At 40.9% G+C, this 70,721-nt stretch overlaps 1 protein-coding gene, 1 long non-coding RNA gene and 11 other non-coding genes across 14 annotated transcripts; 1 reads left to right on the top strand and 12 right to left on the bottom strand.

The window, feature by feature from the left end:
* Positions 1-59: 59 nt before the first annotated feature.
* Positions 60-5,680, bottom strand: LOC115599960. Of its 2 annotated transcripts, none has more exons than XR_003988730.1 (4): positions 5,574-5,680; positions 3,832-3,974; positions 1,140-1,239; positions 60-396 (listed from the first exon to the last, which is right to left on the bottom strand). It is a non-coding gene; the product is annotated as an uncharacterized LOC115599960 (long non-coding RNA). The 2 variants fall into 2 exon arrangements; XR_003988731.1 differs by having other exon boundaries at positions 3,884-3,974.
* Positions 4,155-4,292, bottom strand: LOC115599981. The gene has a single exon (XR_003988750.1). It is a non-coding gene; the product is annotated as a small nucleolar RNA SNORA47 (small nucleolar RNA).
* Positions 5,681-5,894: 214 nt separating the features above from the next.
* LOC115599986 lies at positions 5,895-6,032 on the bottom strand. The gene has a single exon (XR_003988755.1). It is a non-coding gene; the product is annotated as a small nucleolar RNA SNORA47 (small nucleolar RNA).
* Positions 6,033-7,626: 1,594 nt separating this feature from the next.
* LOC115599985 lies at positions 7,627-7,764 on the bottom strand. The gene has a single exon (XR_003988754.1). It is a non-coding gene; the product is annotated as a small nucleolar RNA SNORA47 (small nucleolar RNA).
* A 3,159-nt stretch (positions 7,765-10,923) lies between these two features.
* Positions 10,924-11,061, bottom strand: LOC115599984. The gene has a single exon (XR_003988753.1). It is a non-coding gene; the product is annotated as a small nucleolar RNA SNORA47 (small nucleolar RNA).
* A 1,954-nt stretch (positions 11,062-13,015) lies between these two features.
* Positions 13,016-13,153, bottom strand: LOC115599979. The gene has a single exon (XR_003988748.1). It is a non-coding gene; the product is annotated as a small nucleolar RNA SNORA47 (small nucleolar RNA).
* Positions 13,154-14,758: 1,605 nt separating this feature from the next.
* On the bottom strand, positions 14,759-14,896 carry LOC115599983. Its single transcript, XR_003988752.1, has one exon. It is a non-coding gene; the product is annotated as a small nucleolar RNA SNORA47 (small nucleolar RNA).
* Positions 14,897-16,857: 1,961 nt separating this feature from the next.
* Positions 16,858-16,995, bottom strand: LOC115599978. Its single transcript, XR_003988747.1, has one exon. It is a non-coding gene; the product is annotated as a small nucleolar RNA SNORA47 (small nucleolar RNA).
* Positions 16,996-18,600: 1,605 nt separating this feature from the next.
* LOC115599982 lies at positions 18,601-18,738 on the bottom strand. Its single transcript, XR_003988751.1, has one exon. It is a non-coding gene; the product is annotated as a small nucleolar RNA SNORA47 (small nucleolar RNA).
* A 1,961-nt stretch (positions 18,739-20,699) lies between these two features.
* Positions 20,700-20,837, bottom strand: LOC115599977. Its single transcript, XR_003988746.1, has one exon. It is a non-coding gene; the product is annotated as a small nucleolar RNA SNORA47 (small nucleolar RNA).
* A 1,606-nt stretch (positions 20,838-22,443) lies between these two features.
* Positions 22,444-22,581, bottom strand: LOC115599974. Its single transcript, XR_003988743.1, has one exon. It is a non-coding gene; the product is annotated as a small nucleolar RNA SNORA47 (small nucleolar RNA).
* A 3,786-nt stretch (positions 22,582-26,367) lies between these two features.
* On the top strand, positions 26,368-26,505 carry LOC115599976. Its single transcript, XR_003988745.1, has one exon. It is a non-coding gene; the product is annotated as a small nucleolar RNA SNORA47 (small nucleolar RNA).
* Positions 26,506-28,267: 1,762 nt separating this feature from the next.
* On the bottom strand, positions 28,268-50,256 carry AGGF1 (angiogenic factor with G-patch and FHA domains 1). Its single transcript, XM_030467991.1, has 14 exons — positions 50,086-50,256; positions 49,272-49,368; positions 48,598-48,803; positions 47,636-47,782; positions 45,917-46,105; positions 36,814-37,162; positions 35,220-35,331; positions 33,948-33,999; positions 32,372-32,473; positions 31,848-32,013; positions 31,515-31,597; positions 30,374-30,501; positions 29,348-29,447; positions 28,268-28,604 (listed from the first exon to the last, which is right to left on the bottom strand). The coding sequence occupies exons 1-14, from the start codon at positions 50,254-50,256 to the stop codon at positions 28,404-28,406; spliced, it is 2,103 nt and encodes a 700-aa protein (XP_030323851.1). The 3' UTR covers positions 28,268-28,403.
* Between the last annotated feature and the right edge of the window lie 20,465 nt (positions 50,257-70,721).

The following is a 70,721-nucleotide window of genomic DNA, read 5'->3' as shown; positions in this document are numbered from 1 at the left end:
TTCTTATTAAAAACGTGTTTTTAAAAAAAGCATGAAGACTACAGAAAGCCAATTAACAATAGAGTTAATCTTGTGTATTTTTACCACAACTGTATTTTACATAACACCAAACTCCTGCTTCAGCAAAAGAATAAAAATAAATTCTCTCCCAAGTTATTTACACATAGGAATTACCCTACTGTGGGACCAGATGCTTCACTCTACAGTGCCTTTAACCCAAGGTGTAATCTTGGGTGCATCCCTTTGTGATTTAGGTTCTTGGAAGTTTTCTGCAAACCTTTCTCTTGCTTTATCCCAGTTCTTTCTGTTCTTGCTCTGGATGATCTGAACATCTTCAAGCGAGGTTGGTCTACTGGTACCCAAACCTGCATGTGCCTTATGTAGCTGGAGGTGGATCTGTCAAATACATTAAATATTGTAACTGTAAGTTAGGTATTCTAAATAGTTGAAATCGTAGTCTATAGCACTGCATTTAAAGTACTGTTAAAATGGTGCATTAAATCACCTCTAGAACAGTAAAGTGCCCAATGATGTCACCTGCATGTCACTAACATTGCTCTGCAGTACTCCTCACTGAACAAGTAACATGATCCCTTTGCTGTGTAATTTGACAACAGTATGGATGGTTCTAAGCAGCTCTAGTGCCAAAACAAAAAAATATCACTGATGACAAAAATGGGGCTAACACAATTGCCACAGAGGTCCAGAACTCAGCTGGCTACAGTGACTTCAGCCAGCTTCTCCTCTCATTTAGCTTGATGTTTGTGCTCCATTGCTCTCAGAGAAAGTGAAGAATTCCACCATGAACACAATGGTTTTGCAGAACTTAAAATTGATTCCAGTCTTCCTCCACACTTTGAATTCAAATACAAGATCATTAATTCAGTGGCTAGAAGCTGTATCTTCCCTTGCTTGGTTTTCTAATACAGGCATTACTGGCAGTTTCTACTGAACAGATTTAGGAATTTCAAACTACTCATTAAACAAGTAAATAAAAGATTTGAGATTAATGCTACCCTGATAACTCCTTCCATCCCAGGATTTGAAATTGTTTAAAGTGAATAGTGGTTTAGACATTTCTCACTGCAAATAACGTTTTCTATTCCTTTTTGTTCCAAGTAAAAATCAGAAAGACCTACCGGATCCTTCATACCACCACCATCCTTGCCCAGGCCTTCCCCTTTCTTCCATCCCATCTTCTCCAACATTTTATGTCCTTTGTTGCTGTTGCTAATTTCACTTTGAAGAAAAGTTTAAGATAACTGATAAATAAGAGTTAATACCAAGAGTATGCTCTCTACACAGATACCAAAGGGTACAAATTCACATGCATATGCTGCTGTAGAAACCAGGACTTGACTACTGTGCTGTTCCTGCTTCCATCAAGAGAAGATCCTTCCATCCAGAAGACCCCAGAGCTACCTTTTGCAATTTCTTCCATGAATACCATGGGTGACTAAAGCTGTTCAAGCCTCTGGAGAATGCTGTCTTTCTTAAAACTCATTCTCAATTACTTGCTTACTTAAGGAAAGAGATACAGCACAGTTAGGTGAGAATTGACTGCACTGGGGAAAGGGCAGTATCGCTACCTAACCACCAAAACATCCTAACATATTTTACTGTCTCAAACATCCTTTTACTAACTTAAAAGCACCTACAAAGGTCGTATTTCTAAAAAAAGCCACCTCAACTAACACTGCAGGAGCAAAGGAATAATTAAAGAGGAGGATTCAAGTAAGTGCCATTTAAGAGGCACGTAAACGCACATTAAGCTCGGTACTGATGGTGAAAAACAGGTGAAAAATTTGCATGTGTATTATTATTGGGAGTGGATAAGAAAAACAGAAATTGAGACACCTGAAAAACAGACACTGATGAAGGTGTCAATAATGCAACTAGGGGGTCTCCTGATCTTTTTTGCGTTGGTAAGGAAGTGATCTAAGCATCCTTCCCGCCAAGCTGAATTCTGTATTGAAGGTGAGGAGTTAATAAAAAGAGCATGTGAAGTGGGAAGCAGGAATAGCTTACTATTTGCTACTTCTCCTTACCCATTACAGATAGCTAACTCCTAGCCTAGCAACTCCAGTAGGTACTAATTGATACTTTATCATTAGTTTTTAAGATTCACTAGAGAAGAGCAAGGAGGACAAACTCAACAGACTTACATATGAACAGAAGCTGGACTGTCATCTCTCTGGAAGGTTCCTTCACTGCCAATGGTCTCTCTGCGTTTTCCTGCTCTGTCTTTGTACTTTGGATTCTTCACTGCTTTGTTGTCTTCATACTCTGTGTTCTTCATAATTACATGAAATCCCACCAAGATAAAGAAAGGGGCTTTGAATATTTTATTTTTTTTTATAAATTCACTGCCTCCCTCCAGAAGTAAGGTACCCCCAGCCTATGTCCTCAATCCTAAATCTCGGAAAAAACCCTATAGATGTCACTGAGTAGTTTCTACCTTACAGCTCTACTTTGTAAGGTATCTTATTGCCATCATCCCATAATGCTGTAATGCTACCAAACCAGTTTCACAGAGGCTCTGAACAGATTCTGTTGAATCTTCTCTTGCTATGAGGATTCAAATCTCTGTATTAAGCAGCAGACCACATGAACATGACACTGGCTTTTTGTGTAAACGTTTAGCCTGGTCTGCAGCAAAAGATTTCTTCAGAGTCTTTGACAGAACTAAGCAAGTGTATAGATGCCATGGTGGTATTGCTTTGGCAGCTGAAGGGAACTGGAGGGAAATAATGGCATTCTGCTTTCTACATTAATACTTACTACACCTGCAAGACGTAACCCCGTAGTTTCAATAGCCTCTACAACAGAAGTAACTGGAATACTTCTATACAATATTGCATGTACATTCCTGCTGTCATTTTTCTGTGGCAGAGCAGACTTTAAAGGTTTAAAAACTTCCCTTTTCCTTTTCTTCACTTGGTCCTTATCTTTTAATTTCCTTGTACCTTGTACCTTGCTACACCTCTACTAAATTCACATCTTTAGAAGTAGTTTGTGTTCATTCTATTTAATAAAAGACGTAAAAATTAAATTGTCTATTCGAATGAGCAAGTCAGCCTCTGCTACTACGAGAGTATTCCCGTTGCAGATACTACAATTGGTAATTAATACTAAATTAATAGAATACTATAAATACAAATTAGTATAGTTTTCTTTTATTATCCATTGTAGCAACTGGTATTGCTGAAAGATTAAAATAGGTTTGGTTTTAAATTATCACTTTGTTCTTTTTTTCCACTCTAGCAAAAAAGGATCTTTGAGAGTGCTGCAACGTGTTACAAGAAAAATCCTTTTATAAAGCTTTTTTTTTAAAGGTTCAAGTGCTATATTACTGAATCGTGCAGTCCCTTAAGTAAAGCATGGACGTAAGACTGAAAGTATACACATTTTCACTTCTGAATCAGTTTATGGTCAAAATACTTCTATTTTTAAAAGTATGCTCTAGCTCATGCTACCGTGGCCTATTCATTTACACGGCTGACATCAGAAGGTATAGAATGCTTACTTAAGGGACCTCTAAATATATTCTGAAATCTCAGATTAAAATTGCATATAAATGTTGAAGCACTTGTTCACGTCAAGAAGGAAGCATGAGAGATGACAGTCCAGCTTCTGTTCATATGTAAGTCTGTTGAGTTTGTCCTCCTTGCTCTTCTCTAGTGAATCTTAAAAACTAATGATAAAGTATCAATTAGTACCTACTGGAGTTGCTAGGCTAGGAGTTAGCTATCTGTAATGGGTAAGGAGAAGTAGCAAATAGTAAGCTATTCCTGCTTCCCACTTCACATGCTCTTTTTATTAACTCCTCACCTTCAATACAGAATTCAGCTTGGCGGGAAGGATGCTTAGATCACTTCCTTACCAACGCAAAAAAGATCAGGAGACGGCTTCAGTTCCATGGGAAGGGCTGAGGCCAAGTGTCTCTTGCTGTCACAAATCCCATTCTCTTGATGCTGTCGAGGGAAAATGGAAAAAGACATCCCAGTAAAACAGCACTGTTAACAAAACAACTGAAAATAAGGTCTGACTAAGCCTTATCAAGTAGCTGGGTCCATTTACCGAGGTTTCAATCCCCTTCCTTGGAGACTTCCAAAGTTCTAAGGATAAGATGGAAGCCACCAGGGGCTTGTAACTTTTTATGTGCAACTGCAGTACTGCTTTCCCTCACGTCAAGAAGGAAGCATGGGCTGCTATTGCACAAGAACAATTTTGGAGGCTTGAACCAGTAAGCTACAGCAAGGAGTTAACTGGCTTACCTTCTCAGTCCTCCAACCATCCTCTTGTCTCTTCCAACTTATTACATTTATCAGTTTACTGTGCGTATGTGTAAATTTTGCTAGGGAATACTTTTCCACTAATATGACACTCATCATATATACTTCTTTTATATAAAAAGCCCTTTACTCTGTAGTCCTAGCTACAGAATTTGTGAATTTTGGAAAGCACTCATTTACCACACCTAAACCCGGAATCTGGAAATAAATAAGAAGCGTAGGTATGGCCATGTCTATTCTATTTTCTATTTTTGGCATTTCTATTTTTAGAAATTCTACTCTTAGTTTTGCAAATTAAATTTACACTGAACTGCACAGCTATCTTGTATTGGAAATTAAAAGATAAGGAGCAAGTCTGCTCTGCCACAGAAAAATGACAGCAGGAATGTACATGCAATATTGTATAGAAGTATTCCAGTTACTTCTGTTGTAGAGGCTATTGAAACTACGGGGTTACGTCTTGCAGGTGTAGTAAGTATTAATGTAGAAAGCAGAATGCCATTGTTTCCCTCCAATTCCCTTCAGCTGCCAAAGCAATACCACCATGGCATCTATACACTTGCTTAGTTCTGTCAAAGACTCTGAAGAAATCTTTTGCTGCAGACCAGGCTAAACGTTTACACAAAAAGCCAGTGTCATGTTCATGTGGTCTGCTGCTTAATACAGAGATCTGAATCTTCACAGCAAGAGAAGATTCAACAGAATCTGTTCAGAGCCTCTGTGAAACTGGTTTGGTAGCATTACAGCATTATGGGATGATGGCAATAAGATACCTTACAAAGTAGAGCTGTAAGGTAGAAACTACTCAGTGACATCTATAGGGTTTTTTCCGAGATTTAGGATTGAGGACATAGGCTGGGGGTACCTTACTTCTGGAGGGAGGCAGTGAATTTATAAAAAAAATAAAATATTCAGAGCCCCTTTCTTTATCTTGGTGGGATTTCATGTGCTTAGGAAGAACAGGGTGCATGAAGACAGACAACAAAGCAGTGAAGAATCCAAAGTACAAAGACAGAGCAGGAAAACGCAGAGAGACCATTGGAAGGGAGGGAACCTTCCAGAGAGATGACAGTCCAGCTTCTGTTCATATGTAAGTCTGTTGAGTTTGTCCTCCTTGCTCTTCTCTAGTGAATCTTAAAAACTAATGATAAAGTATCAATTAGTACCTACTGGAGTTGCTAGGCTAGGAGTTAGCTATCTGTAATGGGTAAGGAGAAGTAGCAAATAGTAAGCTATTCCTGCTTCCCACTTCACATGCTCTTTTTATTAACTCCTCACCTTCAATACAGAATTCAGCTTGGCGGGAAGGATGCTTAGATCACTTCCTTACCAACGCAAAAAAGATCAGGAGACGGCTTCAGTTCCATGGGAAGGGCTGAGGCCAAGTGTCTCTTGCTGTCAAAAATCCCATTCTCTTGATGCTGTCGAGGGAAAATGGAAAAAGACATCCCAGTAAAACAGCACTGTTAACAAAACAACTGAAAATAAGGTCTGACTAAGCCTTATCAAGTAGCTGGTCCATTTACCGAGGTTTCAATCCCCTTCCTTGGAGACTTCCAAAGTTCTAAGGATAAGATGGAAGCCACCAGTGCTGCGTATTTTTTATGTGTAATTGCAGTACTGCTTTCCCTCACGTCAAGAAGGAAGCATGAGCTGCTATTACACAAGAACAATTTTGGAGGCTTGAACCAGTAAGCTACAGCAAGGAGTTAACTGGCTTACCTTCTCAGTCCTCCAACCATCCTCTTCTCTCTTCCAACTTATTACATTTATCAGTTTACTGTGTGTATGTGTAAATTTTGCCAGGGAATACTTTTCAACTAATATGACACTCATCAGTTTATATAAAAAAGCCCTTTACTCTGTAGTCCTAGCTACAGAATTTGTGAATTTTGGAAAGCACTCATTTACCACACCTAAACCCGGAATCTGGAAATAAATAAGAAGCGTAGGTATGGCCATGTCTATTCTATTTTTCTATTTTGGCATTTCTATTTTAGAAATTCTACTCTTAGTTTTGCAAATTAAATTTACACTGAACTGCACAGCTATCTTGTATTGGAAATTAAAAGATAAGGAGCAAGTCTGCTCTGCCACAGAAAAATGACAGCAGGAATGTACATGCAATATTGTATAGAAGTATTCCAGTTACTTCTGTTGTAGAGGCTATTGAAACTACGGGGTTACGTCTTGCAGGTGTAGTAAGTATTAATGTAAAAAGCAGAATGCCATTGTTTCCCTCCAATTCCCTTCAGCTGCCAAAGCAATACCACCATGGCATCTATACACTTGCTTAGTTCTGTCAAAGACTCTGAAGAAATCTTTTGCTGCAGACCAGGCTAAACGTTTACACAAAAAGCCAGTGTCATGTTTCATGTGGTCTGCTGCTTAATACAGAGATCTGAATCTTCACAGCAAGAGAAGATTCAACAGAATCTGTTCAGAGCCTCTGTGAAACTGGTTTGGTAGCATTACAGTATTATGGGATGATGGCAATAAGATACCTTACAAAGTAGAGCTGTAAGGTAGAAACTACTCAGTGACATCTATAGGGTTTTTTCCGAGATTTAGGATTGAGGACATAGGCTGGGGGTACCTTACTTCTGGAGGGAGGCAGTGAATTTGTAAAAAAAATAAAATATTCAGAGCCCCTTTCTTTATCTTGGTGGGATTTCATGTGCTTAGGAAGAACAGGGTGCATGAAGACAGACAACAAAGCAGTGAAGATCCAAAGTACAAAGACAGAGCAGGAAAACGCAGAGAGACCATTGGAAGGGAGGGAACCTTCCAGAGAGATGACAGTCCAGCTTCTGTTCATATGTAAGTCTGTTGAGTTTGTCCTCCTTGCTCTTCTCTAGTGAATCTTAAAAACTAATGATAAAGTATCAATTAGTACCTACTGGAGTTGCTAGGCTAGGAGTTAGCTATCTGTAATGGGTAAGGAGAAGTAGCAAATAGTAAGCTATTCCTGCTTCCCACTTCACATGCTCTTTTTATTAACTCCTCACCTTCAATACAGAATTCAGCTTGGCGGGAAGGATGCTTAGATCACTTCCTTACCAACGCAAAAAAGATCAGGAGACGGCTTCAGTTCCATGGGAAGGGCTGAGGCCAAGTGTCTCTTGCTGTCAAAAATCCCATTCTCTTGATGCTGTCGAGGGAAAATGGAAAAAGACATCCCAGTAAAACAGCACTGTTAACAAAACAACTGAAAAATAAGGTCTGACTAAGCCTTATCAAGTAGCTGGGTCCATTTACCGAGGTTTCAATCCCCTTCCTTGGAGACTTCCAAAGTTCTAAGGATAAGATGGAAGCCACCAGTGCTGCGTATTTTTTATGTGTAATTGCAGTACTGCTTTCCCTCACGTCAAGAAGGAAGCATGAGCTGCTATTACACAAGAACAATTTTGGAGGCTTGAACCAGTAAGCTACAGCAAGGAGTTAACTGGCTTACCTTCTCAGTCCTCCAACCATCCTCTTCTCTCTTCCAACTTATTACATTTATCAGTTTACTGTGTGTATGTGTAAATTTTGCCAGGGAATACTTTTCAACTAATATGACACTCATCAGTTTATATAAAAAAGCCCTTTACTCTGTAGTCCTAGCTACAGAATTTGTGAATTTTGGAAAGCACTCATTTACCACACCTAAACCCGGAATCTGGAAATAAATAAGAAGCGTAGGTATGGCCATGTCTATTCTATTTTTCTATTTTTGGCATTTCTGTTTTTAGAAATTCTACTCTTAGTTTTGCAAATTAAATTTACACTGAACTGCACAGCTATCTTGTATTGGAAATTAAAAGATAAGGAGCAAGTGAAGAAACGGAAAAGGGAAGTTTTTAAACCTTTAAAGTCTGCTCTGCCACAGAAAAATGACAGCAGGAATGCACATGCAATATTGTAAAGAAGTATTCCAGTTACTTCTGTTGTAGAGGCTATTGAAACTACGGGGTTACGTCTTGCAGGTGTAGTAAGTTGTAGAGAAGACAAACCAGGTGCCTTGAGTTGCCAAAGAGTGGGTGTGAGTCCACCTGTGCCTGATTAGGACAGGCCCCTATTGGGCATGAGCAAGGCCAGGGGGCCAATAAAGGTGGAACACACACCCACAGAGATAACCTCAGCTCACTCTGGTGCGAGGCATGGAGAGGCCAGCAGCTCGTCGAGCCTCTGGAGCAAGAAAGGCTCTTCCCACTACACTTCTACCCTGGAAGTGCTGTGTGGTGGCTGGAGTCCTGGAAGAGACCAGCAGCTCGTTGAGCTTCAGGAGCAAGAATGGCTCCTCCCTCTACATTTGGTGGAGAATGTGAGCAACATAAAGAAGCAACTTGTGAAGAGCTGGCAACAGGAACATTCTCCCTGATTTGAAAAAATGCCTGGGCTAACACTCTCCCTGAAAGGTATGACCAGCAAGCTCTTTGGTTTGGGAACCCCTGAGCAGAGGGAAGCCAAGATAAGGATTCTCTCTTTGGAAGCCCCTGAGCAGAAGGAAGCCAGGAGGATGGAATCCCATGGTATGGAATCCCACGGAGGAACCAGAAGAAAAAAAATTAATTAAAGTAAAGTATAAATTAAAGTATGGAATCCCACGGAGGAACCAGAAACCCATGAGGAACCAGAAATCTCTTTGGAAACCCCTGAGCAAAGGGAAGCCAAGATAAGGATTCTCTCTTTGGAAGCCCCTGAGCAGAGGGAAGCCAAGAGAAGAGCAGATACAGGAGGGAGAAAGAACAGAGACTTTGTGAAAAAGTGCCTGGGCTGACATTGAACGGTTGCCTAAGCTAGGGTTAAATCCCGTAAGTCGTAAGTGTATTTTTGTGTAAAAAAATTTTGTGTGTAAAAATCCTGTATGTCTATGTCTAAATCCTGTATAAGTGTGTTCTCTACTGCCCCTCAGTGCCCCCTCGATGCTCTTAGTTGAGTGTCCCGCCGGGCCCGAAGAAAAATCCTGTATGTCTATGTCTAAATCCTGTATAAGTGTGTTCTGTACTGCCCCTTGGTGCCCCCTCGATGCTCTTAGCTGAGTGTCCCGCGGGGCCCAAAGAAAAATCCTGTGTATAAGTGTAAATGTTTAAGTGTAAATGTTTGTAAAAATCATGTTAAATCGTGTTAAATGTTTGTAAAATGTTTGTATTCTGTAATCAGTGTTAAAAAAAAAAAAAAAAAAAAGGGGGAAATGTAGAGAAGACAAACCAGGTGCCTTGAGTTGCCAAAGAGTGGGTGTGAGTCCACCTGTGCCTGATTAGGACAGGCCCCTATTGGGCATGAGCAAGGCCAGGGGGCCAATAAAGGTGGAACACACACCCACAGAGATAACCTCAGCTCACTCTGGTGCGAGGCATGGAGAGGCCAGCAGCTCGTCGAGCCTCTGGAGCAAGAAAGGCTCTTCCCACTACACTTCTACCCTGGAACCGCTGTGTGGTGGCTGGAGTCCTGGAAGAGACCAGCAGCTCGTCGAGCTTCAGGAGCAAGAATGGCTCCTCCCGCTACAGTAAGTATTAATGTAGAAAGCAGAATGCCATTGTTTCCCTCCAATTCCCTTCAGCTGCCAAAGCAATACCACCATGGCATCTATACACTTGCTTAGTTCTGTCAAAGACTCTGAAGAAATCTTTTGCTGCAGACCAGGCTAAACACAAAAACATGACACAAAAAGCCAGTGTCATGTTCATGTGGTCTGCTGCTTAATACAGAGATCTGAATCTTCACAGCAAGAGAAGATTCAACAGAATCTGTTCAGAGCCTCTGTGAAACTGGTTTGGTAGCATTACAGCATTATGGGATGATGGCAATAAGATACCTTACAAAGTAGAGCTGTAAGGTAGAAACTACTCAGTGACATCTATAGGGTTTTTTCCGAGATTTAGGATTGAGGACATAGGCTGGGGGTACCTTACTTCTGGAGGGAGGCAGTGAATTTGTAAAAAAAATAAAATATTCAGAGCCCCTTTCTTTATCTTGGTGGGATTTCATGTGCTTAGGAAGAACAGGGTGCATGAAGACAGACAACAAAGCAGTGAAGAATCCAAAGTACAAAGACAGAGCAGGAAAACGCAGAGAGACCATTGGAAGGGAGGGAACCTTCCAGAGAGATGACAGTCCAGCTTCTGTTCATATGTAAGTCTGTTGAGTTTGTCCTCCTTGCTCTTCTCTAGTGAATCTTAAAAACTAATGATAAAGTATCAATTAGTACCTACTGGACTTGCTAGGCTAGGAGTTAGCTATCTGTAATGGGTAAGGAGAAGTAGCAAATAGTAAGCTATTCCTGCTTCCCACTTCACATGCTCTTTTTATTAACTCCTCACCTTCAATACAGCATTCAGCTTGGCGGGAAGGATGCTTAGATCACTTCCTTACCAACGCAAAAAAGATCAGGAGACGGCTTCAGTTCCATGGGAAGGGCTGAGGCCAAGTGTCTCTTGCTGTCAAAAATCCCATTCTCTTGATGCTGTCGAGGGAAAATGGAAAAAGACATCCCAGTAAAACAGCACTGTTAACAAAACAACTGAAAATAAGGTCTGACTAAGCCTTATCAAGTAGCTGGGTCCATTTACTGAGGTTTCAATCCCCTTCCTTGGAGACTTCCAAAGTTCTAAGGATAAAATGGAAGCCACCAGTGCTGCGTATTTTTTTATGTGTAATTGCAGTACTGCTTTCCCTCACGTCAAGAAGGAAGCATGAGCTGCTATTACACAAGAACAATTTTGGAGGCTTGAACCAGTAAGCTACAGCAAGGAGTTAACTGGCTTACCTTCTCAGTCCTCCAACCATCCTCTTCTCTCTTCCAACTTATTACATTTATCAGTTTACTGTGCATATGTGTAAATTTTGCCAGGGAATACTTTTCAACTAATATGACACTCATCAGTTTATATAAAATAGCCCTTTACTCTGTAGTCCTAGCTACAGAATTTGTGAATTTTGGAAAGCACTCATTTACCACACCTAAACCCGGAATCTGGAAATAAGTAAGAAGCGTAGGTATGGCCATGTCTATTCTATTTTTCTATTTTTGGCATTTCTATTTTTAGAAATTCTACTCTTAGTTTTGCAAATTAAATTTACACTGAACTACACTGCTATCTTGTATTGGAAATTAAAAGATAAGGAGCAAGTGAAGAAACGGAAAAGGGAAGTTTTTAAACCTTTAAAGTCTGCTCTGCCACAGAAAAATGACAGCAGGAATGCACATGCAATATTGTAAAGAAGTATTCCAGTTACTTCTGTTGTAGAGGCTATTGAAACTACGGGGTTACGTCTTGCAGGTGTAGTAAGTTGTAGAGAAGACAAACCAGGTGCCTTGAGTTGCCAAAGAGTGGGTGTGAGTCCACCTGTGCCTGATTAGGACAGGCCCCTATTGGGCATGAGCAAGGCCAGGGGGCCAATAAAGGTGGAACACACACCCACAGCGATAACCTCAGCTCACTCTGGTGCGAGGCATGGAGAGGCCAGCAGCTCGTCGAGCCTCTGGAGCAAGAAAGGCTCTTCCCACTACACTTCTACCCTGGAACCGCTGTGTGGTGGCTGGAGTCCTGGAAGAGACCAGCAGCTCGTCGAGCTTCAGGAGCAAGAATGGCTCCTCCCGCTACAGTAAGTATTAATGTAGAAAGCAGAATGCCATTGTTTCCCTCCAATTCCCTTCAGCTGCCAAAGCAATACCACCATGGCATCTATACACTTGCTTAGTTCTGTCAAAGACTCTGAAGAAATCTTTTGCTGCAGACCAGGCTAAACGTTTACACAAAAAGCCAGTGTCATGTTCATGTGGTCTGCTGCTTAATACAGAGATCTGAATCTTCACAGCAAGAGAAGATTCAACAGAATCTGTTCAGAGCCTCTGTGAAACTGGTTTGGTAGCATTACAGCATTATGGGATGATGGCAATAAGATACCTTACAAAGTAGAGCTGTAAGGTAGAAACTACTCAGTGACATCTATAGGGTTTTTTCCGAGATTTAGGATTGAGGACATAGGCTGGGGGTACCTTACTTCTGGAGGGAGGCAGTGAATTTGTAAAAAAAATAAAATATTCAGAGCCCCTTTCTTTATCTTGGTGGGATTTCATGTGCTTAGGAAGAACAGGGTGCATGAAGACAGACAACAAAGCAGTGAAGAATCCAAAGTACAAAGACAGAGCAGGAAAACGCAGAGAGACCATTGGAAGGGAGGGAACCTTCCAGAGAGATGACAGTCCAGCTTCTGTTCATATGTAAGTCTGTTGAGTTTGTCCTCCTTGCTCTTCTCTAGTGAATCTTAAAAACTAATGATAAAGTATCAATTAGTACCTACTGGAGTTGCTAGGCTAGGAGTTAGCTATCTGTAATGGGTAAGGAGAAGTAGCAAATAGTAAGCTATTCCTGCTTCCCACTTCACATGCTCTTTTTATTAACTCCTCACCTTCAATACAGAATTCAGCTTGGCGGGAAGGATGCTTAGATCACTTCCTTACCAACGCAAAAAAGATCAGGAGACGGCTTCAGTTCCATGGGAAGGGCTGAGGCCAAGTGTCTCTTGCTGTCACAAATCCCATTCTCTTGATGCTGTCGAGGGAAAATGGAAAAAGACATCCCAGTAAAACAGCACTGTTAACAAAACAACTGAAAATAAGGTCTGACTAAGCCTTATCAAGTAGCTGGGTCCATTTACTGAGGTTTCAATCCCCTTCCTTGGAGACTTCCAAAGTTCTAAGGATAAGATGGAAGCCACCAGGGGCTTGTAACTTTTTATGTGCAACTGCAGTACTGCTTTCCCTCACGTCAAGAAGGAAGCATGGGCTGCTATTGCACAAGAACAATTTTGGAGGCTTGAACCAGTAAGCTACAGCAAGGAGTTAACTGGCTTACCTTCTCAGTCCTCCAACCATCCTCTTCTCTCTTCCAACTTATTACATTTATCAGTTTACTGTGCGTATGTGTAAATTTTGCTAGGGAATACTTTTCAACTAATATGACACTCATCATATATACTTCTTTTATATAAAAAAGCCCTTTACTCTGTAGTCCTAGCTACAGAATTTGTGAATTTTGGAAAGCACTCATTTACCACACCTAAACCCGGAATCTGGAAATAAATAAGAAGCGTAGGTATGGCCATGTCTATTCTATTTTTCTATTTTTGGCATTTCTATTTTTAGAAATTCTACTCTTAGTTTTGCAAATTAAATTTACACTGAACTGCACAGCTATCTTGTATTGGAAATTAAAAGATAAGGAGCAAGTCTGCTCTGCCACAGAAAAATGACAGCAGGAATGTACATGCAATATTGTATAGAAGTATTCCAGTTACTTCTGTTGTAGAGGCTATTGAAACTACGGGGTTACGTCTTGCAGGTGTAGTAAGTATTAATGTAGAAAGCAGAATGCCATTGTTTCCCTCCAATTCCCTTCAGCTGCCAAAGCAATACCACCATGGCATCTATACACTTGCTTAGTTCTGTCAAAGACTCTGAAGAAATCTTTTGCTGCAGACCAGGCTAAACGTTTACACAAAAAGCCAGTGTCATGTTCATGTGGTCTGCTGCTTAATACAGAGATCTGAATCTTCACAGCAAGAGAAGATTCAACAGAATCTGTTCAGAGCCTCTGTGAAACTGGTCTGGTAGCATTACAGCATTATGGGATGATGGCAATAAGATACCTTACAAAGTAGAGCTGTAAGGTAGAAACTACTCAGTGACATCTATAGGGTTTTTTCCGAGATTTAGGATTGAGGACATAGGCTGGGGGTACCTTACTTCTGGAGGGAGGCAGTGAATTTGTAAAAAAATAAAATATTCAGAGCCCCTTTCTTTATCTTGGTGGGATTTCATGTGCTTAGGAAGAACAGGGTGCATGAAGACAGACAACAAAGCAGTGAAGAATCCAAAGTACAAAGACAGAGCAGGAAAACGCAGAGAGACCATTGGAAGGGAGGGAACCTTCCAGAGAGATGACAGTCCAGCTTCTGTTCATATGTAAGTCTGTTGAGTTTGTCCTCCTTGCTCTTCTCTAGTGAATCTTAAAAACTAATGATAAAGTATCAATTAGTACCTACTGGAGTTGCTAGGCTAGGAGTTAGCTATCTGTAATGGGTAAGGAGAAGTAGCAAATAGTAAGCTATTCCTGCTTCCCACTTCACATGCTCTTTTTATTAACTCCTCACCTTCAATACAGCATTCAGCTTGGCGGGAAGGATGCTTAGATCACTTCCTTACCAACGCAAAAAAGATCAGGAGACGGCTTCAGTTCCATGGGAAGGGCTGAGGCCAAGTGTCTCTTGCTGTCAAAAATCCCATTCTCTTGATGCTGTCGAGGGAAAATGGAAAAAGACATCCCAGTAAAACAGCACTGTTAACAAAACAACTGAAAATAAGGTCTGACTAAGCCTTATCAAGTAGCTGGGTCCATTTACCGAGGTTTCAATCCCCTTCCTTGGAGACTTCCAAAGTTCTAAGGATAAGATGGAAGCCACCAGTGCTGCGTATTTTTTTATGTGTAATTGCAGTACTGCTTTCCCTCACGTCAAGAAGGAAGCATGAGCTGCTATTACACAAGAACAATTTTGGAGGCTTGAACCAGTAAGCTACAGCAAGGAGTTAACTGGCTTACCTTCTCAGTCCTCCAACCATCCTCTTCTCTCTTCCAACTTATTACATTTATCAGTTTACTGTGTGTATGTGTAAATTTTGCCAGGGAATACTTTTCAACTAATATGACACTCATCAGTTTATATAAAATAGCCCTTTACTCTGTAGTCCTAGCTACAGAATTTGTGAATTTTGGAAAGCACTCATTTACCACACCTAAACCCGGAATCTGGAAATAAGTAAGAAGCGTAGGTATGGCCATGTCTATTCTATTTTTCTATTTTTGGCATTTCTATTTTTAGAAATTCTACTCTTAGTTTTGCAAATTAAATTTACACTGAACTACACTGCTATCTTGTATTGGAAATTAAAAGATAAGGAGCAAGTGAAGAAACGGAAAAGGGAAGTTTTTAAACCTTTAAAGTCTGCTCTGCCACAGAAAAATGACAGCAGGAATGCACATGCAATATTGTAAAGAAGTATTCCAGTTACTTCTGTTGTAGAGGCTATTGAAACTACGGGGTTACGTCTTGCAGGTGTAGTAAGTTGTAGAGAAGACAAACCAGGTGCCTTGAGTTGCCAAAGAGTGGGTGTGAGTCCACCTGTGCCTGATTAGGACAGGCCCCTATTGGGCATGAGCAAGGCCAGGGGGCCAATAAAGGTGGAACACACACCCACAGCGATAACCTCAGCTCACTCTGGTGCGAGGCATGGAGAGGCCAGCAGCTCGTCGAGCCTCTGGAGCAAGAAAGGCTCTTCCCACTACACTTCTACCCTGGAACCGCTGTGTGGTGGCTGGAGTCCTGGAAGAGACCAGCAGCTCGTCGAGCTTCAGGAGCAAGAATGGCTCCTCCCGCTACAGTAAGTATTAATGTAGAAAGCAGAATGCCATTGTTTCCCTCCAATTCCCTTCAGCTGCCAAAGCAATACCACCATGGCATCTATACACTTGCTTAGTTCTGTCAAAGACTCTGAAGAAATCTTTTGCTGCAGACCAGGCTAAACACAAAAACATGACACAAAAAGCCAGTGTCATGTTCATGTGGTCTGCTGCTTAATACAGAGATCTGAATCTTCACAGCAAGAGAAGATTCAACAGAATCTGTTCAGAGCCTCTGTGAAACTGGTTTGGTAGCATTACAGTATTATGGGATGATGGCAATAAGATACCTTACAAAGTAGAGCTGTAAGGTAGAAACTACTCAGTGACATCTATAGGGTTTTTTCCGAGATTTAGGATTGAGGACATAGGCTGGGGGTACCTTACTTCTGGAGGGAGGCAGTGAATTTGTAAAAAAAATAAAATATTCAGAGCCCCTTTCTTTATCTTGGTGGGATTTCATGTGCTTAGGAAGAACAGGGTGCATGAAGACAGACAACAAAGCAGTGAAGAATCCAAAGTACAAAGACAGAGCAGGAAAACGCAGAGAGACCATTGGAAGGGAGGGAACCTTCCAGAGAGATGACAGTCCAGCTTCTGTTCATATGTAAGTCTGTTGAGTTTGTCCTCCTTGCTCTTCTCTAGTGAATCTTAAAAACTAATGATAAAGTATCAATTAGTACCTACTGGAGTTGCTAGGCTAGGAGTTAGCTATCTGTAATGGGTAAGGAGAAGTAGCAAATAGTAAGCTATTCCTGCTTCCCACTTCACATGCTCTTTTTATTAACTCCTCACCTTCAATACAGAATTCAGCTTGGCGGGAAGGATGCTTAGATCACTTCCTTACCAACGCAAAAAAGATCAGGAGACGGCTTCAGTTCCATGGGAAGGGCTGAGGCCAAGTGTCTCTTGCTGTCACAAATCCCATTCTCTTGATGCTGTCGAGGGAAAATGGAAAAAGACATCCCAGTAAAACAGCACTGTTAACAAAACAACTGAAAATAAGGTCTGACTAAGCCTTATCAAGTAGCTGGGTCCATTTACTGAGGTTTCAATCCCCTTCCTTGGAGACTTCCAAAGTTCTAAGGATAAGATGGAAGCCACCAGGGGCTTGTAACTTTTTATGTGCAACTGCAGTACTGCTTTCCCTCACGTCAAGAAGGAAGCATGGGCTGCTATTGCACAAGAACAATTTTGGAGGCTTGAACCAGTAAGCTACAGCAAGGAGTTAACTGGCTTACCTTCTCAGTCCTCCAACCATCCTCTTGTCTCTTCCAACTTATTACATTTATCAGTTTACTGTGCGTATGTGTAAATTTTGCTAGGGAATACTTTTCAACTAATATGACACTCATCATATATACTTCTTTTATATAAAAAAGCCCTTTACTCTGTAGTCCTAGCTACAGAATTTGTGAATTTTGGAAAGCACTCATTTACCACACCTAAACCCGGAATCTGGAAATAAATAAGAAGCGTAGGTATGGCCATGTCTATTCTATTTTTCTATTTTTGGCATTTCTATTTTTAGAAATTCTACTCTTAGTTTTGCAAATTAAATTTACACTGAACTGCACAGCTATCTTGTATTGGAAATTAAAAGATAAGGAGCAAGTCTGCTCTGCCACAGAAAAATGACAGCAGGAATGTACATGCAATATTGTATAGAAGTATTCCAGTTACTTCTGTTGTAGAGGCTATTGAAACTACGGGGTTACGTCTTGCAGGTGTAGTAAGTATTAATGTAGAAAGCAGAATGCCATTGTTTCCCTCCAATTCCCTTCAGCTGCCAAAGCAATACCACCATGGCATCTATACACTTGCTTAGTTCTGTCAAAGACTCTGAAGAAATCTTTTGCTGCAGACCAGGCTAAACGTTTACACAAAAAGCCAGTGTCATGTTCATGTGGTCTGCTGCTTAATACAGAGATCTGAATCTTCACAGCAAGAGAAGATTCAACAGAATCTGTTCAGAGCCTCTGTGAAACTGGTTTGGTAGCATTACAGCATTATGGGATGATGGCAATAAGATACCTTACAAAGTAGAGCTGTAAGGTAGAAACTACTCAGTGACATCTATAGGGTTTTTTCCGAGATTTAGGATTGAGGACATAGGCTGGGGGTACCTTACTTCTGGAGGGAGGCAGTGAATTTGTAAAAAAAATAAAATATTCAGAGCCCCTTTCTTTATCTTGGTGGGATTTCATGTGCTTAGGAAGAACAGGGTGCATGAAGACAGACAACAAAGCAGTGAAGAATCCGAAGTACAAAGACAGAGCAGGAAAACGCAGAGAGACCATTGGAAGGGAGGGAACCTTCCAGAGAGATGACAGTCCAGCTTCTGTTCATATGTAAGTCTGTTGAGTTTGTCCTCCTTGCTCTTCTCTAGTGAATCTTAAAAACTAATGATAAAGTATCAATTAGTACCTACTGGACTTGCTAGGCTAGGAGTTAGCTATCTGTAATGGGTAAGGAGAAGTAGCAAATAGTAAGCTATTCCTGCTTCCCACTTCACATGCTCTTTTTATTAACTCCTCACCTTCAATACAGCATTCAGCTTGGCGGGAAGGATGCTTAGATCACTTCCTTACCAACGCAAAAAAGATCAGGAGACGGCTTCAGTTCCATGGGAAGGGCTGAGGCCAAGTGTCTCTTGCTGTCAAAAATCCCATTCTCTTGATGCTGTCGAGGGAAAATGGAAAAAGACATCCCAGTAAAACAGCACTGTTAACAAAACAACTGAAAATAAGGTCTGACTAAGCCTTATCAAGTAGCTGGGTCCATTTACTGAGGTTTCAATCCCCTTCCTTGGAGACTTCCAAAGTTCTAAGGATAAAATGGAAGCCACCAGTGCTGCGTATTTTTTATGTGTAATTGCAGTACTGCTTTCCCTCACGTCAAGAAGGAAGCATGAGCTGCTATTACACAAGAACAATTTTGGAGGCTTGAACCAGTAAGCTACAGCAAGGAGTTAACTGGCTTACCTTCTCAGTCCTCCAACCATCCTCTTCTCTCTTCCAACTTATTACATTTATCAGTTTACTGTGCGTATGTGTAAATTTTGCCAGGGAATACTTTTCAACTAATATGACACTCATCAGTTTATATAAAATAGCCCTTTACTCTGTAGTCCTAGCTACAGAATTTGTGAATTTTGGAAAGCACTCATTTACCACACCTAAACCCGGAATCTGGAAATAAGTAAGAAGCGTAGGTATGGCCATGTCTATTCTATTTTTCTATTTTTGGCATTTCTATTTTTAGAAATTCTACTCTTAGTTTTGCAAATTAAATTTACACTGAACTACACTGCTATCTTGTATTGGAAATTAAAAGATAAGGAGCAAGTGAAGAAACGGAAAAGGGAAGTTTTTAAACCTTTAAAGTCTGCTCTGCCACAGAAAAATGACAGCAGGAATGCACATGCAATATTGTAAAGAAGTATTCCAGTTACTTCTGTTGTAGAGGCTATTGAAACTACGGGGTTACGTCTTGCAGGTGTAGTAAGTTGTAGAGAAGACAAACCAGGTGCCTTGAGTTGCCAAAGAGTGGGTGTGAGTCCACCTGTGCCTGATTAGGACAGGCCCCTATTGGGCATGAGCAAGGCCAGGGGGCCAATAAAGGTGGAACACACACCCACAGCGATAACCTCAGCTCACTCTGGTGCGAGGCATGGAGAGGCCAGCAGCTCGTCGAGCCTCTGGAGCAAGAAAGGCTCTTCCCACTACACTTCTACCCTGGAACCGCTGTGTGGTGGCTGGAGTCCTGGAAGAGACCAGCAGCTCGTCGAGCTTCAGGAGCAAGAATGGCTCCTCCCGCTACAGTAAGTATTAATGTAGAAAGCAGAATGCCATTGTTTCCCTCCAATTCCCTTCAGCTGCCAAAGCAATACCACCATGGCATCTATACACTTGCTTAGTTCTGTCAAAGACTCTGAAGAAATCTTTTGCTGCAGACCAGGCTAAACACAAAAACATGACACAAAAAGCCAGTGTCATGTTCATGTGGTCTGCTGCTTAATACAGAGATCTGAATCTTCACAGCAAGAGAAGATTCAACAGAATCTGTTCAGAGCCTCTGTGAAACTGGTTTGGTAGCATTACAGTATTATGGGATGATGGCAATAAGATACCTTACAAAGTAGAGCTGTAAGGTAGAAACTACTCAGTGACATCTATAGGGTTTTTTCCGAGATTTAGGATTGAGGACATAGGCTGGGGGTACCTTACTTCTGGAGGGAGGCAGTGAATTTGTAAAAAAAATAAAATATTCAGAGCCCCTTTCTTTATCTTGGTGGGATTTCATGTGCTTAGGAAGAACAGGGTGCATGAAGACAGACAACAAAGCAGTGAAGAATCCAAAGTACAAAGACAGAGCAGGAAAACGCAGAGAGACCATTGGAAGGGAGGGAACCTTCCAGAGAGATGACAGTCCAGCTTCTGTTCATATGTAAGTCTGTTGAGTTTGTCCTCCTTGCTCTTCTCTAGTGAATCTTAAAAACTAATGATAAAGTATCAATTAGTACCTACTGGAGTTGCTAGGCTAGGAGTTAGCTATCTGTAATGGGTAAGGAGAAGTAGCAAATAGTAAGCTATTCCTGCTTCCCACTTCACATGCTCTTTTTATTAACTCCTCACCTTCAATACAGAATTCAGCTTGGCGGGAAGGATGCTTAGATCACTTCCTTACCAACGCAAAAAAGATCAGGAGACGGCTTCAGTTCCATGGGAAGGGCTGAGGCCAAGTGTCTCTTGCTGTCACAAATCCCATTCTCTTGATGCTGTCGAGGGAAAATGGAAAAAGACATCCCAGTAAAACAGCACTGTTAACAAAACAACTGAAAATAAGGTCTGACTAAGCCTTATCAAGTAGCTGGGTCCATTTACTGAGGTTTCAATCCCCTTCCTTGGAGACTTCCAAAGTTCTAAGGATAAGATGGAAGCCACCAGGGGCTTGTAACTTTTTATGTGCAACTGCAGTACTGCTTTCCCTCACGTCAAGAAGGAAGCATGGGCTGCTATTGCACAAGAACAATTTTGGAGGCTTGAACCAGTAAGCTACAGCAAGGAGTTAACTGGCTTACCTTCTCAGTCCTCCAACCATCCTCTTGTCTCTTCCAACTTATTACATTTATCAGTTTACTGTGCGTATGTGTAAATTTTGCTAGGGAATACTTTTCAACTAATATGACACTCATCATATATACTTCTTTTATATAAAAAAGCCCTTTACTCTGTAGTCCTAGCTACAGAATTTGTGAATTTTGGAAAGCACTCATTTACCACACCTAAACCCGGAATCTGGAAATAAATAAGAAGCGTAGGTATGGCCATGTCTATTCTATTTTTCTATTTTTGGCATTTCTATTTTTAGAAATTCTACTCTTAGTTTTGCAAATTAAATTTACACTGAACTGCACAGCTATCTTGTATTGGAAATTAAAAGATAAGGAGCAAGTCTGCTCTGCCACAGAAAAATGACAGCAGGAATGTACATGCAATATTGTATAGAAGTATTCCAGTTACTTCTGTTGTAGAGGCTATTGAAACTACGGGGTTACGTCTTGCAGGTGTAGTAAGTATTAATGTAAAAAGCAGAATGCCATTGTTTCCCTCCAATTCCCTTCAGCTGCCAAAGCAATACCACCATGGCATCTATACACTTGCTTAGTTCTGTCAAAGACTCTGAAGAAATCTTTTGCTGCAGACCAGGCTAAACGTTTACACAAAAAGCCAGTGTCATGTTCATGTGGTCTGCTGCTTAATACAGAGATCTGAATCTTCACAGCAAGAGAAGATTCAACAGAATCTGTTCAGAGCCTCTGTGAAACTGGTTTGGTAGCATTACAGCATTATGGGATGATGGCAATAAGATACCTTACAAAGTAGAGCTGTAAGGTAGAAACTACTCAGTGACATCTATAGGGTTTTTTCCGAGATTTAGGATTGAGGACATAGGCTGGGGGTACCTTACTTCTGGAGGGAGGCAGTGAATTTGTAAAAAAAATAAAATATTCAGAGCCCCTTTCTTTATCTTGGTGGGATTTCATGTGCTTAGGAAGAACAGGGTGCATGAAGACAGACAACAAAGCAGTGAAGAATCCAAAGTACAAAGACAGAGCAGGAAAACGCAGAGAGACCATTGGAAGGGAGGGAACCTTCCAGAGAGATGACAGTCCAGCTTCTGTTCATATGTAAGTCTGTTGAGTTTGTCCTCCTTGCTCTTCTCTAGTGAATCTTAAAAACTAATGATAAAGTATCAATTAGTACCTACTGGAGTTGCTAGGCTAGGAGTTAGCTATCTGTAATGGGTAAGGAGAAGTAGCAAATAGTAAGCTATTCCTGCTTCCCACTTCACATGCTCTTTTTATTAACTCCTCACCTTCAATACAGAATTCAGCTTGGCGGGAAGGATGCTTAGATCACTTCCTTACCAACGCAAAAAAGATCAGGAGACGGCTTCAGTTCCATGGGAAGGGCTGAGGCCAAGTGTCTCTTGCTGTCACAAATCCCATTCTCTTGATGCTGTCGAGGGAAAATGGAAAAAGACATCCCAGTAAAACAGCACTGTTAACAAAACAACTGAAAATAAGGTCTGACTAAGCCTTATCAAGTAGCTGGGTCCATTTACTGAGGTTTCAATCCCCTTCCTTGGAGACTTCCAAAGTTCTAAGGATAAGATGGAAGCCACCAGTGCCATGTAACTTTTTATGTGCAACTGCAGTACTGCTTTCCCTCACGTCAAGAAGGAAGCATGAGCTGCTATTGCACAAGTACAATTTTGGAGGCTTGAACCAGTAAGCTACAGCAAGGAGTTAACTGGCTTACCTTCTCAGTCCTCCAACCATCCTGTCTCTTCCAACTTATTACTTTTATCAGTTTACTGTGCATATGTGTAAATTTTGCTAGGGAATACTTTACAAATAATATTACACTCATCAGTTTATGTAAAAAAGCCCTATATTCTGTAGTCCTAGCTACAAAATTTGTGAATTTTGGAAAGCACTCATTTACCAAACCTAAATCCAGAATCTGGAAATAAGTAAGAAGGGTAGGTATGGCCATATCTTCAGTGCTGAAAAAACCACCGGGGAAGTGAAAACATCACACACTCATTATTGCATTTAATCCACTGGACTAAACACCTCTGCCAACAGGGTCTCTAAGCTACTGGATACACAGGAAAACATTTTATCAAACCTGCCACAGATGAGAATGAGAACGATGGTTCTGTTCTACCACAAAGAGACTCTTTTCTGCAGCAACTGGTTGGATGAAGAGTACCTGATGGAGAAATCCATAGAAGCAGGAAGAGGTATCAAAAATAGCATCCTGTTACGAATGAGCTGTCTTTAAATGAGCACACCAGAAGGTTCCGTTCTAGATGGCCTTTTTATAAGCACTGCACATCCACCTGGTAGTGGAGCTTTTATTTCTCATGCCTGTACTGCCCTAGCAATGACTCATTTACATCTTTTTCTCATCTGGCAATACCTCTCTGTACATGAACGTACCTGCCTGGGGCACAGCCAGCACCAATCTTCGTACGCCCTGCAGCGTTGCAGGGCACCAGCCTTCCTCATCCGTTTGTGCTGAAGCGTCTCGCCGCCATCTCAGCACTGCAAGCCGTGCACACGTTGCCTCTCCTGCTGCTCAACTTCCCTGGTGAAGAAAAGAGGAAAACCGCGCGTTACGGCCCGCCGGCCTTCCGGCCTGGCCCGGCCCCTCCTGTGCGCACACGGCTCAGTGTCGGGGGCCGGGGGACCGGGCGACACGTCCCGCCGCTTCCCCGCTTCGAAGTCAGCCAGCCGCCCACCTCAGCCCGCACTTCAGAACCCAGAGGGCCCGACCCAACCCGGTCCGCTGCGGACTGCTTTGCCTCCCTGCCGCTGCCGCCGCCATCTTGTCTCGCCGTGACGTTCTCCCTGCGGCGGCACCGGGCGGAGGCGGCGGAGGGAGGAGCGGGGCCCGCCCGGACTGACGGCGGCGCCGAGTAACCGCGCCCCGCGTGTGAGATGGAAGAAAGGAAGGTTCGGCTACCCGGCTGCCTGCCGGCGGGGCAGGCCTGCGGCCAGCCTAACTTGCCGGGGGCTGCCCGGCCATGCCGCGGGCACTGGAGTGCCCAGAAAGGATGCTCTGCCGAGCAGGCAGCTGATGAGTAAACCTGCAGCTCGGGAGGAGCAGAAGGATCTCGTCCCAGGAGGACGGCAGCACCAGAAGCCAGCCAGCCACAGAAAAGCTCTAATAGCTCCATGACTACTTTTGAAAATTCGGGATCAGAAGTGAACCTAAGAGTGGAGTCTGAGGAGTCACCGTGCAAAAGAAATGGCAGGAGGAGGCAGTGCAGCACACCCAGGGAGCTGGCAACAGTGGCCTCAGGCGGCTGCTGAATCTGCTCTTTGCTGCTCTAAATGCCTTACAGCCCCTACTCAGTCCCCCTCCACTGCTCTCCCTCAGCTTCCCTCCTTTTCTAAGCAGGAGTGATGATGGACTAGCCTGGGCTTAATAGTTTTAGGCGAAGCTTGGTTGGTACTGCAGACAATTTGCTTGTGCCAAACCTCAACAGCTGGGCTTTGTGAGGCTACAAAGTCTGCACAGGTGGGCAGCACCTTAAGTCTTGCACTAGCATCTGTTCTTCTCAAACGTTTTCCCCTTCAGTTCTTCATTTCTTTTTTGAATCCCGTGGCTAATTTTTTTTCTTCTTGATCATCAGGCTTAGTTTTGTTTTCATTTATCTACTTACTACCCATCAGGAAAAAACCCAAGTGCTGATTAAATAAAACTGGTACTTGCCTGAGTTGCCGCCATCACACTGCTTACTGGATTTGGGTTGTTTTCAGCCTTTTAGCTTCTATCTTCAGCCTGGACGACCCTCAAGCAGGAAAAGTTTCTAAAGTGCATAGTGTTGTTGAGGTTGAGCTCACCTAAGGGTGAGCTTAGGATGAATAAAAATTGTAGTTTTAATTCCTTAATCTCCTTGGCAAAGACTTCATCTTTCTGTTTGATCCTCTGTCTGCACAATGGGAATAGTCGTACTTGTTTTCACCCCCTTTGTAGAGAAAATCAAAGCTTTGTAGACACTGTCCTGGGCAAGCAGTGTATGAGGCCCTGTTTGAGCAGGGGCTTGGACAAGGTGGTAGCAGAAGTGCCTTTTTAGGTATACAATGAACTCAACTCTTAGGTTCACTTCTGATCCCGAATTTTCAAAAGTAGTCATGGAGCTATTAGAGCTTTTCTGTGGCTGGCTGGCTTCTGGTGCTGTCGTCCTCCTGGGACGAGATCCTTCTGCTCCTCCCGAGCTGCAGGTTTACTCATCAGCTGCCTGCTCGGCAGAGCATCCTTTCTGGGCACTCCAGTGCCCGCGGCATGGCCGGGCAGCCCCCGGCAAGTTAGGCTGGCCGCAGGCCTGCCCCGCCGGCAGGCAGCCGGGTAGCCGAACCTTCCTTTCTTCCATCTCACACGCGGGGCGCGGTTACTCGGCGCCGCCGTCAGTCCGGGCGGGCCCCGCTCCTCCCTCCGCCGCCTCCGCCCGGTGCCGCCGCGGGGAGAACGTCACGGCGAGACAAGATGGCGGTGGCAGCGGCAGGGAGGCAAAGCAGTCCGCAGCGGACCGGGTTGGGTCGGGCCCTCTGGGTTCTGAAGTGCGGGCTGAGGTGGGCGGCTGGCTGACTTCGAAGCGGGGAAGCGGCGGGACGTGTCGCCCGGTCCCCCGGCCCCCGACACTGAGCCGTGTGCGCACAGGAGGGGCCGGGCCAGGCCGGAAGGCCGGCGGGCCGTAACGCGCGGTTTTCCCCTTCTCTTCACCAGGGAAGTTGAGCAGCAGGAGAGGCAACGTGTGCACGGCTTGCAGTGCTGAGATGGCGGCGAGACGCTTCAGCACAAACGGATGAGGAAGGCTGGTGCCCTGCAACGCTGCAGGGCGTACGAAGATGGGTGCTGGCTGTGCCCCAGGCAGGTACGTTCATGTACAGAGAGGTATTGCCAGATGAGAAAAAGATGTAAATGAGTCATTGCTAGGGCAGTACAGGCATGAGAAATAAAAGCTCCACTACCAGGTGGATGTGCAGTGCTTATAAAAAGGCCATCTAGAACGGAACCTTCTGGTGTGCTCATTTAAAGACAGCTCATTCGTAACAGGATGCTATTTTTGATACCTCTTCCTGCTTCTATGGATTTCTCCATCAGGTACTCTTCATCCAACCGGTTGCTGCAGAAAAGAGTCTCTTTGTGGTAGAACAGAACCATCGTTCTCATTCTCATCTGTGGCAGGTTTGATAAAATGTTTTCCTGTGTATCCAGTAGCTTAGAGACCCTGTTGGCAGAGGTGTTTAGTCCAGTGGATTAAATGCAATAATGAGTGTGTGATGTTTTCACTTCCCCGGTGGTTTTTTCAGCACTGAAGATATGGCCATACCTACCCTTCTTACTTATTTCCAGATTCTGGATTTAGGTTTGGTAAATGAGTGCTTTCCAAAATTCACAAATTCTGTAGCTAGGACTACAGAATATAGGGCTTTTTTACATAAACTGATGAGTGTAATATTAGTTGAAAAGTATTCCCTAGCAAAATTTACACATACGCACAGTAAACTGATAAATGTAATAAGTTGGAAGAGACAAGAGGATGGTTGGAGGACTGAGAAGGTAAGCCAGTTAACTCCTTGCTGTAGCTTACTGGTTCAAGCCTCCAAAATTGTACTTGTGCAATAGCAGCTCATGCTTCCTTCTTGACGTGAGGGAAAGCAGTACTGCAGTTGCACATAAAAAGTTACACGGCACTGGTGGCTTCCATTTTTGTGATTTGTCCTTAGAACTTTGGAAGTCTCCAAGGAAGGAGATTGAAACCTCAATAAATGGACCCAGCTACTTGATAAGGCTTAGTCAGACCTTATTTTCAGTTGTTTTGTTAACAGTGCTGTTTTACTGGGATGTCTTTTTCCATTTTCCCTCGACAGCATCAAGAGAATGGGATTTGTGACAGCAAGAGACACTTGGCCTCAGCCCTTTCCATGGAACTGAAGCCGTCTGTGCTCGACCGCATGAGAAAATGTCTCTTGCAGAAGGTTAATGATGTCCTGTTTAGAAAACTTCATGAGATGCAAACTCATTCAGATACTTTCAAGTTACTTTTTTTCATGTCAAAAATAAACCAGTGATTGACTTTTCTGAGAGCTGTTCATTGAAAAACCGTGGAGAGGAAGGCTCAGCTGTCTTCAACTGTTTCAACTAAGATCTGTACAAGAAGTACAGGTCAACTTAAAAAAAAAAAATAGATTTTTTTTCCTCCTGGTAGCAGAAGTGCCTTTTTTTGATATATGATAAACTTAACATGTAGCTGTTTCATAATATTTTTTTTCACACCTAAAATTTGACATTTTCAATGTAAGAATGCAGCAGCAAAGTAAGCCAATAATGTATAGCTATCACTAAAACAGTAAAACAAATAACTGCTTACAAACATGAACAGTGAACTCATCGTAACTAAATTAAGCACTGCTGTAAGCATTCATAATGCTCATAACTCTTATCTTCAGTTCCATACTACTAAAGGAATGTGTGCCTCAGGTTGTTAAATCTGTGTTCTTTGCAGAGACTGAATGTGCTGGTTTATATTGTATGCATCTGAAGGTACATTGAAGAGAAATAGCTAGCAACGTGTCCTTTCTTTACCCAACACTGCCCGACAGTTGCCTGCATGATCCAAGGGGAAGGTGAGCCTACCAAGTTTCCTTCAGTCTCATTTTTGAAGGGTATTCCTGTACAGCACAGGCACAACACAGTTACCAAGAAGCACGCTGCTTATATTTACAATGATTTATTGTGTTTTGAACATTCAATAAATACGAAGCTTTCAGCTTCAGTTTGGTAATCCTCCCCCACCCAAAATGAGCTGGTTGGAGATTTTTTCTGGCATAAACTCCATTGCCAGCAATGGATGTATCCTAACAAGAGCTTAATAAGTACACAGCAGTTTTCTAAACATACCTGCTCATTTAAAGGCATGATACACATTTACTAACCAAATCTCAAGTGAGTTCTTCACAGAAGAAAATTCTGCTGTAAGCTGCCTCTGAACATTTTCTGCAGTGCTGGTGGTTTACTGCACAGAGTGTTTATTTTTGAACAGTGCTGATGAATCATTAAGAAGACAAAAGATTTTTCCCCCCTATTTACCGTAAGCTGAAATATGTAACTAGTACTGAACAGTGTACCTCTTGCTGAGCATTTCATGGCAAGCATGAATAAACAGAGAAAATAGCAACATGTTACTCTGTTAGTAGGGGATTTTTTTTGTTGGTTTCAGCTTGCTCTTAAACCACTGTTCAGATATTAAAGGTATTATATTTCAACTTAACATGTATGTTTTGTGTGTGACTTTCCACAAAGAATTGTGTTAAAAACACAAACTTGCTGCACATTGTGAGAATGACTTTCAAGTACTTAAATTTGAATATCCCTCTAAACTCCATTTCTTATTAAAAACGTGTTTTTAAAAAAAGCATGAAGACTACAGAAAGCCAATTAACAATAGAGTTAATCTTGTGTATTTTTACCACAACTGTATTTTACATAACACCAAACTCCTGCTTCAGCAAAAGAATAAAAATAAATTCTCTCCCAAGTTATTTACACATAGGAATTACCCTACTGTGGGACCAGATGCTTCACTCTACAGTGCCTTTAACCCAAGGTGTAATCTTGGGTGCATCCCTTTGTGATTTAGGTTCTTGGAAGTTTTCTGCAAACCTTTCTCTTGCTTTATCCCAGTTCTTTCTGTTCTTGCTCTGGATGATCTGAACATCTTCAAGCGAGGTTGGTCTACTGGTACCCAAACCTGCATGTGCCTTATGTAGCTGGAGGTGGATCTGTCAAATACATTAAATATTGTAACTGTAAGTTAGGTATTCTAAATAGTTGAAATCGTAGTCTATAGCACTGCATTTAAAGTACTGTTAAAATGGTGCATTAAATCACCTCTAGAACAGTAAAGTGCCCAATGATGTCACCTGCATGTCACTAACATTGCTCTGCAGTACTCCTCACTGAACAAGTAACATGATCCCTTTGCTGTGTAATTTGACAACAGTATGGATGGTTCTAAGCAGCTCTAGTGCCAAAACAAAAAAATATCACTGATGACAAAAATGGGGCTAACACAATTGCCACAGAGGTCCAGAACTCAGCTGGCTACAGTGACTTCAGCCAGCTTCTCCTCTCATTTAGCTTGATGTTTGTGCTCCATTGCTCTCAGAGAAAGTGAAGAATTCCACCATGAACACAATGGTTTTGCAGAACTTAAAATTGATTCCAGTCTTCCTCCACACTTTGAATTCAAATACAAGATCATTAATTCAGTGGCTAGAAGCTGTATCTTCCCTTGCTTGGTTTTCTAATACAGGCATTACTGGCAGTTTCTACTGAACAGATTTAGGAATTTCAAACTACTCATTAAACAAGTAAATAAAAGATTTGAGATTAATGCTACCCTGATAACTCCTTCCATCCCAGGATTTGAAATTGTTTAAAGTGAATAGTGGTTTAGACATTTCTCACTGCAAATAACGTTTTCTATTCCTTTTTGTTCCAAGTAAAAATCAGAAAGACCTACCGGATCCTTCATACCACCACCATCCTTGCCCAGGCCTTCCCCTTTCTTCCATCCCATCTTCTCCAACATTTTATGTCCTTTGTTGCTGTTGCTAATTTCACTTTGAAGAAAAGTTTAAGATAACTGATAAATAAGAGTTAATACCAAGAGTATGCTCTCTACACAGATACCAAAGGGTACAAATTCACATGCATATGCTGCTGTAGAAACCAGGACTTGACTACTGTGCTGTTCCTGCTTCCATCAAGAGAAGATCCTTCCATCCAGAAGACCCCAGAGCTACCTTTTGCAATTTCTTCCATGAATACCATGGGTGACTAAAGCTGTTCAAGCCTCTGGAGAATGCTGTCTTTCTTAAAACTCATTCTCAATTACTTGCTTACTTAAGGAAAGAGATACAGCACAGTTAGGTGAGAATTGACTGCACTGGGGAAAGGGCAGTATCGCTACCTAACCACCAAAACATCCTAACATATTTTACTGTCTCAAACATCCTTTTACTAACTTAAAAGCACCTACAAAGGTCGTATTTCTAAAAAAAGCCACCTCAACTAACACTGCAGGAGCAAAGGAATAATTAAAGAGGAGGATTCAAGTAAGTGCCATTTAAGAGGCACGTAAACGCACATTAAGCTCGGTACTGATGGTGAAAAACAGGTGAAAAATTTGCATGTGTATTATTATTGGGAGTGGATAAGAAAAACAGAAATTGAGACACCTGAAAAACAGACACTGATGAAGGTGTCAATAATGCAACTAGGGGGTCTCCTGATCTTTTTTGTGTTGGTAAGGAAGTGATCTAAGCATCCTTCCCGCCAAGCTGAATTCTGTATTGAAGGTGAGGAGTTAATAAAAAGAGCACGTGAAGTGGGAAGCAGGAATAGCTTACTATTTGCTGCTTCTCCTTACCCATTACAGATAGCTAACTCCTAGCCTAGCAACTCCAGTAGGTACTAATTGATACTTTATCATTAGTTTTTAAGATGCACTAGAGAAGAGCAAGGAGGACAAACTCAACAGACTTACATATGAATAGAAGCTGGACTGTCATCTCTCTGGAAGGTTCCTTCACTGCCAATGGTCTCTCTGCGTTTTCCTGCTCTGTCTTTGTACTTTGGATTCTTCACTGCTTTGTTGTCTTCATACTCTGTGTTCTTCATAATTACATGAAATTCCATCAAGATAAAGAAAGGGGCTTTGAATATTTTATTTTTTTTTATAAATTCACTGCCTCCCTCCAGAAGTAAGGTACCCCCAGCCTATGTCCTCAATCCTAAATCTTGGAAAAAAACCCTATAGATGTCACTGAGTAGTTTCGACCTTACAGCTCTACTTTGTAAGGTATCTTATTGCCATCATCCCATAATACTGTAATGCTACCAAACCAGTTTCACAGAGGCTCTGAACAGATTCTGTTGAATCTTCTCTTGCTATGAGGATTCAAATCTCTGTATTAAGCAGCAGACCACATGAACATGACACTGGCTTTTTGTGTCATGTTTTTGTGTTTAGCCTGGTCTGCAGCAAAAGATTTCTTCAGAATGTTTGACAGAACTAAGCAAGTGTATAGATGCCATGGTGGTATTGCTTTGGCAGCTGAAGGGAATTGGAGGGAAACAATGGCATTCTGCTTTCTACATTAATACTTACTACACCTGCAAGACGTAACCCCGTAGTTTCAATAGCCTCTACAACAGAAGTAACTGGAATACTTCTATACAATATTGCATGTACATTCCTGCTGTCATTTTTCTGTGGCAAAGCAGACTTTAAGGTTTAAAACCTTCCCTTTTCCGTTTCTTCAGTTGCACCTTAACTTTCCAATACAAGATAACAGTACAGTTCAGTGTAAACTTAATTCGCAAAAATAATACCAGATATGCCTTAAGAAACCTTAGCCTCAAAAGAACGTACACATTGGAACTGATCATCTTTTCCTAATCTTTTAGCAGAACTTTTCTGCTCTGTTACCATCACATATTTCTGTAGGGATTTGGAAATTATTATTATTTAGTGTACAATAAACCATGCTTCAGTTAAACTACAAGGCTCAAGTTTGAGTGCAGTTGAAAACTTTCCTTATTCACTGAAGTCTATGCCTGAAAAATGGGAACCACAAAATAGATATAGACTTAAAACACTTAATCAACTTCTAATGGAAACTCACCTGTAAACCGTATTTTACCCGTATTTGTTTTAATGCTTTTCTTCTGACTATTTCTCTCTCTTCCTTGCTAAGTGGAGGACAAACTAGAAGGAAGAAAACCAGAGTGAATTTCTGTTGAAGAATGTAGTGATGTTTTAAACAACTGAGAATTTTTGCTTTAACAATATTACACATAGGCAAACGTACCAAGAAGACAACAGAACATCAAGTGTTACAGATCAACTTTCAAGAAGAACTTTCAACTGACAAGAAAACGGTAGAAAAACTGAAGGAATTACTGTGTTACATTATAATTGAAGAGGCATAATAAAATACACATCCCATGTGACTAACCAGAAGATTCAATTTTCCTGTCCAGGCGGAGATGGGCTCTGACTTGTCCTGGTTCACATCCATCGCAAGTATCACTGCCAGGATGTATATGAAAAGAGAGCACTGTTTCACCAATCTTCACTTCATCTCCATGCTCCAAGATGTAGGGATCACATTTTGTTTTAGGCTACAGCAAAATAAAAGTATCAGCAGCCATGGTAATTAGTTACTAGTGAAAGGCATGAACTCTAGTTCGTGAATATTACTCAATTTAGTAATTCAATTTGGTCTCACAAAAGCAGGCATGTATTTAACTACACTGGAGGTATTTCACATTACCAACAGCAAATGTAGTGGATTTTTCCTCCTACAAACCAAACAAAGTACTTTAAGTGGCCATAAAACCAGAGGGAACCAAGGAAGAGACTAATGTGTGGAAGAAGCCACCCAACGACACTGTTAGTGATTTTTCCATAGTGCAGTTAAAATGACTACCTGAATACAGTTTTCTGCAACATACACAGCACAATGAAACAGGCACTCACCTGGAGAATCTGATTTCCATTAACAACTGTTCCATTCTGACTGCCCTGATCCACAAGAACATAATTTTGCAAATCGTGGTCAAAATACACTTCTGCATGGAACTGGAAAATAGAAGCCCAAATGAAAATGTTCTCATTTAGCAAATACTTCACTATTTATATGCAATTTTAAACTGAGATTTCAGAATATATTTAGAGGTCCCTTAAGTAAGTATTCCATACCTTATGATGTCAGCCATGTAAATGAATGGGCCACAGCAGCATGAGCTAAAGCTCATAGAACTATTTTGACCATAAACTGATTCAGAACTGAAAATGTGTATACTTTCAGTCTGGCAACCATGCTTTACTTAAGGGACTGCAAGACTCAGTACTATAGCACTTGAACTTATAAATAAAAGGCTTTATAAAAGGCTTTTTCTTGTAACATGTTGCAGCAATCACAATTTTTTTCTCTTTGAGTTAGAAAAAATCTGATCTTATTCTACAGCTTGAGATTACTTGGTCTTTTGTATCTGAAGTAGCTCCCTAAATACCATGATTTTGTAAGTTTCGTGTAATTCTACTTCACCTTCATCTTAGTGGCCAGAAACAATGACTAGCTATCATCTGCTGTTCCTTTTATAACCTCTCTGATACTGAAACTAAATTTAATTTTTTTGTTTTGTTGGTGTAATTCTATATATATAATCTGTATTTATAGTATTGTATTAATTTAATATGAATTACCATTTGTAGCATCTGCAACAGGAATACTACCATAGTAGCAGAGGCTGACTTGCTCATTCAAATAGATAATTTAATTTTTACCTCTTTTATTAAATAGAATGAACACAAACTACTTCTAAAGATGTGAATTTAGCAGAGGTGTAGCAAGGTACCATTGCTTTTTAAAATGTAACTTCATACATAAGAAAAGCAAACACCAAAGTGGTCCACAGCTATTAACTATTAATAGTGAGGAAAACAAACTGGCAGTTTCTCTTTCTACAGATGTGGCACTTACCTTCCTGCCTTTGACTCCTTATTTGTAAAGTGAAATAACTTATATAAACAGTCTGCTACCTGTGAAGTACTGAAATGGCAACACTGCAGAAAAATAAAAGCCTTTTGGCTTCTTCCTGCACCTGATTTCAAATACATGCCTGAAAAAGTCATTAATAGCAGGGGAAGATTTTGTCTGGAAATTTTCACTATGAAGTAAGGTAAATAGCTAATTAATCAGAACTATAATCTGTGCATTACACTGTGGATTAATAAAACTCCAAAAATATATTGAGCTTTTCTGGACTTTGAAATCACACTACTGCTTATATATATATATATATATATTCATATATATTCATATATGTTTTTATATATATATATATATATATATATATATATATATCTCCCATTGCCATGTATAAATACCAGTAAAATACTGTATGTTTTCCTTTTTTAACTTCATTTGTGGTTAAACCCAAATCTCATTCTTTAGAGAATTAAAGTAAGATTTTGAAAAATTTAAAGCTGTAAAATCTCAAGCTTCATTCATATGCTGATCTATCTTTCAGCAGTCAGAAACAAGAGTTACCTTACTGACTCCAACTTCAGGAATCTGAAGTGTGTGTCCAACATCTTTTTCTCTGGAAAGACAAGTTGATACATAAATCGCTACAGAGTAGAAACAGGCCTAATAAACAGCTCCCCAAACATGTGTATCAGTTGAAATTTAATACCAGGTTTCTCCTCTGAGCTACAAGGGATCTTTACAGATGTAAAAGGTGTTGCTATATCCAAAATCTAAAGACTTCCCTCAGGTCCCTTCTTCCAGCTATCACCTATACACAGTAGGCAATCAATATATATTAAAGCTGCTAATTTTTTATCTATAAGCCTGACATTTCCATCTGTACTTTAATACTCAAGAAAGGCCTGTCTGAACTCTGCATCCTTCAGGCACTTCAGTGCATCTTGGCATCAGTCTTCAATGCTGAATTTTAATCCTTGGTAGCTTTAGGCACGTAACACAACCCATAAAAGAGTAATCTGTATAGCTCAAGGTTTACTTGGCCAAGGGGATTTGTGTGTTACTTCCTTATACTGTAAGATGAAGAAGCAATGCAGCTAACAAAGGACAGGCAAACTGCAAGCAAAATCTGCCATTTGTTAATCTCCACATCAATGTTCCTAGAAAACTTTGTAAGAACATTTGTAAGAAAAATTTGTAAGAACAAATCAGAACACATCTCTCAGTATTATATAAAAGCAGCTGAAAAGGGGTGATTTTCAGTAATTATGGTAGAATTAATTAACCAATAATTAATTTCCATCAAGAAATTCACCACCCACAATGAGCAAGACATATTTTTTATTTTAAAATATTAGAACTGGAAGAATGCATGCAGGCTAGCACAAACCCCAACTTACTATTTAAAAATTATGAACCAACCCTAGTTGAAATTTGAGTGTGTAAGGAAGTCTGGGATATGCTTCCTTGCAATCCTGAATTTTTGAAGCATGTCCTTTCATTTCTACCTTAGTTGCCTAGAAAGTTTACTTCCTAGAAAACAAGAGTTTTCAAGGTATGATTTGCAGCTATGCTGCCATTAGGACTCAGACACAAAATCCAATTGTCACTAACAAATTTGCTTGACTGCTGAGCAACATTAACTGCCTTCGCCAGTATCACAGCAAGGATGATTTTATGAGATGTGGCAAAATTTGTACTGTGGGCTAACCTGACTACTGCTGCATGCCAGGAAGGCAAGCATGAAGAGCAGGGACAAGCAATCTTGAGTGGCTCCCACAGGTTTCCAAGTGAGGTACAGTTTCAGATATACAAAACAAATTCAATTTGGTTTACCTTCCTATTGTAGCAGGTTTCACAGCTGTGATAATATAAAGAGATCCAGTCTGTAAAACTGGTGATCTTACTACAATTACTCTGATACAAGGAGGCCAGATCTTTTCTTCATCTATAAAGAAAAAAAAATACTGTTACTACCAACAAATCAGTTTTACCCCTAAGGTCTATAGCTTTCAAACAATTATGACCTGCATTCAACCACTGCCTGGCTGAATCTGATGAGTTTCTAGAAAAAGAAATGTATTAGCACATTTGAGAAAAAGCTAGTATAGAGACTTTCTGACTGCACAGAAAGTGCACTTTCTGACTGCACATATTAAAATTTTCCCTAAGTCAGGTTATTGATGTGCTCATAACTGTTTAGTTAAAGCAAGAAAACAAATACTTGCACAGCATTTGCTAGCACATTACAAATTTATGGACCAGTAGTCATATCAAATTCGAATATAATTTTACTTTGAGAAAAGGCACCACCTTTTTGTTCATTTTATCACAAACCTAATGCATATGCAGCTTTTTATTTGGTAATTTTCATGTCAAATGCATTTTTACTAGTTTTCACTCATATTAGCACTATGCATCAATACAGGTCAGAAAAAATAATAGATAAGCCTACAGATGCATATACTTTTTTCCTCAACATCTGTTCAGTAATTATAACAGTTCTATGAGTTCTGTTCTTGGATGTACATTTGCACAAGCAGTATCCAATAATGTCAGTTAGGAATAAATAGAATAAGATGGGGAAACAGTAGTTCAAAAGGTACTAGGAGGAGAGAAACCATCTCCAGATTTATTACACCAGCATTACTGCAGAACTGATGATCAGAAAATAGTAAGAGAAATAAGTTTAATCTGAAAAGGCCTAATGGTAGCAAGCACATTTGGACTGGCATTCATCACTTAGAACCCAAGTAGCTGAGTAAGTCAAGTAATGAACACAGAAAAAACAAACTATTGTATGTAAAGGCACAGGTTTTCTCTCTATACCCCCTTGTTACATGTTGCCACTGGAATAAACACAAAATAGGAAGGATTTCATGTAGTGCTGAGTACTCTGCTTTCATCCTTTTCACCACATCTCAGGGCTTTCAGCAACCTGCTCTAGTGGGAGGTGTTCCTGCCCATGCAGGGGGTTTGGAACTATGTGATCTTTAAGGTTCCTTCCAACTGAAACCATTCTATGATTTTAGGATCTTACTTATGACCATACCTGACTGCTTATGATCAACTGAAGACATTTAATACACAGAATTAGTATGAGTTCTGTACAAGAACTTCTGTTTTAGCAGTAGACTTTTTTTCCTCCTGTCTGGAAATCCTAATCTAAACAAATCTTACTATACCACTGAGATTTCTACACAAGCACAGGACATTATAGCTCTAAACAGGCTTTACAAAAACAACACTACCTGTCCACTGTTCCAAGAAAAGAGAAGGAAAGCAATACAAGTAACATATAGCACTTTTAAATTCAAAGTACCTCAAGTGACATGCTTTTTAATATAAATGTATATTTTAGAAAAAAAAATTAAGTATCCAAACTGTTTTCCTGTATTTTGTATCATACATACAAGGCACAATAATTCACCTTCATTTTCTGAGTTTTCTGAATCAGTAGATTCTTGACTTGACACTTCATCCTCACTGCTGTAGGCTTCACACTCAGAATCTGTAATTTCACCTTCTTCTGGCTCACTTGCTGTATCTGCTGTTCTACTGTCATCTGTATATGCTGCAGTTTCTGGTGTACTTCTGTGTGAATGTGAATTTATACTGTCCATTGATTCTTTGGCTGTTAGACTGTTTCGTGGTTTTTTGTCCATTTTAGTCTTCTTTCTTAGATTTGGAGACTCTTCTTCTTCAGCAGAACTTACTTGCTCAGTGGTGGAAAAGCAATTCAGACTGCTAGATGATTTCTGTTCTTCTGTGTCCAAATCCTGGAGGGGAGTTACAGAATGTTACATTCTTTACAGACTGAGTTACTCTGAAGTCTGCTATCAGCCTGGAAGTAAATTCTTCACTAGGAAGAATTATTTTTACAACTACTAAGAAATGGTTAAATTTGCAGAAAATTTTGCACATGCAGTCAACAGAATATTTCAATAGATAAATTTTCACATCATATTAAACATGACTGAGACCATCTTGTATTTGTGAAAGGATAACTGTGCTCCTCTTCTACTCTTAACTTGTTCCCTCCTCTTTTCTCACACAAACCTTAAGATCCTTTTCCTCCCTTTCAAACGTGTTCAACAGCATCTTGAATATTTTCCAGTTTTGTTTTTATGACACTTATTTCTGTCCCTCTCTTACTCAATTCTTGCAATTTATTTCAAAGTTCATCAGTTGATCTTCTTATCTTCCTCCTGGTTTTGTCTTCTCATTTTTTTCCACAATGGTCCAGAATATCTGGAATGCCCACATATGCTTGCCTAATGACCTGTTCTGGCTCCTTTCAGAACTGTAATTTTAACAAAACCTTTTATCAAAACTGAAGAGAACATAAGTTTCTGCTACGTGGGTAAGTTCTACTGTGATTCCATTTTGTATGAAACAAGTTTCTTCACTGAATGTCAGACCGATTAGATCACGGCAGGTTATTCCATTGTCTCTTGATTACAGCAGCAGCAGCAGCAAAAAAATAATACCATTACCATTTTTAAACTAAGATTTTTATATTAATTTTGTCAGAGTGCATATAATTCTCAATCTAGTAGCTCTGATAATCATTGTAAAAAAAAAAAAAGGAAGAAAAAAATGAGGAAAAAAACCCAACATAAATGGCTTTAAAAGATAAATAGATAAAAAAATACAAGATTTTTAAAAGTTATTCACCACCTTGGGTTCAGAATGAACGCATTCAGTTCCCTTGAGTGGTACAAATACTGCAAGACAGTAGTAAAACCCATCCCTGTCTTTTTTTAATAAGTTTTCATAGACAGCATTTTACATTTGAAGATACATGACTTAACATGAATCATAGTGTCAAGAAAACTAAAGCACTTTCACTTCTCTGAATTGTAAAAACTCAGCAGAGGCACACCTGCAAGACAATCACAAGAATTCCTCTCAGCACAGCAGTCAAGCTGTTGGATAGGACTTTACAATGTACTTTTGAAACAGTTTCAATAAGAAAGCACATTCTCAGGAATAATCAGCAGATTTTAGAAGACTTCATCCTTCAACTGAAGGACCATCAGTTTGTTTTGGCTTTCTCTATAATGCAGTGCCCGTCCCCCCTGAATTCTCTAAGTATCAGAACTAGGAAGGAACAGGATGGCGAGATCATTACCCACTGTTTAATTTAAACAAGAAATGCAGTAATTCTGACATACGTAAGACTACAAAATTCATACATATCAGATACATTAATTCCATCAAGAATCTTTTTGGCAAATCCAATTTTTGCTTTTATGAAAGATCTTTTCCTTGTCTTTATTTATGTTTGATATGGATATTAGATCAATATCTGACACGCCAAGGTGCTCTGCAATCCTAAATGAACCTCTTCCCATAATACTGAGGGCTACCAAAGTTTTTCTAATCTAATCTGAAAACAGAGAAACTAAATGGTCTACTCAAATCACAACTGAGGCAAAGCAACAGATGACTCTGATGCACTGACACCCAAGTAAAATGTTCCAGCCACTCAGCTCTTTCTCCATAGTGAGTCCAGGGGTAATTTTCAGCACTTCAGAGATTATAAATTAGAGTATTAAAAGGTGCTATTTCAAAGTCTGGCTACTAAAAAGTATACTCTATTCTGTGTTGAAATCAGTAATTTTAAAAAACACTCTTATGGACAGACCAAAGATGCTGTATGTACATCTGCCAATATGACCACTAGGCCTGTTCTTAGCACTTTCTGTATTTTTCCCACTATTGCTACAATCAGGTGTCAAGAAAGCAATTAACTATATAGTTCTGTTAGGTACTGATAAAAATGTAGTATTTGCATTTAGAAATTCTTGTACAAAATTAAGCTTTTAAAAATTGTGCTCCTAAAGAATATGGATTTTGAGCACCTTATGATTTCAGATTTGTATTAAAATACACTTCTTGAAGATGCCAAAACACTAAGCCTGGGCATGCTAAATGTACTCTTAAGGCATTTGAGGGGGGCTTTAATTGTGCTGGAGAAATTATTTTCAATTATATAGCACTGCTAGAATGAACACAGAACACATGTAGCACGAATGAAAACACAAACAGTACCTAACATCTCACCTCCATATAGCACTGCCTGAAACACAGGAACTGTCAGTAAACAGAGTACTCAGCAAATACCATCCTGAATGAGCTAACAAATATTAGCAATACACTTCATTTCTCAGTGGCAGGATATTTAACTCTTCATCCCAAAAGAATAATACAACACATATGCATACATTATAACATATACACATATACAACACATTATAATCATGTTGTACCTGAACAAGACCGTAGACCAACCCCAACAGTCCTCTGTTGAATGTGGACTGGCACTGTGCCTCAGCCCCGAAAAACTGTTTACTGGGGATTACCACAGGATCACCAATGGCTTTCTGCTGGCTTTCCTCTCACTAAGCATCAGTAAAGAGGTGGGATGAAGGTGATCCACAATAACTGCTTCTTAACTATAGGGTTGAGTCGATTCCTGTCTCTACATCCCTGACAAAGGCAGCCACAGGTGCAAATGATATCAGTTTACATTTTACACTTGTGAGGAGAGATGGTTTTACTTATAAAGAGTAAGTCACAAACTAATAATTACAATGACCTTCTGAAGTGCAGATTGGCCAACTTACAAAATATACATGGGTGATTACAGTCCCTGCTTTTAATGAAAAATTCAGTATCTTTTAAGCATTTAATTATACTTTCAGATTTTCTGTGACAGAGCAAGACATCGTCTTCTAAAATTTCACATTTCTGTATAATGCTTCATCCATGTGCATGTTCATGGGATTTTTCACATTACTGTAAGCATAATTAATTATGAAGTGCACTGCTTAAACTGTATTGTTATCAATTTTATACTAAATATACAAACATGTACAAATACATGTTTTTTCAGAAAATTTCAGAAATGTGCAGTCTGTTGCTTTTTGGTTTGCCAGAAGGACACTAAGTGACTTAATAAGGACTCTTGGATACTCAATGACCTCATTTAAAGGGCTAAATATCAGATCTTTAGCACTGACTCTCTCAATTTGAAAAAATCAGAAATTCAGTACTTTACTGAAGAAATGTTTTGACAGTTTAAAATGTCTCTTTCACGCAAATGCTTTCATTTGCTAGCACTGTTTCATAAGTACTTCAGCTACTGTCTTCCACTTTTTCTTAAGTTTCCAATGCAAAATGTCTAGTTAAAAGCCATGAAGAGAGTAAAGCTTTTTGCTGTATCATAAGGAAGACATTTTGTACATAAGTGGACAGCTCTGAAATTCAGAGAACATAGAGACCTTATCAACAGAATGGGTAGCTTGTTTAGTCAGTAATTACAGCAGTCTTATGTTGATACAAGTGACCCTAAATACAGATACTCAATAATGCCAAAGTTTTTTTCACTTTTTTCATTTATACAGTGTTTCAGATATGTTTCAAAGTTACTTTGTAGATTAACTGATTTTGATCAAATAGCTTAAAAATATATTAATTCCTTTAGAAAGATACATATCTAAACATTAACTGATAGGTATTTCCCTTTTATGAGAATATGCAGGCTAAAGGTTAAAATCCATGGACTAATGTGCTTGGTGTCTCCACTCTACCTTCACCAGAAGCTGCCAATCCAAAATAAGGAATCTTCAGATTAGCCATGGCTTCTGTCAACTGACGTACCTAAAGATGGGATGAATACCAGCAAAAAGTAAACTATATGTGGTAAAAAAAAAAAAAAAAAAAATCACTGCTTCAAGAATTCTATGGGAAATATTACTACAAAAGCCTTGTCTTTCCTATAGCGGTAACTAGGATGCATGTATAATTGAAAATAAAATGGCAGAAGTTAATTTTGGGCACCATGCTGACATAAAATTTTTTAGGCAGTAGTTTAAGGATAATCTGTAAAAATATTTTCTTGAAAAAAACTGCATGTCACACCCTATAACGGTTGCTAAGTATTTCTAATGTCCCTAATCCAGAACAATTCCATTAAAGCTAAATGATCACTGTTGTACAGTCTATTCTCCAACCTGTGTGGAGGTGCTGGATCTACATACTGGGCCACAGAGCACATTATTATTTATAACACCTCATGACTTTTATTTTTTTAAAAAACTTTCCCAAATTTCCTTACTTATATTTTTTTCTTGTACATGAGATAGTAATTGTATTTCTTGTACCACTTTTTTTTTTGCTTAGAACTGAATTATATGCCTGAAAGTTTCAAATTATCCCACTAATCCTTTTATTTGAGCTGCACAGAGGCTATCTAGTACTTCATATTGATAAATAAAATTCTCAATTATATATTAAAAGTAAACATGGGCAGCATGCTAAGTTTTGCAAGTCAAATTAAACAATTTGAAATATGGAGCTTCAGTGACTGAAAACAAGGAATCTCATTAAAAGAATTGCTTGTATAAATTAGGAACATTCCTCAGGAGATGTTAACAACATGAGTTCCTCTTCCTTGTTTTTTTGGTGTTAGAAATACATTAATTTTACCAGACTTTCACTACAATTGTCTTGTTTGGCAATTCAGCTTTTTGAAAATACAGCAATGTTTATTAGATTAGTTTTATTTTTTAGATCCTCAGTTTATACTGCTTTTACAAGAATGCTGCAACATTTTATAGAGAATACACTTGCTATTTCTGTAGCGTTAAGCAGCCCATCTTGCAAACAGATACTCTATGTAAGACAGCTGAGCATATAAAATTCTTTACAATAGCTGCAAAACAGAAAGTTAACAAGTTGGTCCAGTTACACTAGTTTTTAGATTAAAAAATATATTAACTTCAGTTTGAATAGAATAAGTAATTCCAAAAATCACACACAGTTCAGGAAAACGATGCAACTACCAGCATTGCCTGTGTAGACGTATTTGCTGTTAGAATCTAAATATGCAGGTGCCAAATTTCCTTATTTCTTATTTGGCAACTTTTAAGTAATACCAAATACTATCAATACTTGTTAAAAATTAACCCTTTAACTGAAAAAGAGAAAATAAGCTGAATAAATGTTTTGTGTACTTGAGGTTCTGTAACCTGTGTCCTACTGCTTCACATGGATATTCTTACAAATGACCACATCTTCATCCAGAAATATTAATTTTCAGGGGTGTTTGACAAATTTCCAGAATTAGATGCTGGTATTGCTTTATTTACCACTACAGAACAGGCAATAAACTAAACCTTTCTCCTACCAGTACTGGCTGTAGGACAACAAAGTCAAATAAAACCTGTTTTTATCAACAAATTAGGAAGCACTTAGAGGCATTTTCAGGCTAGAAGCATGATTTTATAACCAATTCAGAAAAGCAATAATGAAGAACTAACTTGTTCCAACTTTAGTAATTTAATCAGTATTCAGGGATAGGTTTTAACTTTCTATTTTTTTTTGTCAAGAGTGGAAGAGGGAGTGGAACGAAAAGGGAGAAGGGGGGGCCCAAGTGTGCAGGAAAGTATTTCAGTAGGCAACACTTTAAGTACAAAGTTCAAGAAAATTTTGGTTTTGTTTTAGGATGTAAATAATAGAATATGAACTAACTATATGAATAATAGCATGAACTAATTAGTGCCTTTTTCAATACCAGACTAAACTGGACAACAGTAACATTGCCAAGAAATACCAGACACCTATGAACTGGATTACACAGTTCACAAAATATTTTTTTCAGTTATTCAACAGAAAAATCTGTAGGATTTTACTAGAATGTAATTTATTTTTCTTAAACTAAGTAATTTCTTACATGACTACGCTTACACAGTTACTCTATCACCCAGTGACCCCTCCCCACTTGATAAGGGAAATTGGGGGAAAAAAGGAGACCATGGGTTGAAATTGAAACGTATTTACTAAAATAATAATAAAGAATTTCTATTATAATGCTGATATGAAATACGAAGTTAAACTGACCCCATATAGCGGCTGCAATTTGCGTGCTCCCAGCAGTAAACATCAAGATGTCAAACACTGTGAGCACCACAGCTCCAGTAAGAGTGTGATGGTCACAGTACACAGAATAACAAGCCTGAGGGGCAGAATGGTGGACAAGACTCTCCAAGGATGGTGGTCACTGAGGAAGAGCTCCGTCCCCATCAAACTTCCCAATTTAGGGTGACAGTGACACTTATGGTATGGAACACTTCTGACAGCCACCTTGCATCAGCTGCTCTGGGTTTTGTTCCTCCTGGCCCTAGCATTTGGCTAGCTCAAAACTGCTGAAGATCTTGATCACTGCAAAAACCTGTACACCACGGCTGGCCACAAACTAAAACAAAGCAACTTCTCGACCTGTTTCTCACAGAATTGGGTGCTAGTCCTCTCAAAAACTGCAGATCCCCCTAACATAAAATTAATTCTATAATTCTATCCTGACGAAACCAGGACAATGATTAACAACTACCCAATAAGGATAAAGAATTATCAGCTTCGCTATGTAAAAATACGACACAAAGTTTTTTCTTTTCTTTCTTAATGTAGCAGTGCATTTACATGGAAGTAGAGATGACAATGCGCTCTTTTCTTTCTGAAATTTGAAGTGGAGAATAGTTGTTTTTGTTTTCATTTAGTTTGGGTTTTTGTTTGTTTTAAAACACAATTTGAAAGGCCTTCATGCTTAATGTGACACTGTGTCATGTTCACTTACTGTTCACAGATGCAAATATCTGTCCACTAAGGAATATACTTTAGACATTTTTCCTGTTCTGTTGTTGGTCAAATTAATTCCCAAATACAAGTTACTTCGTTCACTACTAATAAAATACACAAGAAAAAGTGGATGCTTACCCCCTACCTTGTGACCATGAAAGCTTCACACAAAAGTTTTGTTAACAAGACCACCTATATAAAAGCATTTAATCAATGAAAATTAAGCTGAAGAGAAATACCTATTTCTTGTATAATCTGACGACAGAAGCGGATCGTGATGAGATCCAAAAAAGTAGTTAAAATTATTTGTATATCATAGAACCTCCACAAATACACTTGTTGATTTAGGCTGGCATGTAACAGTTAATCACAGAACTAAACTTAAGATTTAACTGCAATATAGGAAACTTTCTGTAATGCTTTCCTGACACGACTGATAAAATTCTGTATTAAAAATGCCTTTTGAGAGTGGCAGAATGCTAATTCAGCAGTTGCCCACAGCATGCCCTGAACTTGGATGCTGACAGAAGTCCTAGCTTTTAGCTGCACTATCTCCCTTATCTAAAGTTTAAAGCATCATTTCTGTTAACTCCAAAGGACCACTATACTTAGTGTTGCTAAGTATCCACCCCAAGTTTTCGGAATGGAATGGTTCACATGAAGTTTTCTGAGTAGAAATTCCCACACTGGGCACAATCTATTTATGAAATCTGTAACAGATCTACTACCACTATCCACTTAGCCTACCTTCACTAGTTCTTAAACAGTTTTCACTTTCAGATTTTTCAGAAGACATCACTACAAATTTTTCAGCTCAGTAGTGACGCTACGTAACTATTATGTAGGAGCACCACTACATTAACATGATTATTTCACAGAATTATTTCAACAAGTCAGCCTAATTGAGACCTACATACTAAAATAATGCTATGGTTAAAGCAATAGCTTTTGAAAAAGCAAACTCAGGAGCACTGCAAACTAAAGAAATCATTACTTTCAACTAAATCATAAGTAATAAAACAAATCTGCAGAATAGGACTACAGAAATTTGGTTCAACATCAATAATAGTGTTCATTCATTAAGAAAATGGTTTAACAGCTGTGTTACAGTTAAAGGTGGAGCAAGTAATGTTTTTCAGGGCAGTCATGATGTACTATATGGTATGCTTGCTTAGCAATCAGAAAAAAAAAAACCCAGAAAAGAAATAAAAATACAAGTTAATTATAAGAGCACTTATTAAGATGTACAGATTAACCACACACTATCAACAACAAAAAAGTGTTGAACAAATCAAATATAGAGAGGGGAGCATAATGTGCAAATAATTAGAACTTCAGACATCCCATTAAACCCAAATGATGTTAGCAATGGAGTAAAATGTCAACAGAATAAACTTAGGAGTACAGTCACAGAGAATGGGGTGGTGTGTGTGCATTTTCAAAACTTCAGTCACTTCTCTAGATGCATCATATGAATGAAAAAAGCAAACAACAGGCAGCAATTAAAAATAAGTAGCCAAGCCCCTAAAACCAAGACACTGAGGTTACACAGAGTTTCTGATGTACACCTAGTCCACACATACCCTGAATTCATTCTATTGTGTTTCCTAATCAGAGCTTCACCAACACTGTCTATATAAGCACTGTAATAAAAACACTGAAAAAGGGAAATAAAGTTTAAAGTTTCATTCTTCCTCACTCACTGGTAAAATTATTGAAGACTTAACTACATGTTAGCAAGCTGTTATATGTAAAGATGTTTGAAACCAACAGAAAACAAGCATACATTCCCCTCATAAGACCAAACTCCACAACCCATGAAATGCATCATGGAAAAAAGAAACCCAAAACCGAACAAGTTTTGTATTTTCTGTCAGTTCTAAAATTACCTTATAATCATTCGCAGTAATCCGCTCTGGTTCCTTTCTCTTCTTTTTCCCTTTTTTATCCTTTGCGTGCTGAGTACCAGAGGCCTGGTAAGACTGCAAATCTACCCGTGAATGAAACTGGTATCGGCCACTTTCCACATCACAGTAGTAATAAATTCCAGTTGTTGGATCATAATACAGTTGATTTTCCTTTGTAAGAAACAATGAACAATATTACCATTACTTCAATAAATACATTGTTCAAGAACCAACCAGTTATTAAGCAACCACATACTAAGTTTACAAATAAATACTCAAACATACTATAGAAGTGAGAAACAAAGACAGAACACCTCTCCTTGACCCTTTTTTCCCCAAGCTCTGCTTCACTCCTTCATTACCAGCTCCTCTCTTCCCCCTGTCCAAGTGGCATCCCAAGAGATGAGGAGTGAGGCGTTGTGGTCAGTCCTTCACAGACTGCAGTGTGGATATCTGCTCCAGCATGGTCCTCTTCCATGGACTGCAGGGAACTGCTTGCTCCAGTGCTTGAAGAACCTCCTCCTCCTGCTTCTCCTTGTTTGACTTTGGTGTTTGGACTGTTCTTTCTCCCACTCCCTTGCTTATTCTTCTCCTCCAACACATACAACTCCCCTGTGCAGTGCTTTTTTGCCCTTTCTTAATCATTCTTTCAGAGAGATACCACTAGCTTCTCTGATGGGCTCAGCTGTGTCCTGCAGTTGAACTGGCCACATCCAGGCAACCCCCTGGCCACTTCTCACTGAGGCTTCAGCCCCTTGCCACACTACCAAAAACTCACCAGTAAACCCAGTACCTTTAAAGGTAGCATTACCTTTAAATCAGAACAACTATCAGAACAAATACTGAACAAGAAAATGTATGCTTTTTGTGTAACTGTACCAAAAACTAACCTCTGGCCCTAAACATCTACGTATCGAATTACATCAACAAACTATGTCAAAAGCAACATCAAAAGCAATTTAAGAATGATACCATAATACCAATTTTAAAGTTCAGAAGCATCCCTGAAAAAAAAACAAGGACATGGGCTTTTTGTTTTGCATTGAGCTGAATGCAATGTTTTTTTCATCACAGGAGCTTTGCCAGGATTTGTGACAGTACAAACATCTAACTATGGATGTACACCTACACATAACTAGTAGGAGAAAAAAGCTTTCCCCAAAAGCTCTCATGAAAAAACATATAGCAGAAATTAACCATTACAAAATTTTGAAAATCTTTTTTCAAAGAAGCATTTTCTTTTCCTGTAACTAACCAGTTAACTTCCCTGTAACAAACCTGTAGGCTTTTTTGAGTATTGCTGTGAACAAGTATTTTGTGTATTTTGTCTCAACACTGTGAAGAAGCCACTGACTTGATTAAGTTTTTTTCTAAAAAAGTCATCTTTTAGGTCAAGCTTTTAATTTTCTAAGTTATAAACCAATTTTATATTCTAAAATTTCTCCAGTACCAAGCAAGTCAAAGATCTCAAAACCATAAAAAAATATTGAATGAAAACCTTAACTTTTACCTTAGCCTATCTTCAACTTGAGTGAAATAATTCAGCAACTAATTAGCCAAGTTTCATTACTATTTGTCTTCAATAGCACGTTTTTCAAATCATAAGGTCAGACTGGATCTTAGTTCTTCGTTCACCTCAACTTTTACTAATGAAAGTTTGCAATACAGAAAAAAACAAAGAATATTGAAAATGATCCTTACTGAATTATAGTAAAATCCAGTGCTATGGTCATAATACAATCCTGTATTTTCATCGTAAGTAAATCCGGTTTGTGAAACGGCAGCTTCTGCAGCAGCTCTCAAGCTCTCTGCCAAAGAACCCTCTGGTGCTGAGGGATCTTCCACTTCCTGGTGGAAGTAAAAGAACAACAACATTATTTACAAAAGAAGTTCTTTGTTCTTTATCATTTTTCAGTACTTTAAATAAAAGAAATTGGTGCTCTGTAGACTTGGACTTTTTCAAGTGCTATTAAACCAGGAGGAAATAACCTAGTTCCAGTTTACTGAAAAAACGATTTCAGAGGGACCAAGACTTCGTCCTGTGCCTTTTTTTCTCCCCTAACTTTACTAAAAAGTGGTTCATGTCAAAAATAAACACAGGGAGCATCTTACAGTACATTCTTGAAATAGATTTCTGCTCTCCATTTCAGTTACTAGATATTAAGGCACAAAACCAGTTGAGTGAGATGGACTGACCTAAGGAAAGGATGGATAGCAAAAAAAAAACCCCAAAATAAACAACCCAAACAACAAAACAAATAACTTTCCCAACAGTTTTCTTATTTGCTGCCTACTTATATAATGGAATAATAAATAAATAAATAAAAAACAAAAAAACCCAAGTAGCTCTCAGGACTATCAGCATGGCCATACTGAATATAGTCTGCATGTAAAAAAATACCATGATTCTGGATTATGTAGGACATGTTTTGGAATGTGAATTTTTATTCTTTTAAAAACAAATCTACAAGTATGTAACTCTTAGAACATACTACAAGAACTAGTATCAAAGCACTAGGATGTCTTTCTGCTCTCATCAGCACCACACCATCACAAAAAGAAAATTTCATACAATGACACTGCGACCAAATGCACATATTTGAAATAAAATATTAACAGAGTGCTGACTTTAAAATTGGTAAAACTTCAATCAGTTCTATAACCTGTGAATTCTGGATATAATTTTCCTCTTCTCCACCTTCAGCAACTTCCGTGTTACCAATCCTTAAGGAAATACCAGCCTCTGTCTGTGACTTCTCCGTGGAATTATGCTCAGCAGCTTCAGTCCCACGATCGTACTGCACTGACAGTTCAGATGCGCAGTCTTGAGTATCAGTGTGATTGTAATAATTTTCATAATAGTAATAATCTGTAGGATAATAAAGTTGCATAAATTAGCAAAGCAATATTTTACATATCGCAGTTTAAAGATCCTAGATCTTAAACTGGAAATTTATGCATACAAGTAGAATAATTAAAATCAGTTATTTAGGTAGTGCTGCAGCTCTTCATTTATTCTACACTTACCAACCAAATTAGATCTGTTTTAACGTACTTTAAAGATTGGTAAAAGGTGTATGTCTATAATGTATGAGATTGCTACACAAGAGATGACTAAAGCATGAGTTTTGATACAGTCCATGCTACACTTTATACTGTTCTAAAAGGAATGGCTTGAATAGATAGGAAATGCTCCAACAGTGTCACGTTACTGACCTTAAAGCAAGTAACAATAAAGACTTTAAATGTATTTTTATTAAAAACTTTTCAAAACAAGAAAGAAACATTTCAAGGTACTGCTTTAGATGCCTGTTTAAGCTGCCACAGCCCTCTCTACCTGCTTGTGACCATGCAGCATAGTCTTCTGTCTGCACTTCCACACTTGCTGTATCTCTCCTCTTCCTGTTCTGGATTTCCTTAGTAAGCTCTTCAACCTAAAAGAAAAACAACGTTATTCAATGCTGCACACTTCAGCATCCTGTGTCATGAAACAGTTTCACTTACAATCTGCCTAATTTACACTCTAGAATTGAAACAAAAACATAACTGGATCACAGCCATTCCTCTTGATCACTGTTTTGCAGGAGGCAGTTTTCTACTTCAACGGCTGGCATAATGAAATCACAATTTCTGCTTATGCAGAGTATTATAATCAAGGCAAACATTTTGAAGGAAAAAGAAAAGCTTACCAAAGTTACTTTTGAGATGCCCACCCTAAGAAGCTAGATTTCAAGCAACCACCATCGTTCTGTGCTGCCAAACCGTAGCATTTAAAACGTTCCTGTGTCACCGTAAGCATCCGTGGGGCAACTCTTCCAGTGTGCTTCACCTCACCTTGTTAAGCTCCTTCCCTTCTGCTAAAGGTCCCTCACGACCACCAAAACAGCTTCGTGGCTGCGAAGACGTTACCTTTCTCCCCACCAGCACCTGGCGGCCCAAACGCTGAACCCTGGAGGGCAAACTCCAGACAGCGGCAGCAGTACTTCGGTGTCTCAGGTCCCGCGGGCGGGAGGCCCAGGACCTGCTCCCGGAGCTCAGCCCGGGCGGAGGGGCCGTGCTGCGGGGGTGACGGCAGCGGGGATGCCTGTGAGGGCCGGGAGCCGCGCGGCCCGGAGGGGAGGTGGGGTTCGGTTCCCGCGGCGGGGGCCTACCTGTCTCCCCAGCGCCTCGCCGTCCTCCCGCGCCTGGCGGTAGAGGCGCTCGGTGCGGCGCAGCCGGCGTTGCGCCCGCTCCAGCTGCTCGCGGCAGGCGCCCAGGTCCGCCTCCAGCGCCGCCACCCGCTCCCGCAGAGCCCGCTGCTCGCCGCCGGGCGGGGAGGCCATGGCGGGCGTGAGGCTGCGACTGCCCGCCGGTCAGCGCCCGCTTGCCGCCCGCCAACCGACGCCAGAGACAAAGGGGCGGCCTCGGCGCCGGCCGCCGGTCCCGGCCATGGCGACCGGACGGGCGCGTGAGCAGCGATGGCGGGGGCGCGCGACCGAGCTGCGCCCAGCGGCGCCGCGGGAGGAAAAGTTTGGCAGCGGCGCGCGAGCCCCGACCGACGGGGGCGGGAAAGCGGCGCAACCCGGAAGGCGCCGGGAACAACCGGAAACGGCGGGAGGGGAGTGAGCCAAGCGACAGGGCGGGAGGGAGAAAGGGAGGGTAAGAAGGAGAGAGATGGAGGAAAGGAGGGAGGGGGCTGCCGAGGGACAGCCGCGGGTCCTGGGCTGGGCCTGGGGCTGGAGACGGGGCAGCTCCTGCTCCTGGCAGGCGGCGTCGGACGGATGAGCAGAACCCGCCCAAGAGAACCGGGATGTTACGATCGAGACCTGGACGGGGCGGTGTCGGGTCGAAAACTGTTTAGCGCCTGGAGCAGCACTCGCGTTGGGTCGCGTCAGGGAGAGCTTGTTGGTCTGGGCGTACTCCCAAGGTTTGACACAGGGAGTAACATACCCTGTGTAGCATAGGATAGTGTGGGAAGTAAGTCTAGGGCGTACGCGGGCTAGAAAATACCGTGTCTGGAGAGGATTGGGACTGTAGCTGTCTGAGCAGCGTTCGAGATTACCACGTTAAATCTGTACTGCTGCAGTCCTGTATCAAATTCTGCTGAATTTTCTTGTGGCAGCTGCAGAAGGTTTTAAGGTTTACCCACACTGCCCTATGTCAATATCTTTGTCAAACCTTCACCTCACAGGCTTCTATTTCTTAAGTCTCTGATGGCCACAACGCATCTCAGTTGTTTAAAATTTGTAAGTGTGGGATCCTTTGCCCCTCTTGCACCTTGCTTCAGAAACAAGAAGTACATCACTGTAGGTCGTAGCTGAGCAGTTTGCAGACCTGACAATAGTGAGTGTATTTCATATGTGGATGTTTACTTCTGCTAGTAGATATGTCTTGAAGAATGCACCACTTTTAGAGGAAGTGTACACCTTCAGAAGGGAGGTAATGTTGGTGTTTCACATATATATATATGTGTATACACATTTCATAAGTTTTTGTATATTTCATGTATATATTTTGTTTAACTTTTTTTCCCCCTTTATCCTCTTCTTGACTGTTAATTCTTGCTGTTCTGAAAGGATTTTCAAACTGATGAGGGCTTTAGAGTTTGCAGTGTATCATGATTCTGTGGCCTGCTTTTTGGCTGCTGAATACAAGGGAGTGGCTTATTGCCTGACAAGCTTTTGTCTCAGCATCAAATTAATTATTTTTTCCACTACAATCTAGACATTACTGAAATGTTTATAGTTTGGCTTCATGCCATTACTTGCTAAGGCTTAGCAGCAACATGGGACTACAATAGATTTGGCTTGGACTTCACGCAACACAGGAAAGCTTGAGCCTAGCACAGCTCTTGTGAAGAGCAGATAATACAACACTTTCAGTCTACAAGTTAGAAGTTCAGGTATTATTCACTTGCTTCTTGCTGCCACTGAAATGATGACTTATTTCCAATAGACGTGAGCTTGAAAATGAGAGTACATTGAAGTATTATTTTAGCAAGAGCACTACTACTTTTTACTGCAACACCAACTGGGCCGTGCACTCATGCACGTTCTGAGCAGAACCTGCCAGAACCAAATGTTTCACCTGCAGGGGGTGGCCTACATCAGAAAGCAAAAAGCAAATCTACATCTATTCCTACCTGAACTGCAATGAAGCAGGGAAAAAAAAATATATATAGCTGTCTTCTTTAATGCATTTTTAAAAAGAGGATAAAGCTCCACATGATGTTAAAACAAAAGACAGTTTCAGATCTTGTTTTTGCTCCTCCATAGTATTTCATCAGAAGAGTATCTTAAAGGCTGAGAATTAGTGTATTACCTGTATCAAAAAGCATTTCATTTCAGGTAATGCTTTTGTTTGTATCAAGATGGTTTCACTTTGTATTCGTAAAAAAGGACCTAAGCTGAAGGAAGATACTTGAAGAAAGAGCAGAGATTTCATCCATTGTCTTGTATGAAATGGAATTCAGTTCAGGGAATCACAGAATCTTCATGTTTGAAGATTGGCCAAATCTTTGATTTGCAACTTTGTTATTAGTCATAAAGTTTGTTATTATTTTAATAAGTGATTATAAAGGATTTTATAGATTTTATAAAGATTATAAAGCTTAAGCAGTTAAAAGAGGATGAAAAATTATACCAGCACTTGAAACAGTGGGTGTTTCTAAGGTTTGCAGCAGATGAAAATGGGGTATGGAGGAGATGTACATCTGTGCCAGCTAGGGGAAACATGCTGGGGTGGTTTGGCTGTCACCACTGCTCTTCTCTGCCTTGCTGTCTGGAACGAGGCAGAGGAAGTGGGTATAATGAGTATGATTTGCATCCATGTGCATAGGTGTTAAGTTTGAAGAGGACTGAGGAGGGAGCTGTCACTACCACCAGCCAACTTCTAGGCAGGCATCGCTCTCTACAACTACCTGAAAGGAGGGTGTAGCCAGGTGGGGGTTGGTCTCTTTTCCCAGACAACTTTCAACAAGACGAGGGCATGGTCTTAAGTTGTGCCAGGGGAAGTTTAGGTTAGATATTAGAAAGAATTTCTTTACCGAAAGGGTGATCAGACATTGGAATGGGCTGCCCAGGGAAGTAGTGGATTCTCCGTCCCTGGAGATATTTAAAAAGAGACTGGATGTGGCACTCAGTGCCATGGGCTGGTAACTGCAACAGTAGTGGATCAAGCGCTGGACTTGATGATCTCTGAGGTCCCTTCCAACCCAGCCAATTCTGTGATTCTGGTGAATGCTTCAGACACTATTCCAAGGTCTCAGTTCTGGTCTTCCTTGATCATGTCTAAACATGCCCCTTTCCTGGCCAAGGTCTTGGTGGGCCATAGACACGGACTGATGAGCTGCTGTTGCAGTCACTCCCGTCCGTACTCCTTGCTTGTCTGAGATGGAGTAGTTACACTTGCAAATGTAGTTGGCATCCCAACCCAGCTGAACAGAACACAGACACCTGGTTCCTGCACCTTCTGTATTAATGGGAAGGGAGGACTTCAGTCACATGAGCATTTGCTGCCCAAGTGCAGTGGATAGTGGATGGAAGATGAAGTGGTTTGTGGGAGGCATGGACAGCAAAGCTGTCTGACTAAGGGCAAAATCTCTATGTGAGCTGTCCTCCCCACGCAGCTATCATGAGCCCAAACTTGCATGAAAACAAATGCTACTGTGAATGCTGCATCAGAGAAATACAGGAGCCCAAAGCCTGCAGCGAGTGCCTGGAGTGGTAGGAAGGTTAAGGACACAGAGCTCATCACTGCCTGTTCTTTTGAAGGGCTGATGCCATGCAGGAACAACCAAGAGTTGCAGGAAGATGTACCAGCCCAGCATGCATGGCCCTGCTCCCCCATTCCTCTACCCCAGTGGTCCTCATTTGTGGCTGTATCCAGGTTCCTCCTTCTGACAGGCAGTACAGAGAGAGAGAGGAAGGAGGTGGAGAAGTGTTTGAAGCTATCTCTCCCCTCACAGTCTTCACAGCCTGGTCCAGCCACAGTCCTTTTATACCAGCCTTTTAAGGCCTTTCCAGTTTTCTCTACAGTGAGCTTTGGAAATAGACCTGCCTGGCCTTGTTCTTCTGTTTGCCACTGCATATTTCATATGCAGAGAATACCCCTTTTTGCCAGGGAACCCTGAACCTCTCCCTGCTCCCCCACAGCTCTCATGCTTTGCTGAGTTTTCTGTCCTTCAGCTAAGGACCCTCGGCTCTTTTCCAGGAGTTGTTAACAGCAATAGGGTTGGTGAAAGGACTTGAACACAAGTCCTGTGAAGGAGCTGTGGTTGTTTAATCTGGAGAAGAGGAGGCTCTGGGGAGACCTCATCACTCTCTACAACTCCCTGAAAGGAGGTGGTAGCCAGGTGCGGGTTGGTCTCTATTCCCAGGCAGCTATAAGCAGGACAAGAGGGCATGGACTTAAGCTCTGCCAGGGGAGGTTTAGGTTAGCTATTAGGAAGCAATTCTTTATAGAGGAGAGCATAGGAATGGGCTGCCCAGAGAGGTGGTGGATTCTCCGTCCCTGGAGGTTTTTAAGAAGAGACTGATGTGGTACTCAATGCCATGGTCTGGTAACCACAGTGGATCAAGGGTTGGACTTGATGATCTCAGAGGTCCTTTCCAACCTGGCTGGATTCTACGATTCCCACTTGTGTGGGTAGAGCCTGCTTGCCTGCAGTAGCTGTCACTTCATGTGTCAAATCACATTAGCTGCCCTGACTGTGCCCCATGCTACTTGGGGATGAAGAAACTCTGGAGAAATGGGTCTTTATTATCTTGCCTGATGTTTCAGTAAAGGGTCATATGTCTGATCAAAAGAGCCTCTTCTCTCTGAGACAATTTACTTGTCCCACCTCTGAGATATTAAAGGTTTCTGTAATTGTGATTTCATGTGTGTGGCAAATGTTTTCTCTAATAAAAGTTACTCCAATTAAATGCAATTTTTAGCTTGATGCTCATTACCTGTATATCTGTTCATCTGTATCTCCATGTGCATTGGTGGAACCAGCCCCACTGCACTACACTGCATTACATCCTGCACTGCATGGCAGGTTTGGAGGTCTCTGGCTGCTCTCTTCTGATTTTGGGGTTCTTCATGTGGTAATGGTAGGCTTGACTTATACTTGTTTCTAGTCTTGCAAATGTTGTTCAGGTGGTGGTAACCTACCTTGAGCTGTGTAATTCCACAGGGAAATCTTTAGGGGTCATCCTTAATTTGATTTTTTCCTGACCTTACTTCATTTGATCAGGGAACAACACATGTCAAGTTCAGTGCCCTGAAAACCTATTTTAGTAATAGTAGCAGTGCTGCAGACACCATCATCTGCGCACGTCTTACAGAGACCTTAGCTACAGGTAGAAAAAAAACTAAAGAGAAAACCAGTTGCAGCAGTTCCTTTCAGCAAGGAATCCAGAGACTGGCTTGTTTCATATGGATGTACATTGCATATGGATGTACATTGGATGTACATAAGTTTCATATGGATGTACATTGCTTCAAAACCAGACATCTTCAAAGCCCATCTTGGCTCTCTGGTGTTTTCCTAAGCTTTCTTAAAGGTGGGGGCATCAGCTAGGGTAGCACTGCATGGAGAACAAGTGCTTATCCTTAGTGCGTCCACCGGGATCACATTGTTCTGCCTCTTGCCATGGTGCTCCTTTGGAGGAGGTAGATTGCCTGGGAATGGGTTAAAGGCTACTCTGCTGTAATGTGGAGTTTAAAGTATGGGAGAGCAGTGTGCCAGAGGGTTCCATCCAGTTCCTCAGAGTTAAGGAACTAAAGAAGGAGGGTTTTCAGACTCTGAGGGTTGGAACACAGAGTATTGGCATTTTCTCCCCCTTTTCTGCTCATACTCTATAATAAAGGTCAGGCAGACCAGCAGCCCCACAGTCTTTTGCCTGCTCCTTACTTCACTGCTGTTCCCCTGCCCATCATCTCACCATGTGCTCTTCAGAATCCAGAGCCTTGGAGCCATCTCCTGAGTCAGCCCTGCTACCAGGGGCCCTCAGGCACCTGTCCCTGACAGGGTCAAGATCAGGTTGTGTATATACACACATATATATATTTGTATATTTATTCATGTCCCATGTGTTGCTGCCTTTGACCTGCCCTAGTAAATCTGTTTCAGTTGTAATTACCAACTTGAAGTCTCGTTCTTATTCCCCTTTGGGAGAGTGGAAAGGAGGTTGATAATAGGGAACAATTTTGACAATTCTGTCCTCTGGATTTTTGTCTGCCCAATCTTCTAAACCATGACATTTGGTAAGACCACTTTGACCCAGCCTTCATCTGGTCTTGGGCTAGCCAGGGGAACCAGCAACATCCTTTTCTAGTCACGAGTATTTCTGCAGATACACACCTAAACACTGTGTCCGAACAGGCTGCAGCAGGTCAGTGACCTCTCTTCTGGTAGCTACTGAGGACGTTAGGGCACAGAGTTTTTGTCAAACAGGGTGAAGAAGCATTTGCAGAATGTTGCACGATACCACCAAGACCTCAGCAATTTTAGCTGGAAATTATGCTATGTAGACTGTTTCAGCCAATGATGACAGCTGGTTTTGAGCCAGCAGAGGGATTTTAAATACAATCAGTGAACTACATCTTGGTGCTTTGCATAGTGCTGCTTGCTACAGTCTTGCTGCAGCATCTTTGAACTAGTTTTAAGATACCATAAAGCACACCTTGGCTTTAAAGTTTCTGTATATGAATTTCCCTGCATAATATATAGTCTTCCCCCCCCCTCCTCAGCATCCTGTGGTGTCTGGCTTCACACGGAGACTTTGTGCACATAGGAGACTTATCTCTTGTCCTACTGCAAGGACAGGCTCCCCATTTGCAGCTAGGAAACCTGCTTCCATGTTGAAGCACTCGTAAGTGAGACACCACAGTACCTGGCACAGCAGAGCTTAAGTCCTGTGAACATATTTCCAATATTCCTTGTGATTCTGACCGTAGGCTTTCAAGGATATGAATATGAAAGAAAGTCACAAAATTAAACAGGTATAACCATGGCTTTGCACTGTGCTCCTTTTCCAGTTGCATATTTTGTAAAGCAGACATGTAAAAAAGAAACTAGCTTTTACCACTAGATGTCATTTAAGGACTGGGTTTTTTACATGCCCAGAAACACAGTCTTGAAACTGCCTAGCTAGACAAAATGATGTATTTCTAACCTAATCTTTTTCCTCACTGTGTGCAATTTGGGCTTGGGTACACAAGCAAGCTATCAGTACAGAAGCACAAAAACAAGGCTATAAAGTTGACTTGAATGAGCTGCCTTACACTCCTTGGTCTCACAAAAATTTTCTTAAAGAGCTGGGCAAAAGCAATGCATGCAAAAAAGTAGCAAATCTTAGCTTTGTTGAACCAACTGCTGCAGGAGACAGCCACCAAACCCAGCTTGCTGCTGTTCCTTGAGATTATCTGCTCTAAGGAAAGTCAGCATGGTAATAGAACAAGGCTTGCCTGTTGCCTCTATAGTAATTGCTACCCTAGAGAGAGTCATCTGTGTCTCAGAGGCAGTAAGCTTCTCTGAGCTCTTCTCCTTAGGAATCACTGATGCTGGGTCACATCAGTGTCTCTAGTGCTGTAGGGTTAACAGACACTTTAACACAGGCACCCAACTTGGAGTGCTCTTCACTGAACTTGTTGATGTAAACTGAAGAAGAACAGATACAGGTGCACCTCTGGCTGTACAGGTGAGAGCATTGCCTGCATTTTCTCCTTGCTCCTTGAGCAGCTCATCTCAAGCAGCACATGCATATACAGAACTGTTGCTGTGAGTGACTGTCCACTTGCACACAGTGGCAGATTACAGGGGCAGCAACAACACAAAGTCCTTGGCTTTGGCGTGTCCTTGTTTGGGCCAGAATAGAGCTGATTTCTTGTCTTGTAATTTTATTTTCTGCTAAGTCTCTTCTAAGTAGCTGTGCTTGCTGAAATTAACAGCAGGTTTCTCAGTCTCTGCTTTTACGACTCGTAAGACTCGATGGTTACAGTTACAGCTGGAGAATGGTCTGCAGAACCAAGGCCTCTGCTTGGATCTGAGGAACATCTTATTCTCCAGAAAGAGAAAGGGAGTGAAAAGGTCACACCTGCAACTTTCCTTTAGGGAGGTGTACACAAATAACCAAAATTGACCGAACATATGTGACCATCCCCTATGTATCATACTCGGTATAAATTTGAGATATCACGAGGGTCAAACCCCTTTCCACCTTTGCCTTCACCCTTCACTCTTTCCTTTAGCCCTTCTTCACCTGTTCCTGTTCACTTTGGCATCCTTGGAGGATTCCATCCATTCATCTTCCAGAGGTCCTGATCCGTGTCAGACTGAGTGTGTTCCTGCCTCCAGTTCCCGACTGCTGCTGACTCCAGGGGTCCAGCCTGGACTTTCCCAGGGCTGCCCTGCAGCCTCGGTGGTGATGTGAGCATTGTTGGGGGAAAAGCAGCAGGAGTGTGGTATCATTTTCCTGTATATTTGTATATTTTTAATAGTTTTTCCTTTTTACCATTACTGTTCAATTAAAACTGTGTAGTTTAGTTTGCAGCCCCAGGAGTCTCTCTCCCTTATTCTCTCTCCTTTCATTATCAAGGAGGGGAGGAGGATTAATAGGGAGCATCTGTCATTCAGTTAATTGCTGGCCCAGCATTAAACTGTTAAAAGATGCTAACTCTGGTTTGATGTTTTATAAAGACAGCCAAAGGAACATGCCTTCCCACTCTGCTTTTTCCAGGTTCCCATGTGTGGTCCCATTTCCATCCACTCTATCTGCACTTAAGTGTCAGCCCTGTTGATGCTCCTCCTGCTCCTCAGCCTGGCTTCTGGCAAACCATAAACTAACAGGTCATGGAACTGGCTGCACAATTTTTAACTTCTATTTTTAGTGAGTCAAAAGGAACATAGAAATACTGAATGATGTGCAAATGTGAATTTGTAACACATTGTAAATGACTTGGTGACGATTAAAAGGCTCTCTTTAAAGAAGTTTTTCTTGCAAATGCAGTCTTTTTTTTATCTGTGTCATTGTGGAAAAAAAAATAAAAGGATGGTTTTATGAGAGAAGGTAGGAATCAACCTCATTACTGGGTTAATTAAAATGGCAGCTTTATGGCAGCTTTATTCATCTGACTCATATTTCATGAGAAATTCTGTAGGTGTATTATTAATTAGTTAAAAAATAACTGGAGTAGTGATCACAAAACTACTGTAGTCATTTAAAGCCATAGAGAGATGCATGTAACTATTCATATTGCGATGTGTGAGGCTGAAACTATAATTACAATCAAATCAGGTGTGACCTGTTTTAATAAGTATGCCATATAAATTGCCAGGTCTTCTATTGGAAGCCTTATTAATTAAAATTATCTCAGTAGCTTTATTATCTGAACAAGAGCCAAATTGCATTTAATCTGGTTAAAACAAAAAACAATTTTAAAAAAATTATTTTCCTATTAATTATTAGATGATAAAATGAGACCCAAAAGAAACTCAATATCCAAACTATTGGTGGTTTTGATATAAAGCCAGTTTTTAAATTTTTATTTTCTGGGGGGCTGAGACACCGGCAATCCATCTGGTTTCTACCCAGCTTGTACTTTTTCCTGCAAAAGTTATTAAATTTTCTATTTTGGAGTAAAGTAATATTAAGGATTGCAGGTTTTTAGTGCTTTCATTCTCGTCAGCCTCTTGAGTCTGATTCACTCCTCACACCCAGTACAGCCTCCATCTCTTTCGAACAGAACAAAAGTTGTGCGAAATAAGCAATGTTCAACATGATATCCTGTTCCCAATTACGCCCCTACGATTCTACTGTAGTTTCTCCTCTGTGGGCTGAAGTGTCCTCGAAGAGAATGTTCTGGCTGATGTGTTTCCAGAGTTTTCCCTTTGAAACCAGGTCTTTCAGTTTAAACTTTAAAAAGGTATTTGTAGATATACTGGAGGAACTTGTTTATACATTTCACTTTAAAGTTGTACTTGCACATCAGAAACACACAAATCTCAGATGGTGGAGTGGCTTTATCGTACAAAATGCACGATTTATTTTTAACCATTCTGTTTAGAAGGATGTCTTATAGAATAATAGAATCATAGCAAGTTAGGGGTTGGAAGGGACCTCAAAAGATAATCTAGTCCAAGCCCCCTGCCAGAGCAGGGCCACCTCCAGCAGGTCAGACAGGAATGCATCCAGGTGGGTTTTGAATGTCTCCAGGGAAGGAAACTCCACAACCTCCCTGGGCAGCCTGTGCCAGTGCTCTGTCACCCTCACAGTGAAAAAATTCTTCCTTATATTTATATGGAACCGTCTATGCTCCAGTATATAAGTGTTGCCCCTTGTTCTATTTATAGTCATCCCTGAGAAAAGCTTTACTCTGTCCTCCTGGCACTCACCCCTCACATATTTATAAACATTACTGAGGTCACCTCTCATTCTCTTCTCCAAGCTGCAGAGACCCAGCTCCCTCAGCCTTTTCTCATAAGGGAGATGTTTCACTCCCTTAATAATCTTGATTGCTTTATGCTGGACTGTCTCAAGCAGCTCCTGGTCTTTCTGGAACTGAGGGGCCCAGAACTGGACAGAATATTCCAGATGCAGCTTCACCAGGGCAGAGTAGAGGTAGAGGAGAACCTCTCTTAACCTACTAGCCACTGTCCTTCTAATGCACCCCAGGATTCCATTGGCCTTCAGTGTAATGTGCTACAAGGGCACATTGTTGGCTCATGGTCATCCTTCCATCCACCAGCACCTCCAGGTCCCTTTCACCTGTTTCTCTCTGAAAGCTCCATTCCCAACCTATGCTGGTACCTGGAATTGTTCTTTCCCAGATGCAAGACTTTACACTTGCCCTTGTTGTAGTTCATTACATTTCTCCCTGCCCAACTCTCCAGCTTGTCCAGGTCCCTCTGAGTGGCAGCACAGCCTTCTAGGGTATCAGCCACTCATCCTAGTTTTGTGTCATCAGCAAACTTGCTAGTAGTGCACTCTGTTCCCTCATCCAGGTCATCAATAAATGTATTGAACAGTACTGGTCCCTTGAGGGACTCCACTAGAAACAGACTTCCAACTGGACTCCATCCCATTGACTACAACTCTCTGGCTTCTGTCCTTCAACCAGCTCCCAATCCACCTCACTATCCAATCATCCAGGCCACACTTCTTCAGTTTCGCTCCAAGGATGCTGTGGGAGATGGTGTCATGTGCCTTCCTGACATCCAGACAAACTATGTCTACTGCTCTGCCATCATCCACCTGGTTACAGCCTCATAGAAGGCTATCAGGTTGGTCAGACATGACTTCCCCTTAGTAAAGCCATGTTGACTGCTCCTGATAAGCCTCTTGTCCTTGGTGTGCCTGGAGACAGCACCAAGAATGAGTTGTTCCTCTACCTCTCCAGGGATAGAGGTGGGGCTGACTGGTCTGTGATTACCCAGATGCTCTTTCTTGCCTTTCTTGAAGACTACACTAACATCTGCTTTCCTCCAGTCCTCAGGTACCTCTCCTGTTCCCCAAAACTTACCAAAGATGATTGAGATCAGCCCAGCAATGACATCCACCAGTTCCCTCAGCACCTGTGGGTGCATCCCATCAGGACCGCGGATGTCCAGCCTCATTAACTGATCCTTAACCCAGCCCTCATCAACGAAGGCAAACTCACCCTTTACCCTGACTTCCTCAGCAGCCTTAGGGGCCTGGGGCTCCTGAGGATCCTCCATCTGTATACACAGAGGCCAAGAAGGTGCTCAGCAGTTCTGTCTTCTTTTTATCCTCTGTCACCAGGGCACCCACCTCATTCAGCAGTGCCTACATTGCCTCTAGTGTGAGTTTTATCTGCTGTGTATTTGAAGAAGCCCTTCCTGTTGTCCTTATACTCTCTTGCAAGGTTAATTATTTCTCCACTGTCATACTCAGAAATATTTGCATCATCTTGGCGGGATCTTCCATCAACTTCTAATACTGATTGGGAAGAATACTAACAGCAAGGAGCCAAAATGTAACTTGGGAGGCTGTACCCTCAAAGAGACACACTGTATTTTGGGTCCACAGATGAGGTCCAGCTCACCTCTAAAAACACTACTTAAAGGCCAGATAAGAGGTGTAGCAGGGATCACTCTGCATTGTGCTGAAGCTTGTGTTGTCTTCCTTTTCTCACCACCATGATTAGCTGGCTTGCCAAACATCAACAAATCATGAAAATCAGCATGTCTTTAATATGAGCAGAGCCTTGAAAAAGTTCTCTACTTGCTGTCAGGAAAGCACAACAAGTAAGCAAGAATGCATCTATTTTGAAAGCAGGAAGTTTAGAGGTGAGAATTTACCCAAGACCAGTTCTCATCTGTTTTATCTTTTCCTCAGAGGCTGTTACAATGGTTCCTTTCCACATGGGGATTTTTCTTGCAAACCAATTGCTTCCAAATCTTTGGTTTGTTCATGCCCTTCTCTTTAAATGGTATTTTCCCAGCTGCCTTTTTCTCAGCCATTTTTCCTGGAATTTTTGTAGAATCACGGAACAGCCCATGTTGGAAGGGGTGTCACAAGAACATCTTGTCCTACCTTTCATGGAAAAGGAAGCCTGTCAATCTGTCCAACCACATATTGAAAACCTTTAGACTGGGGATTCTACCGTGTCCCTGAGGAGGCTGTTCCAGTGATGGATTGTTCTCAATCCATACTTTATGATATAGGTGCCTTTTACCTTGCATATAGCGGGGTCACTCACACCAAACTCACTAATTCTTGTTAAATCTTCCTTTGTTATTCTTCCCTTCTGGTGACACACAGTGGAGGCATAGCTCAAAAGAGGTCTACATCCAATGAAAAAAAAGAAGCTGAATGCAAACTTTGTACGAATTTGTTACAACAGGTAATAAGTTTACTTTTTTTTTTTTTAATTAAGACTTAACAAGATAAGACTTAAATAGGTCACAATCCTTGTGCAGATGTGTAGAGTGCAGTAGTAGAGTGGAGATTTCATTGGCCTCCAGGCTCCTAGAGAAGGCGATATGTCAACTCAAGGTGAGTGTGAAGAGAAACGGGTAGGATAAAGTTGTTACCCAGATTGTAATGACCACTTTTCTCTCTCTCTCTCTTTTTTTTTTTTTTTTTTTTTTTTTTTTTCCCCACAGAGCTTTATTAGAATTATCTTGATGATTAATAGCTTATACTTCTTGCTTTCTACTATATTCTTCTCTCAAGTCTACACTGCCATTTATGTATGCATATACACACACTACTCACAAAATTTCCAATAAGTTCCCCACCAGCTGAAAAGAATTATGGTTTCTTCTTTTTATTAACCACACTGAAACTCACTTTTTGGGCTTCTTGTTTAAATTCCATTGTGCCAATTTACACACCCAGTTTTTGAAGGAGTCTGGCTACGAGTGACACCAGTAGAAAACCAAACTTCCCACCATTACTGATATGTTTGATACCTGATGCAGCTACTGAATTAGTGATCAAACAACTTTGAAATACTACTACACCTGAATTTAAGTCTAAATTATATATGACGTACTAGCTTTTTACTCCCCCTTACTTTACTCTCCTGTACCCTGTGACTAGTGTTGATTGTGCCAAGTCTTTCAGCAGCCCTCTTTTTCACTGCAGATGGAGCACAAACACTTCTAAAAGTTGTGTTTCGTGCCTGTAATTATGATCCCGACCCAGTTACTCATACCAACAATGCTGTAGTATGAAAATGTAATGCTACTTGCTGTCCTGTTTCTGTTCACTTTGTCATTATTTAGTCCCAGCATCATAATTCTAGGGCAAACATCTGTATTTTCCTTTGCCTAATGGGAGAATGGTAATCACCTCTTCCCTGAGGAACATGCTGATAGTTTTCAGAAATTCTGCCCCATGCTAGATGGATTTTCCAAGAGATTTTATAACAAATAACTTGTCTTTTACCAGAGACATCAAGAACATACTAGGGAAAATACTGCTTTACTGTTTGGGTAATTGTGACTGTGAAACAGGGTAAGAATTAGGAATTTTTTCCAACAAACATAGGTAGAGAAACAAATATATTCTCAAACCATTAAAACTCTGATAGGTCAGATGGCTGCCAGTAGCAAAGTCTGTGACTTTGATGCCCACACCCTTTAATGTCTCTTCTAAGAAATGTCTCTTCTGTTTAATGTCTCTTCTAAGAAATCTGGAAAAAACACAAAATTCTTCCTTATAGTCAAGCCTCTCAGACCTCTTTGTGAAGAGGGATGGTGAAGTTTTGTCCTGACCACCTTGATTCTTTATCTGTCTTTGGTTTTTCTGATACCCTGCAGGGTTATGTGAAGGAGCTTGAGAGATTGCCAAGCCTGTCCACAGGGGTTGAAAGCTAATGGAAAAGACATTCTCTGAACTGCTCAGGACTGATGACTGGGCCCAGGGCCTAGCTCTTTCCAAAGTCATCAACAACACCTGGGAATCCAGGCTCTCAGACCTGGATTTGGTGAATGAAAACTGAGTCTGAGGTTGCCTGGGGGGAAAATGAAGGGGCCAGGTGGGTCATGGCATCTTTTGAGGTTAGGTCCTTGATGAAACAGATGCTGCACAGAGGCAAGAAATGCTCTTTAGGGGAGGGGAACTAGGGACTTGTTATGATCTCAAATGACAAGGTTGCAGGGCTATTGTGACAAGCAAAGCAGGTGTATCTGCAATGCCTATTAGTGTAGCAACTGACTGGAGTACAAGGCAAGTTGCCACCTTCCCTGTAACTCCATGGTTGATCACAACACAAGACTGCTCACCAAGGCTGAGATTCGCCTTCTCTGGTTTGGCAACAGTACCCAGGAAGAGGCGTGCAAGGAAAGGCAGTCCCTATCACAGCAGAAATGAGGCAGCTGTAAGAGCAGGGAGAGGCCACAGCTGCAGCAGCAGCCACATCCTGCCTGGCCCCAGCACAATCCTGTGGCTGCCTCTTGCACATGCAGAAATCAGATGGAGAAGAGAAGCATGGCTCCTGGATGGTTCCCTGCCCCTCACATTCCCACCTTTGCAGTGTTCAGAGCTGAGAGGCTCCAGCTCTTATGCCATTGCCCAACCTTCCTCAAGACAAGGGTGGCGAACAGCATCCTGCTCTCCTGTGCAGGAGAAGGCGAGACACAGACATGGCTGGTGTGATGTGCAAGGGTGCTGTCACGGAGAATTGTGCTCAGGACTAGGTGTCCTTGTCCTTGAATTTATTGGTGTTGATGCAGCTCTTCTGTACCACGCTTCATCTTCCCACAGCTGCTCGTCAGCCTCTGAACTTACACAACAAGGCTTCCTTCTTCCCTCCCTCTTCATAGCTGTACTCAAACACTAGAGGTATGTGTCACAGACTCTTGTAACTGTCTCCCCTTGAGAGCTGCTGTCTTGAGACATTGTGGTAAAATTGCCATTAATGACAATTTTTCAGGGATTTCAAAAAATATAGTTTGTCAGGGAGTACTTGAGGACTTCCATGGACTGCTGAGATAGTCTGTCTCTCACAGGAAAATACATTGCACCTCAAAGTTGCAAGATCCTACCAGTAGGGCAGTGTCCAGAACATAGGGAGCCTGAAGGACACCAGCAAAGAGCAGAGCATGGTATGGTGGGAAGCGAGGCCATCCAGAGGGACCTTAGCAGGCTAGAGAGATGTGCCCTTGCAAGCTGCGTGAAGTTCAGCAAGTCCAAGTGCAAGGTCCTGAACGTGGTTTGAGGCAATGCCAAGCACAAATGTAGAGAGAATGGATGGAGAATAGCCCTGAGGAGAAGAACCAAGCAGTGGCCGTGGTTCTCCACACCATTCTCCATCTGTAACTGTGAACATAGAGTGTTTTTAGGCTTAGAAGCAGACACTGACTGAGAAACTTGCTGTTAATATCAGCAAGTACAGCTACTTACAAGGGACTTAGCAGAAAGTAAAATTACAAGACAGAAATTTAGCTCTATCCAGGCCCAACCAGGACAAGACCTTAGAGTGGCCCTCCAGTACTTCAAGAGGGTCTACAGGAATGATGGAGAGTGTAATGATAGGACAGGGGTGTCATGATTTTAAACTAAAGAAGGTAGATTTAGATTAGATATTAGGAAAAAACCCTTTGCTAGCACGGGTTGTCCAGGGAAGTTGTGGATGCCTCATTCCTGGAAGTGTTCAAAACCAGGTTGGGTGATCCTTTGAGCAGCTTGTACTCAGGGGGTATCTGGTCTCCCTGATTCATCTGTGACTAATCTCAGGTGTTAAGTGAAAAACTGTAGTTGTCTCTAATATTTTCACCTTGAAACTTTACAGACATAACCAGTGGCTTTAATTAACAAAGTCTTGTACAAAGACTTTTATCCTCCAGATCTTATCCAGAGAAAAACTAAAATGCCTTTAGCTGAAATTCACATTCTTTAATGACAGATTCAAGGTAGAGCTAGAACTTGCTGCTGCCTGTAACGTGCCTGAACCTGGACCATGCAGCAAAATGTCATTTAACTTGAGCAGGTATCACATTAGCACAGCTGAAACACTCCTAAGGCTGGTAACAGACACCATGGGTGCTAACATGATGCTTTGTAAATAAACCTTCTTACTAGCAACCTTTACATGAATTACTAAGGCAGGCAAGGCACAGGTAAAGCTTCAGAGGCAGATCTTACACAGCAGCCAAAACACAAGCAGCCCCTGTGATCCCCTTTAGCTTGCTTCTCTAGTCAGATTAGAAAACCCATGCTGAAGCACAGAATACATAACAGACTGTTTTCTGTCTTCTGCTTTTGTCTACTGCTTTTATCTACTGGTTTAAGCACATTTTGAAAAGTTTTGCATTTTCTCTTCCAAACATCGAAGTAAATATAAAGTTACCTATATGGATCTTAATTCTTTAAATTATCCTTACACAGATTCAATATGCAAAGGTAATATTCACAAAGAACTGACATTCACAGTTGTCCAGTAAATAAAATGAAAAAACCTCAACTTCTTCAGTGTGTGTGTACACAGTATGTCTTTAGTTACCTTTGAGATACCTGACTACAGTGGTTGAAAATACAATCCTTCTAGGCTACTCAAAAGACCCTCTGATCCTGTTAGGTGTTGGTAGGCTGCAGTGCAAATATGTGCTGTTGACATCATCATTTTCCAGGATGAGAAAGGACTAGTTCATCCCTCTGAGTGAACCTCAGAGCCAGTGAATCCCTGTAAGCCAGTGCCTAACTGGAACAATTCTAATGGGGTCACAATAGGGAGAGTAAATTGGTGGTCAGGCTCCTATTTTCTATACTACTCAGCAAATCTGGTGATTGAAATGGGAAGAAAGAAGGCTGGGGCAGGGGTTTGAGAGAAAAAGAGGTTGCTAATGGCCTTTGATGTGCAAAAATATCCCAAGTCACAAGAAATCAGAAGAATTAGTTTCCCTTTAAATGACCTACAGATGCAGGAGACTGGCAAAAACCCAGCATAGCAATATGAGGGAGAACACATCAAGGCTGAGCAAGGTTATCAGTAGTTGTGCCCTACAAAGCACATGCAGGGCATGGCCAGTCACTGCACACCTTGCACAGGTCCACACCAGAAAACAAGTCTGTATGTTGCAAGTTTCACAGAAAACATTTTTCTTCATGATGTAAGATTCCTGAACCATATTGTTTGAGGGTGGGGGGGGGTGTGGTGTTGTAATTGTTTGGTTTGTCTTGTGTGTTTTTTGCTTTTGTTTGTGTGTTTTCATATTTATTTTGTTAGGGTTGCTTTTGGTGTTTTGTTTTGTTTTGCTTTGTTTTGCAGGCAAAATGAAATGCAGGGCAGCTTGAAATCCAGCTTTCCTATAAGAAGCAGCAAATGGCTCATGTTCAGTGCTACCGGCAGACATTCATTATCAGAGCCCTTAAGTCACCTTTCACTCTTTTCAGCCACCATGGTAATGGCACAGGGTGAAGTTGCTATATGTTGTTTCCTGTGTCTAAGGAGGTGATTTCATTAAGTTTGCAAAGTGATCCATGGACACCCTAGAAAATCTCGGTCAAGCAGATGTCTACAAACCCCTTTCCTCTAGTGATTTTTTTGTAAAATCCTTTGAAATAACAATTCAAGTTGAGTGCCGCAGAGAGTTCTTTAGATGATGTTTCCCCTTGGAATCCAGAAAGGCAGCATCTGCATTTTTCTGAGGTTTTCAGGTGAAGTGAACCATAAGATTGCTCTCAAGTAAACATTCATCTTTACCTAGAAATGGCCTCATTGCTCAGCAGGTCATACATTCATTACTGGTTCTCATTTGAGGTCTTGCAGAGTCACCTGGCGTCTAGTCTAAGTGTTTTAACACTAGCAAAGTGGGTATTAATGATTGGCCCTAATAGGGCCACATTCTAAGGTTTTATTTGAATGCCACAGAGTAACTGGGCCATCTAGAGTTGACCTGCCTGAAAATGTCAGCACAGCATGTGACTATTGAGAGAGTTAGGTGCTGCTGTTTCGATTAGTCATTTTATGACTCTCTCCCTAAATCCATCCATTCAACCTTTTTCTGGCTTAAACCCAACACCAGCCGCTCAGGCTGGGAACTGCCTTGTCTTAGGAGGACCAAAGAAAATGTCGATTTGTGCTGTGTCTATTTGAACCAAAGATCAGCAGGGGAGACTTTCTTCCAAACACAAGTAAATTCTATGCTGTGGGTGACAGGTAGGCCATTGCTGTAGATTATAATGATGCCAGTCAAATCCCCAGCTGCATACTTTTATCTGCAAGTTAAATTAAGATATTGTACAAAGAGAGTTCCAAATGTAAGTGTCTTCCTTTCTTAAAATAAACCCCAAAAAGCAGCCATATGCCTAAACCTCTGTGATGTGGTAAAACTTTTCTGTCATGCCATGACAGGCACTGATGGGCTATGCAGTATTTGGTTGCAAATCTAACTCCAGTTTGACATTAGGAAGATACCTTCTCTAGAAGCAGCCACTTCTGTAGTCATCAATGTTATTCAGAAGTGTAGAGATCACAATTAAATATAAAATGAAATGGTTACCAATTGCAGTGACTGATTTCAGAAAAACTTGTGGTGCTCTCCACTTTTAAGCAACAATGTCTATATAGCCAGTCTCATTATAGGGTTGTAGGATAGTACAAATTGCAAGGGACATTCAGAGGTCCCTAGTGGAACCTCCAGCTCAGAGCAGGGTCAACAATGAGAAGCATGTTACAAAGGATTTGTCAAATTATTTCCATGTGCATCCATCTCTGCAATAGTTTTGTGCCGCTCATCCTTAGTTTTGATCCTTTCCCTCACTTCCTTTCCTCCTGCCCAGTCTGGGGTATCACATACAAGTGTTACGCTCATCAACACTGTCTCCAAAGTTTCCATTAAATTGCTTAATGTATGTGTTAGCAAAATACTGAAAAACAAAACTCAAAATTCCTCTGTGCTCATTTAAACCTAACTAAGTTCAGTTCACCCTTACTTTTGATTTTTGCCTCGCCATCTTTCTTCAGGCTTAGATAGGATTTACACAGTAGCTTTTAATGTCTGCATTAAAATATGTTTTAAAAAAATGTGCTTTGTTTCTTGGGATGCAACTGTCACATTAATATGAATGTCTTGAAATAATTTTTTTTTTTTTAATATACAGCACAATTATATTTCTGAGCTGCACACTAGCAGCAGGGTGGGAGCTTCTTGACAGCTCTGTCACATATGTCTTTTTGATGTCCTCAAAGGCAGACTTCCAGTTTATTTCTTATGTGATCAGAGGTGTCTGTAGTTGTTACCAGAGTCCAGCTTGGTAGCTGATAACAGAGCTGTATGACTTTGCTTCCCTATTTCTACCAGAACCTGCCACATCATTAATATTCCTTGGAAAGATCTTAAACAGATTATTTAATACTTTTAGGCACTTCAGAGAGATACCTCCATTTACTAAGCTGTGGATGGTACATCTTCAACATAGTACTAGCAGAAATACACCAGTCTTTCCTGTCTGTGCAGGAATTGATCTTTGAATAAACTAGGGAAGGAGCTTCACAATGAAGCAGCCTGGATTTCTTCCCTATCTCCCTCAAAGAACTTGGCTCCTGATTGCCTGCATATTGCAACTCTAATGCGAAAGTTGTCAATGCTGAAAATCAGAGGAAAGCAGTCAAACAACTTATTTTGTCTGTTCTTCTGTATACCAAACACACTTTTCTCTTGGGGTGAAAGTATGACTCAGACCTATGTGAGGAAATATTTCAAGATCCTCATGAGTCTTAATCATTATCCTCCAGCAGATGCCAGGGAGCTTTCAAAGGTTTTCAGAGGCAAAACTCCAGTTCCTATCCATCCACTCAGGGCTAATTAAAATACAGTCTTGGGAAGACCAAAATATATCTAGAATGACATAGGACAGGAAATAAAACCAATAGCAAGACAACTATGAAACATTTACTCCTCTGCATACGACAAACATTCAGAGCTTATGATGCCAGCCTTTTGCACAGTAGCCATCCCAGTAGCAGATACTATTATGAAATGTAATTATGCTTTATAAAAAATACATTTCTTTGGAGAATTCATATTAAAGCAACATCTATGTCCTAAGAAATACAGTAGATTTTTCTAAATCCTTTTCTAATGTGAAAATGGAAAGTTTTGCAAGATGGTATCTAAACCTGAAGAAAACAGGATTAATTTCCAGACTAACTGGTGCATGTATGTAGCCATTTTCAAATTTATTCTGTAGAACTGTAAAATTCTATATAATCTGTCATAAAAGAGCAAAAATGAAAGATGTCTTTGGAAGCTCTTAGGAAAAGCTGTTGTGAGGGCCAAGAAAGTTAAAAAGGGGAAAATCCTGCAGTTCTGGTGTGAGCTCTGGCCTTTTTACTTTGAACTGAACTTAAC

This window comes from Calypte anna, chromosome Z (assembly GCF_003957555.1).
Source record: "Calypte anna isolate BGI_N300 chromosome Z, bCalAnn1_v1.p, whole genome shotgun sequence".
Lineage (NCBI taxonomy): Eukaryota > Metazoa > Chordata > Aves > Apodiformes > Trochilidae > Calypte > Calypte anna.
The sequence above is the reverse complement of the archived record's forward strand: the minus strand, read 5'-3'. Positions and strand labels throughout refer to the sequence as shown.

Excerpts from the sequence above, each read along its gene's own strand:
- AGGF1 (XM_030467991.1), bottom strand. The coding sequence starts at position 50,256 with ATGGCCTCCCCGCCCGGCGGCGAGCAGCGGGCTCTGCGGGAGCGGGTG. Across the intron at positions 32,014-32,371 it reads ATGGAAATCAGATTCTCCAG|CCTAAAACAAAATGTGATCC; the intron begins GTGAGTGCCTGT and ends ATTTTGCTGTAG. Across the intron at positions 31,598-31,847 it reads CAGGAAAATTGAATCTTCTG|TTTGTCCTCCACTTAGCAAG; the intron begins GTTAGTCACATG and ends TCTTCCTTCTAG.